The sequence below is a fragment of the Zeus faber genome (assembly GCF_960531495.2).
Source record: "Zeus faber genome assembly, chromosome: 20".
Classification (NCBI taxonomy): Eukaryota; Metazoa; Chordata; class Actinopteri; order Zeiformes; family Zeidae; genus Zeus; species Zeus faber.
Window position 1 is genome coordinate 19,947,279 of NC_137207.1, and position 60,948 is coordinate 20,008,226.

The 60,948-nt window shown below is 41.7% G+C and overlaps 4 protein-coding genes across 7 annotated transcripts in view; 2 read left to right on the top strand and 2 right to left on the bottom strand.

Moving 5' to 3' along the window:
• nrap (nebulin-related anchoring protein) overlaps nucleotides 1-23,074 on the bottom strand; it is a 38,037-nt gene extending 14,963 nt beyond the window's left edge. For 2 of the 4 annotated variants that reach the window (XM_080021179.1, XM_080021178.1), the window contains exons 1-22: nucleotides 22,850-23,062; nucleotides 21,142-21,236; nucleotides 20,684-20,771; nucleotides 17,076-17,180; nucleotides 15,687-15,797; nucleotides 14,158-14,265; nucleotides 13,781-13,885; nucleotides 12,489-12,596; nucleotides 12,289-12,396; nucleotides 11,567-11,674; nucleotides 9,759-9,875; nucleotides 8,390-8,494; nucleotides 7,637-7,744; nucleotides 5,459-5,569; nucleotides 5,247-5,345; nucleotides 3,500-3,604; nucleotides 2,894-3,001; nucleotides 2,657-2,764; nucleotides 1,804-2,001; nucleotides 1,288-1,392; nucleotides 344-442; nucleotides 167-271 (exon numbers count right to left, since the gene is read on the bottom strand). In XM_080021179.1, the coding sequence (XP_079877305.1) occupies nucleotides 167-271; nucleotides 344-442; nucleotides 1,288-1,392; nucleotides 1,804-2,001; nucleotides 2,657-2,764; nucleotides 2,894-3,001; nucleotides 3,500-3,604; nucleotides 5,247-5,345; nucleotides 5,459-5,569; nucleotides 7,637-7,744; nucleotides 8,390-8,494; nucleotides 9,759-9,875; nucleotides 11,567-11,674; nucleotides 12,289-12,396; nucleotides 12,489-12,596; nucleotides 13,781-13,885; nucleotides 14,158-14,265; nucleotides 15,687-15,797; nucleotides 17,076-17,180; nucleotides 20,684-20,771; nucleotides 21,142-21,236; nucleotides 22,850-22,915 (2,370 nt within the window). In that variant the 5' untranslated portion in view covers nucleotides 22,916-23,062. Of the gene's footprint in view, nucleotides 1-166; nucleotides 272-343; nucleotides 443-1,287; nucleotides 1,393-1,803; nucleotides 2,002-2,656; nucleotides 2,765-2,893; nucleotides 3,002-3,499; nucleotides 3,605-5,246; nucleotides 5,346-5,458; nucleotides 5,570-7,636; nucleotides 7,745-8,389; nucleotides 8,495-9,758; nucleotides 9,876-11,566; nucleotides 11,675-12,288; nucleotides 12,397-12,488; nucleotides 12,597-13,780; nucleotides 13,886-14,157; nucleotides 14,266-15,686; nucleotides 15,798-17,075; nucleotides 17,181-20,683; nucleotides 20,772-21,141; nucleotides 21,237-22,849 lie in introns of all 4 variants that reach the window. The other 2 variants (XM_080021181.1, XM_080021180.1) reach the window with 2 other exon arrangements.
• A 2,824-nt stretch (nucleotides 23,075-25,898) lies between these two features.
• casp7 (caspase 7, apoptosis-related cysteine peptidase) lies at nucleotides 25,899-37,327 on the top strand. The gene is made up of 7 exons (XM_080020975.1): nucleotides 25,899-25,989; nucleotides 26,740-26,861; nucleotides 29,486-29,637; nucleotides 30,686-30,814; nucleotides 31,696-31,871; nucleotides 32,713-32,851; nucleotides 33,827-37,327. The coding sequence occupies exons 2-7, from the start codon at nucleotides 26,740-26,742 to the stop codon at nucleotides 34,051-34,053; spliced, it is 945 nt and encodes a 314-aa protein (XP_079877101.1). The 5' UTR covers nucleotides 25,899-25,989; the 3' UTR covers nucleotides 34,054-37,327.
• A 1,189-nt stretch (nucleotides 37,328-38,516) lies between these two features.
• Nucleotides 38,517-44,162, bottom strand: LOC307245402 (pyrin). The gene is made up of 6 exons (XM_080020969.1): nucleotides 44,105-44,162; nucleotides 43,854-43,949; nucleotides 42,422-42,652; nucleotides 41,426-41,445; nucleotides 40,756-40,898; nucleotides 38,517-39,984 (listed from the first exon to the last, which is right to left on the bottom strand). Exons 1-6 carry the CDS (start codon nucleotides 44,135-44,137, stop codon nucleotides 39,404-39,406), a joined length of 1,104 nt encoding a protein of 367 aa, XP_079877095.1. The 5' UTR covers nucleotides 44,138-44,162; the 3' UTR covers nucleotides 38,517-39,403.
• Nucleotides 44,163-47,925: 3,763 nt separating this feature from the next.
• LOC307245745 (pleckstrin homology domain-containing family S member 1-like) lies at nucleotides 47,926-60,708 on the top strand. Its single transcript, XM_080021404.1, has 14 exons — nucleotides 47,926-48,026; nucleotides 48,164-48,198; nucleotides 49,488-49,570; nucleotides 51,170-51,288; nucleotides 52,445-52,579; nucleotides 53,875-53,950; nucleotides 54,667-54,735; nucleotides 56,100-56,183; nucleotides 56,277-56,344; nucleotides 56,511-56,627; nucleotides 58,926-59,048; nucleotides 59,295-59,399; nucleotides 60,001-60,130; nucleotides 60,497-60,708. Exons 2-14 carry the CDS (start codon nucleotides 48,174-48,176, stop codon nucleotides 60,527-60,529), a joined length of 1,167 nt encoding a protein of 388 aa, XP_079877530.1. The 5' UTR covers nucleotides 47,926-48,026; nucleotides 48,164-48,173; the 3' UTR covers nucleotides 60,530-60,708.
• Nucleotides 60,709-60,948: the final 240 nt, after the last annotated feature.

Consider the following 60,948-nt stretch of genomic DNA (forward strand, 5'->3'; position numbering starts at 1 on the left):
TACATAAATGTTTTCCTTCCTGTCTTCTGATTGGTTCATTAAATCACCAGAGTTGCAGTTTTAGAAATTTCATTTCGATTTACTTTCAAAGTGATTTTTCCTTTGAAAGCTGGGTCATTATTCATTATCCGGATCCTGAACATGAAGTTGTTTCTCCTGGTCTCACCCCGCTGAGCAGCTCTGCGTTGGCTTTGGCCTGCTTGAACAGCGGCTCGTCCTTGGTCATGGTGTACTGGTGCATGCTCTGCTCCGTGTCCGCCTTGTACGCCAACTGCAAAGCAGAAAGGGAGTTTTAGTTTCGAGGTAAACGGGGAGGGGAGGGGAGGGTGCGGGGAGGCCTTACGTTGCTCTGCAGCTCCTGGCTCCTCTTGGCGTGTTTGATGGAGAGGTCGTCCGCAGCCTGGGTGAACTTGATGCTGTCCACCTTCTGACGGTACTTGGTCTGGGAGAGTAGAGAGTCAACGTGCGTTTTTCGGGAGGGATTTCTGACCAAGGTCAAGCTACGATCATAAAATGAATGAAACCTAAAAGCTCCAGAGCCTAAAGTAGGACAGGAGAGTATTATCAAAAGTAGTTCTCAGAAAGCCTCTCTCGCTCGGGTTGATTCCACGCTGGGTCACTTGGTGTATACACACGGAGACTGAAATAACGATGATTCCAGAATGTGAACTTGTTGATACAGAAGTGTTCTGTATGTTAAGTGTAATTGTTTGGGTTTATAGACGTATTGCCAACATTTTGTTTACTGTTTTTTAAAAATGTTTTGTGTTTTTGTTAATTTTAGGTTATATTTGTGGTTTATTATTAGGCTTCATGTATACAGTAATGTCATATTTTATTGTGTTCAGTTAACCATTTGGTTTATTATATATTATTCAATTTTTCCATATATTGCCATTTTCCTTTTTTATATTTTATCTTTATTACTTTATTCCTACTGTTCCCAGCTGGTGAGACAATGCAATTTTCCTCCGGGGATAAATAAAGTATTTTCCTATCTATCTATATGCAATGTGGAATACCTGCACTTTGATCGATTTAGGAAACGCAGTGAGAACGATTATTATTTAGCCCCAATGTGTTGCTTCGTGGTCTAAATCTGAATTGTAACTGTATTATTATTATAAACAGCGATTCGAGAGTGTGACACATATGCAACATATGAATTTAATAGCACAGAGTGGGGACTGCAGGTTTCCAATTGTGCACAGTAAGGCAATATATCTACGATTATTTTTTAAGTCTGCTCTTTAACACACACACACACACACGCGTGCAAATACTGACGTCGCTGAGCAGCTCTCCAGCTTTCTTGGCCTGAGTGATGTTCATGCATCCCTCAACCTCCCAGCCGACGCCCTTCATCCAGTTCAGGTCCGAGCGGTACTGGTTCTGAATGAGGGAACGGAAAGAGAGAAAAGAGGTGAAGAAGGATAAATCCTGCCTTCTTACTTTTTCTCCATCTACTCACTTAAGTGACTTAGCCCAGTCTCACGCACAGGCAGGCACACGCACACGCACACGCACACGCACACGCACACGCACACACACACGCACACACACACACACCTTGGCAGCATCATGTGGGTTTACTCTTTATCGTAACAGGACAGTTATGAGACCCTATTTTTACCTACAAAGCTAGGAGGGCTTCCTTCTGTGATGATTTCATTTGGAGAATAACAAACATAACCGGCCCCCTTTCATGTCTCAATATCCGTTCATTTTTTGCATTGCAAACAAATATGCATGGTGTCCAAATGCTAAGGGGACCAGTGGGGAACCCTTCCCCCGCCCCCTCACCTCGCTCTGCAGGGCGTAGGCCTTCTTGGCCTGCTGCACCTTGATGTCGTCGGGCAGGACGGTGTAGTCGTGCAGCTTCTTGCGGTACTCCAGGTCGCTGGCCAGCGCCTGGGCTTTCTTGGCGTGGCTCAGGTTCACCATGTCGTGGGGCAGGCTGTACTGGGCGTGGCCCTCCTTGGAGCCCTTCTTGTATGAAATCTGAGATGGAAGGCGTTTTAAATTTGTGAAATTTATTTACTGACGCTTTTGTCCAAAGCGACTTCCATGAGATGCCAGAAACAATCAAAGCATCGACCATTAGAGAAAACCTTGAATTTAATTTCAAGATAGCTGTAAGGAAAGAATAAAAGTTATTTGCCTTTTTTTTTTGGTGTATGTTGCAATATGAGCAGGGTCTTCAGGTGTTTCTTGAAGGTGACGATAAAGACTTTAGTGAGAAGTATTTAGTGGCCCACTGGCCAATTAAGGGTAGACACAGCCTGTCCAAAGAAAACCCATTTTGAAAGTTGAAACCAGTTTAGGCTTGTGGGGTTGTACATTTTAGAGCCACAAAAATTGTATGCCAGAAGCTGCTTTCAGCAAATCTGATTCAGCTGAAAGCCAATCACAATCAATCACATCATTGCTAATAAATATTCAAATGTGTAAGGCAACCCACAGTTGAATTCAATTTGTGCTTTTTATTTGGCTATTTTGTTCTTTGTCATTGATCCTCTGTTTTCCCTCTTGTACTCACCAGTCTTCTACAGAATGATTTGTGTGCAGCCTTTAATACTTGTACAATTTTTTTTTCTTATTGTTCTATTATTTATTCTATGTATTGTTATGGTGGGAAGTGACAGCTCGTCCTTACGTCGCTGCTCATCTTGGCCACCTGAAGCGAGTGCAGAGTCTTGGAGTCGCTCACGTTGGCGCACACCGCTTTCTCCTTGTTCTTCATGAAGGTCTCTTTGTATTTAATCTGAAACACAAGCCTTCAGTCAATTTGTTGATCTAACCAAATTGTCCGTTCATCCTCGTCTTTTGAAGTGTCACCGTACGGTGCATCTCTGCAATCTCACAGTAACTGCTCCGCGGTTCGCTTGCTTACATCGCTGGCCAGGTCCCGTGACGCTTTAGCCGCTTTGATTGTCAGTGTGTCCACACCAATGTCACAGGCTTTGGACTTGGTCTTCTCCCAGTCCTCTCTGTACTTAATCTGGAACGGTGACAGAAAAAATAATGAAAAAATCTATATCACCCACGTAAATATAGCATATACTGTATACAGTACATGAGCACCTGACTGATCCCAGTTCCATGGAAAGGAAGCTCATTGGAGACACAGACAATGTTCAGTTGATTCAAACATGAATTAATATGTACTGCTCCAAGATCAGTCCAAGCGATTGATTTAAATTCTGCCACAAACAATCATTGAATATCCAATGTTATTTACTCAGAGCATGATATACATACTTGATGTGTACCATATCTAATACATCCAATAATCAATACAACTCACCCTTGTAACTGTAACTTTAACGATAAAGTTTGCGGATCACAATTAAGAATAGAAATATATTTTTGCGTTGGGGGGGCTGCAATTGTCTGGCAAACAGCCAATGTATTGGACAGGAAAGACAGTAAAAATAAATAAAGCTAATTTTATTCACTTTACTCTACTGTACACGCTCGCGGCTGCAGGAGGACTCACGTCACTGCACAGAGCAGCGTTGGCTTTAGCGTTCTGGATCTGCGGAAGGTCCTGAGAGAGCGTGTACTGGTGTTTCGTCTTCTCATAGTCAGCTTTGTAGTTCAGCTGAGGGTGGGCGGACACACACACACACACACACACACACACACACACACACACACACACACACACACACACACACACACACACACACACACACACACACACACAGACACACACACCTCTGTTTAAAAAGTATATTTGATCATATTTTGAATAAAATTCGAAAACAACGTACGTTTTTGTGCATTATGTGTGTTTTTTCATGTATGTCATTGCTGCTGCAACACTCGAATTTCCCTTTGGGGACTAATAAAGTATCTTAAATCAAACTTCCGTCAAAGTGCCGCGCCAGGCAAACACATCAAAAAAAAAAAAAAAAAAAAAAGAGCACTAGTAGCTACTCTAAAAGTTGCACTACGTAGCAGTAGGAAATGGAGTGAATTAAATATGTCTACAATAAAAACACAGTTTATTTTGCTTTGTTTGGGACGTTCTGCACATCAGAACAGTGCCACAGCAGAGATCACTTTTTCCCCCGGTCTCTATAAGACTACACTTCTTATTGATCAATTCTTCAAGTACAGTATGTACAATAATGGTGTTGTTATAGACAGGTGTTGAAGTCTGTGTTGTAAGCTGACTGGGATTCAAGTTAAATTTCGTTTCAAGAGTGTTACCACTGAAATGCTTATAGTCTGACAATTCTCACTAAATATATGTGCAAAATTATAAATAGCAACAAAACTAGTGAAAGCAACCCTAGGATGCTGAATGCATGTTGGTTGTTTTTAAGGTGATTTTTATGACCTGAACACTGATTTTCCTTCTGGAGATTAATAAAGTTTTATCTCCAGCTTTCACCAATTGAGAGTTCATTTGAACTTTTTCTCAATTTGATTGATGAGATACTAAGGAATTAAGTGCGATATACTAACTACTATGTAATAACTTTTGTAAAAAGACAAAAAAAAAAGAAACTAATTTCAAGCCAGATTTTCTTTTGATCGATCCCATATGTTATCTAGGAGGGTGAAGTTGTATATGCCTTATAGGGTTAATCAAGTAAAATAGTTAGAAACATATTAGAAATATTAGAAACACATGTGAACATGAGCTTTAACTTAGGTCTATTAGGGCGCCCGCTGTATCCAATTGGGTTCCATAAGTTATTGTGTAGGACCGTATATTGTATTTTGAACATGACCTCTTATGTTTTAGGTCTTTCAATTTTATCATACTTTATTTTTTTTACGTTATATTTGTCGTGAAGTAACTATTGTGCATAATTTCCGGGTGCATTGTAAAGGCATTTCACTGCATATATGTATGAAAGTATGTTTATATATATGTGACGAATAAACCTCTTGAATTATTATTATTAGCGTATTATGGTACAGTATTTTGCCTAATTTTTTATTGTCTACATACAACTTTTAAATATTTTAATGTATTGTTTTATTATTTTTTACCTACTGTTTCGAGGTCAGCTGATGTGAAACTGCAATTTCCTTCCGGTTATGAATAAAGTATCTATCTATCTATCCATCCATCCATCCATCCATCCATCTCAGATTAGTACCGACCCAGTGACACCACCCGGCTCCCATTTGAGCCTATTTGATGAAGCATACATGTATCCTGTGTTCCCTATGATTTGATTTTAAGGCTTTTGTCACTGTTTAAATTCTCCGTAAAGCCTACTTACGTTGCTGACGAGCCGAGCGTTCTTCCTGGCCTGGACGATGTCGGGCGTGTCGGTCACGGCGCTGTACTTCACCTGGTCGATGTGTTGACGATAGTTTTTCTGATTGGGAAAAAGGGTTAAAAAGGGTTAAAAAGTAATATTCGAGGTAATCCAGGGAAATCCCCAAATGTCACGTGGGGTAAGTGTGTTGTGTTAAATACAGGTGCGCTCACATCCTTCAGCGGGTCCAGCTTCCTCTGGCTCTGGTAGCCGGGGGTTTGGGTCGCTGGGTAGTTGTATTCTCCCTGATCCGTCTTCTCCTGCTCGCCTTGCTTGTAGCTAATCTGTCAGGAACCAGAACAGCCAGCGGTAGTATTGTAGTAGTTGTAATAGTGTTACTGAGTAGTATTAGCGACAGCACTGACGCGGAGGTCAGTTATTAAAGGGAAACCGCTTTTTCCTGTAGATTGATTTTCTTTTCTACATACTTTTGAAAGTTTTTCATTGACCTTTAACGGCTGCTGTGCGTCTATTTTCTTGTCAAAAGTTGAATGTTAAAACTGGACAGAAAGATTTTGAAAATATTACTCCCAACAGAGTGTCTGCGGGTATTTCTTTCAAAATTGAAGATTTTCAAGATCCTCGAAAAATTATCTCTCAAGGAGCAGATTCAGCGGTAAACTCCAGTTTTCACAAAATCAGAAATGGAAGGCCTAATATTTGTATAACTAAATTATAATATTTGTAAAATTGAAGACATTTCAAGACTTTTTAAGGACCTACAGAGACTGTCCCAGTAGCCCAGAAAGGCAAAGTGAAAGAAATGGCTGTCAACAAGTGGCCAAAGAGTAATGAACATACGTATAAGATAATATGTAATAACTAATATCTATCTTGTACAAAATAAAGTTATTTTATATTTTAAAAGAAGATTTATCAACCTATTATAATGTACCAGAGTTTCCCCTGTTACTGCACAGAGGGGAAACACTTTGCAAGGCCAAAATAAAAAAAATGTAACATCAAAAATAACAGTACTGCCCCCCCCTAGTCTTTTTTTCTTGACATTTACAGTCCATTAATGCTATTTGAACATGTACAACCTAGGGATGTTAAAATTGCTCGACTAAAAGACTGTCTCCGTGACAACAGTAAAATCGAAAACCTTTTTTGTAATGGCCTATTAAAAAAAAAATCTTGAAACTTTACCGTTTTTACGAGGTAGCCTATTTAAAATGTTCAAAATAAAATAAAAAAATAACAGTACTGTTTTGCAAATGGGAGAAGGAGCAGTGTGCACCTGTTTGGCTTTCACTTTGCGTGCTTGAAGATGGCAACTTGGCATAAGGGTCGGAGGATCTCACGAAACCCTGCGGCGCAATGAAAGTGATGAGAGATCCCATGAATCGGAATGAAAGTTCCCAGACGCACCTCCGCCACGTCCGTCGGGCATATATTTACTCATTTATATTTACATTTATTTATTTTCTCGTATAAGATTTATTCTTATATAAGATTTATTTCATAGCCATATCCATTTGCAGTGATGACACAATGGACGCAATACCACACAGTGGTACCATCTGAGTGGTATATTCAGCAAAAAACTTCAAAAACATGCTTTGGGGACCTCAGAGACCTATATTAATGTGTGTAAAAAGGAGCATAATAGGTCCACATTAAATTTAAGAATTTACTAAATAAAGACAAATCTTCACCTTTGGTAGACGAAAACAGACCTCTGGAATAGGCTGCAAGGTGAGCAATTAGGGGCCTGCATGAAGAGTTTAATAAATGGGCTTCCTGTGGCAAAATGTACATATCCTGATGCCATGGTGACATTTTTCTAAGACAAGTAAGATAAAGTGCAGCGATGAATCATGCACCCTCTGTTCATGATGTGCTAATGTTTTGCAAAGGTCAATTGTTTCACAGCTTATTTTTATGCAATAAATGCAGCTTATTCAGTCATCATTTCCTTGTGATCACTTTGTTGTGAGTCTTGAATATACCGAGCGAACAAAAACTTCAACGCAAATATAAACTGCAGGCCGCCTGCTTCGCCATCTGACCGAAGCCACCACGCCAATGTACCATCCCGCGCGCCTCATCTGTGTGGGGTCTTTCCCGGTGCGTACCACAGAGCCTGAAAACAATTCTAGGGGAAAACACTGTGTATAACATAAACTTGTATAAAGCACTTATTTCCCGTTTTGCCATTAAAAGGCATAAATATGTTATGATAAATAAAACATACGAAAAAATTAATCGAACAACAGAATTAAACAAAACCCAGGTGACAACATTTAAAAGAAGAAGGTATCTTTTCCACATCATTCCGAACCAGTTGGGAAACTTCTAGAAACCCGCATCACATGGTACATTAAGATTAGCAACTTTTTTAGGCTTACAGCGCTTGCAAGCTTCCTGACTTTCATGGCGTGGGCCATCTTCTTGTCCATGCCCGAGTCTTCATAGTGGCCCTTCATGTGGTTGGTGTAATTCTCCTTGTACTTGTTCTGTGGAAAGGAACCAACAATACAATAAAACAATGTGTTAAACAACCTACTATATCTTTCTAATCCATCTAATCAATGCATCTGCAGAGGGTGAACTTCCTGGTTCAGAGAGAAGAGCTCTCACTCGAATTTTGAGTCTGCCTTCTGGATTTGCGAATTCACAGACTCTGTTCATATATTGTATTTATACATGACCTACTTTAAAACGAAACTCCCGTATCTTTTTTTTTAGCTCAGTGCGCGGCAGCTGGCTGAAATTAATCTCTCAATTCTGGATCAATTTAAATGATCCTGATCAATCACTCAGATTGTGGAAAAAAAAAAAGGTTTAGGTTAAAAAAATACCAGAGTTTCCCATTGACGACATTAATGTGAAAATGATCCATGATGGTCGGTAAAATCCATAAAAGTATTTAATTTCCTTGGTTACATGAACTCACAACTAGAATCGCATAGATAACGGTGACGTGGTAGAATGTTGCATTAAATGGCAGATAAATAGTAAGAGAATGCCTTGTAATAATAAAGTAAACTGTTGTGTAAATAGAGCCTGTAGCAATGCTTTGAGTTAATGTAATCTAAAAATCGAGCAACACGAGGTCGTGTCGCTTGGCGGGAACAATGCTGCTTTTGTGTGGTTCTTACGTCGCTGGTGAACTTGGCAATTTTAGCTGCGTTCTTGAACTGCGGTGTCTCACAGAAGTTGATGCTGTGGCCTTTTGAGTTTTCCAAATCCTTCTTATATTCCACCTTGAAGGAAATAAATCAAATAAACACACACACACACACACACACACACACACACACACACACACACACACACACACACACACACACACACACACACACACACACGTTATATTTTTTTTAAAGTGGCAATCCATCAGATTGTCTGCGTTGGGTGGATTACACTACAAGTCCCAGAATTACATTCAAACCTTTTTTCAACATCTGGGTGTATCCGGATTTACCCTTGTCTGTCTTGTCATTTTTGCCAAAATTTGCCTTGTTCGGATAGATTGATTTGTTTTTCTTTGGTCACGGAACAACATGCACTGAATTGCTGTTTCTTGTAAAGTGCCAGCTAACCAAAAACAATTAATAATGAAACGCGGGATTTTATTGTTGTTTACAAAATAATATTGTGCACTATTTCCACTTTAAATATAACTGCGTAAATTAAAGTACCAATGGAACTTATTCAGTCTATTTCTAACTTGTGGTATTGAAATAACAACTGAACATTTGATGCAACCAAGTCCAGCCACTTGGTTTAAAAAAAAAAAAAAAAAAAGAAATTCCCATTCCTAAGAAAATTATTTTAACCAAAAACCTAAAAAGACTATAATAAAAATGTAGGAACAATAAACTTAATTAAGAACACAATGAAAGACTGTAAAGGTCACAGAGGTCAACAAAACATCTGCGGTAAAAATACGGTGCTGAAAACCAGGATGTATAAACATTCTGAGATAGATTCAAGATTCAAAGTAAATCTGGTCGTACAACTCGTCGTCGTGTGTTACAGAGCCGGCGCTAAGGACCAGGGCCCTGTGCGTTTCTTCCGCTGTTTTCATAGTACGCGGGTGTTTTTGAACCTAAGCTGGAGACCAGTGGAACAGCACGACAGAGACGCTGAGAATGCAGGTCGAGCGAGGCCACATTGTACTTGAGAAATAGCACTTGAAATAGATCCAGGCAACAAACCAGTTTGGGCTTTTTAGATTGATGATGACTCATAGGGTTTTGAAAAGACTACGACGAGACTTCAGAGATTATTTAAACCAAACAATACCAAGGCCACCCAAGAGGTTGTTTGCTTTCTCTCAGTCACTACTATAAGATGCCGTGAATTTGGTATGAATTTACCAGATTTGATATGGCTGAATTAACTGAAATAATTCCACAAAAAAAACTGAAGAGATTTTTTTTTAGGTCTGGCCCTAAAATTTGTCTTTAAATGCAAACCTCTTCATCCACACCGACGCATTTTGACCCGATCCTTAGCCCTCACCTCGCTGACAATCTTGTTGATTTTCCGTGCGTTCTTCAGGGCCAGATTGTCCTCCGATGTGAGGCTATGGAAGTGTGACGTGCCCTTCATCTTCTTCAAGTCTTTCTTGTATTTCAGCTGCAAATTACAAAAAGGGACAGGAGAAAAAAACATACAATGTTTGCGTGTTGTTTTGTTGTTTTACTGTAAGACGAGGCTTTCATCTGAGATGCGTGCGTGCGTGCGCATGGAGAGTAGAGTACGGCAGATATGATTTTGCCAGTGCCGATAGATAGATAGATAGAATAAAAACATACATAATAAAATAAGAACACTTTTAATAAACAATAAACCTGAGTCACAGAGCAGATTTGAGCTTTTTAGAGGGAAAAATCAGAAACGCCTGTTACCTTTATGTCTGTCACGCTAGGAGAGGACAATATCCACATTGATATATCAGGAAGCAGTACGCTGACATATAATGGATGCACACACACATAATGGATGCACACAAATGTACAAGGTCTAATTTGGTCTCAAAGGAGAGTTTGGTTAGTGACAGCAGAGGATCACGACTCAAGGTTGTCACTCGTCTCTGTGGGATCTGTTCTGTTGACGGGGTGAGGTGACGAATGAGGGAGGGAGGTTTACTTTACACATTCTATCATGTTAACAGTACACACGGTGCACAAGGTCATGCAGCGATTCCACCTCATTCATTTTGGTCGATCTGTCCTCAAAGGATAGATAGATAGATATGTAGAAAATATATATTTTAAAAATAATTATGCTAAGCAAGGATTCCCATTTGGCTGAATGCATAAAATGACCTCTCATATAACAGACTGTTTTTCACAACTTTTACTGCATCACATTGCATGCTCTGAGCTTCTCTCAGCAAATAGGATTGTTATGGTGGTTTGAGCCTGTCACATTCGATTTCCCTTTGAAGTAGATATCATGTAAACAGTTTCCAATTTGGCGATGTTAATACTGTGACATACCATACAAGCATGGTACTGTAAAAGGTATTAGGGGAAATTTGCTAAATATTCACCGGTACAAAATAGCTTGGAAAGATATGTGAATGCATTTCTATGATTTTTTTAAGCCATAACTATGGTAATTATTACTCAAATTCATGGGTGCTTTTTTGAAAATGTCTAGTATATATTTAAGATAATAAGGCACTCAAAACAAACCTTTACTTAAGATTACTAAAGACAAGTAAATCTCATTGGCTTCAACGAGACAGGGCGGTGTATCTTTAATTGCACTATTCTATTGAACTTGCCTGATGTAATTTCTCAAGGCTCTGATATAGTCTGCGCAGCCGAGCCGTGCAGCTCATGGCGTGCACACTACCAGGGAGTACGAGCATAAACTCCATCTGGCTATTTTTGTGCTCACAACCTGTGGACCTCTTCGCACAACTTTCCTTCCAACGCGTCCATCTTGAACAACCTGAAGCGCACGGCGCAGAGTTCCAAAACGTGGGAGGTGCACCTCGCAAAAAAAAAATTGCTGTGCGCCGCCGTAGCGACCGCCACAATGATGTCATTTATGCCGCACGCACTAAACGACACCTCGGCTGCGGCGACGATAAAGCAGGCTTCACAGTCCAAGTTATTCCCCAAACTCAAGTGTTGCCATGAGTGGAGAAGACCAAAAAAAACGTGCTCCTGCTCCAGCCAAAAGTAAATCCACGAGGCATCGTTTAAGAACCTAGAAATCCAGGTATTACAGGGTCATCTGGTATACTCTCAAAAGATGTACTGTACTCTCCAAGTTATGAGACGAGTTATGGATGAGCGGCCATGGTTACTCACGTCGCTGGCGTGGTCCTGAGCCTTCTTGGCCAGCTGGTATCCAGGGGTGATCATAGCAGGGAAGCTCCCCTTCCCTCGCTGCTGCTCGTAACGCTCCGTGTAGGCAATCTGCAAACAGAGAGATGCAGAAAAAGGCTGCCAGTTAGTCCAACAAATTGGACTAACTGGCCTATAAATAGGACAATTTTCCCTTCAGGGGAATCCTTATTGTTCTTATTGTCTACTGGGTGAACAAAATGAGGCAACCTGAGAATTTATAATTACTACTCAAGGAGATTTACGATTGCTTTTTGAAGAAACTGTTCCACCCTAAACAGTTGTATTTAAGGAAATCATCTGGTTGCAATATGTAGGGCAATTTAGTAATTCATCGCTCATTGTCGTCATGTATTTGTGGCTTTTTCACTCTACACGCTGTCACATTCCGTCAACTTTTGCATGAAATTTCGACCTGACAGTAACCATCGGGAATACCTGTAATTATCCTGTTGGCAAGAATTTAAATCCTGCAGTTATTTGAATACTACAATTAATTTTAATTGTTAATGGGTCAAAAATTGTTCTGAATGTAGCTGCATTTAACACAACTAAGATCTAATTTTTATTTTTACCCGCCAAAGAGAACTCAAGATGTACTGTGTAAATAACTCAGCACTCCGCCCCCCCCATATAAATGGAATATCCCTCTAAGTGTTGGGTTTGTAGGGTCTGGACTTCCTTACCTGGCTAAATTTCTCTGCGTTATCTCTGGCCTGAATGGCCTCCGCCATTCCAGCTTCGGCACTGACTTTACCCTTCACCTCCTGATCGTACATCTGACGGTACTTCACCTGGAGGAACAGGTGCACCGTCACAGATCCAGGCGCCGTCACTGTGGGTGTGCGCTGCTGCGGTGTGTATCGACATGTAAGTAGCTACTCACGTCGCTGGCCAGTTCGTTGGCTTTCTTCGACACCTTGTACCCGGGGGTGAGATGTGCTGGGAAGCTGCCTTTGCCCCGCTGCTGTTCATACTCCTCAGTGTAGGCAAACTGGGAGAAACACTGACAATAAATTGGTGTATTTCCTGTGATCTTAACAAGTTCAAGTTCAAGTTCAAGAGATTATTTGTCACATACATATACATACGGTCATACATATATGCAGTGAAATGTCATGACACCCAGTGATTACGCACAATAAGCTCTATAAGCCCTAAAAATACTAAAAAATACCAAAATGTGCCTGGGAATTAAATAAGAATCGCGATTGTGGCGCCTCCCCTTGCGGCTCCCTGCACGAGCACCTTGTGTCGATTACATAAAGTGTCTTTGAGCATGAGGGAATAAAATGAACTGTCGTTATTATTATTATTAGAATCAAAGACGCAGAGGACACAGAACAGTTCTTCACGGTCACATCTTTATCTTGCATCCATCTTGGCTGAGGACCTTATGAAGCTATAATCCAAAAGGCATAGGTGCGCTATTTTTACTTTCAGAAAATCAATTATGTAGAAACACTTACGTACTGTAGAAACAAGAAGTTCTTACCCTGGGGAACTTCCTCTCTTGTTGAACATTATGTTTAGTCTATGTTTAGTGAAATTGGAAAATGAACCCCCTCAAATCAATAAAGGGTTATCTTATCTTTATCAGGGGGTGCAGCTAACACAAAATACCTGATACTGCTTCAGAGAGAGGAGGTTTGAAAGAAGTCTGTTGAACAATTTGGTGTGTAGTATACGCATGTGCTTGAGGTTTGCTGTTACCGTCTTTCTAGGCTTGACTGGGAGTTTAATAATAATAATTACCAAAAAAAAAAAGTCTATGTGCGCTATCTACATCTCTTAAAATGTCAGCATTCCTGAGCAGTGGCTCTCAACGTGGGCTCCCCCAGGGGTCCTTTGAGGGGTTTCAGGGGGTCCCCAGCGAAACGATTAATAGTTTAACTTCACCATATAACTTCCAAGACGTTAGTGCTGTTATAGAACCTACAATAATGATTGTATTGATCCTAGTTTCACTATTATCTCCCTAACTACAGTTTTAATAGGTATGGAACTTTGGACAAAATCATATCCAACAATAGAAATCTTCTCAGATACTGGGTTCACAGAGACTAAATCTTATCAAAGGGGGCCCTTGCCCTAGTGCTAATCAAATTAACAGTCCTTGATATGAAAAAAAGGTTGAGAATCAGTGTTCCATGAACACAGTAATTCCGAAATCCTCACATTGCTGTTGATCTGCCCCTGACTCGTGGCCAGTAGCACCTCTGGAGGGTCGGCGAACGTGGTGTACTTTGACACTCGCTCCTCGTGTCCCTTTTTATACTCCAGCTGCAGGGGAAGGAAAATATATAAAACATGATCCGTCTGACCCGCTGGACAACGTGCAAAGGCCTCCAGAAATGACCGCTCGGAGGGACACACATTCAGCCACTGGAGAATGACCAGGATGATTAAACAAGATGATTCTGATTCATGGCAAATTAGGCTTTGCGGTCACACGTGTAAAACAAAAAAACACCACTGGATCAAAGCGTCGATAATATTTTTTAAACTGCATATATAGAGCAATAGATTGAAAGGTAGATGTCTACGTATCTTACATTACTGGCCAAAGTGTTGGCTTTCTTCGCAGCCTGGTATCCTGGTGTGATCATGGCAGGAAAGCTGCCTTTCCCTTGCGACTGCTCATACTCTTCCGAGTACTTCATCTGGCAAGGAAACACATTTACTACAAATTAAATTCATTCTAAATACTGTGCAATTACGTGCATTCCAACAAGTAGAAACAAATGAAGGAAGTTTGTAAAGAATACCAGATAAGTTGTAGGGCTCTCTACTAAGCAGCATCTCAAATTTCAATTCAATTCCAATACAAAAGGGTCACAATTCAACTGAATATCGATTTTATCTGATATTGATGAGATGGCTCACGATACGATTCTATATTGATACATTGACAAAAATTACTACATTACTACCAAAAAAACCCACATTACTTATAATGAATTAATGTGATTGGACTCATAAACATCTTCTAGAATAAATTACACAAGTATAATGAAAGCAAGGCATTTAATGAAAGAAAACCTCTCCTATTGTTTTAAATTAAATATTATTTGATATATTTTTCTTGCTCCAGTGTCTTCTAACGGAGTGAAGAGCATTTGAAGGGTTCAGTTAGAATTCTCATTTAGCTTTCTTCACTGGAGAGATCTATACCTCTTAATAGTTATTGTTTACTCACCAAGATTGTGTTTAGAGAGGTGGATTTCAGGGGGGGGTGCAGGTGATACATCCCCCTCAATATTTATAACACGTGTATTTGCCCCCCATAATAAAAACAGTTGTGTTTTACTTTACAGAAATAAAGAAAGTGCAGAAAAGGCACAAATAAGTGCATAAACATTCACCAGAATGCAGGAAATGAAATGTTAAAAATGTCCTGGGGGAGGACCGCAAGAAAAAACACTCAGTCCACCCCTGCACCCCAAACAGACACAGACTTTTAAAAGTCAGACGTTGTTCGAATAGAGGAGACATTGTTATTGAATCGATTTTATTAATGTTTAAATAAAATTTTCACACTCTTTTTTAAATGTTTATTGAGGTAATTGAAACAGTATTGCTTGCAGAAAGCTTAAAGGTTCAAATATTTTAAAGCTACGTCAGACACTGAGCCATGCTCAAGATTATTATTCAAAATCTTTAATGACAATTAAGTTTTAACGTCAATAAGAAGACAGCTTCGGGCAAGTGGCTCAAAAAGCCTAATGTCAAGCCCCGTAATGGCATTTCATACATGATGAGAATTGCTACCATCCTTTCAGTATACCATGCCACCATATTCCATCAACAATGCTTGTCCTTTTAACAAATTCCAAGACAGGAATTAAATATTTTAAATGAATTGATCATCATAACTTCCAAACAAAGTACAAATTTCAAATTGATTAAAAAATCAAAACAATTGAATCATATCAGAGTATAGTTGGGCTTTTTTTGTAACCCGGCCCTAATAACCAGGTTGTGAAAAAATTTTAGTGTTTCACCAAAGATATAATGGATTATTATACGTAACAAAAAAGTCCAATCTCATAGAAGATGTGGTTTGAGGGAAGGAGGTGCTTACATCGCTGATGCTCTTCTGGCTCTGGGACATCGTGACTACCTCCTGGTTGGTCACCATGCCAGAGTACCAGCTTTGCTGCTCCGAGTACTCAGACTGGGACTGGAACGCCTGCTTGCGCGTAAAGTAAGAGCAAAGTACACAGAGTACCCCGTCAGCAACCATTCCTGAGATAAAAAATAACATCCAACACCATTTGTTTCATTTAATTACGCTTCAATTACACCAGGAAAATCTTATTGACGGAGCCCCAAAGACGACATAAGTTTGCAAATTGCAATTTAAGGAATCAAAAGCAGAATTGATTATAAAAATTAAACACATAGTGGGTTAAATTAAAAAATATATAATATATAAAATATAAATAGGTGTCAATTTTTTTTTAAAGCCTTTGATTAGTACCTTTTTTATTTTACTCCGATTTGTCACGGCTATGATTCGTTTAAAGCTTCACTTATCCTATTTTTAGAATGTATTTAAGCGACATTTAAATTTTTTCTTGTCAGGTAATAAGAAGGGTGCATACTCGATAAATCACTTGCAAATGCTTTATGTAGGTATTTATAAATGTAAATAAATTATTATTAATGTTTTTATTTTATCAACTCAGTGTAGGTAAAGGAAATAAATAGGCATTTTTAAAATCCAATTTCCAATTATATTTTAGTCAGTGTATTTGTTTTTGTACATAGATACACTTTTGATAAGCTTTAGCAACATTTGGCGTCTTTGGGATACCTTGCCCAAGACAGAACTTTTAGCGAATACTGTACATAAGTTAAAATACAAGAAATATCATAACAAAGGGCATTAAGTAACATTAATGAGGCAAAAGCACAAAGTAAATGTGTTTGAACGCTCAATGTTCAAATTCTAATTTAGACAGCCAAACAGTCAAATTGTTGGTGGCGGACCCCACCACCAACAACGGAAACAGCACATAGAGGAGAACATGCATAACGCAAATGCATTTAATGGCCGATTCTTATAAAGTGCCAGCTACAAAAAAAAAAGGTTCCAATGCAATTCTTTTCACAAAATAATCTCATGGATTACCACTTAAACAACCCTAACTCCAAAGTAGTGCAATGATGGTAGACTCCACAACCAAAATCAGAAGCCAGCATTTTGACCATAGGAATATTATTCCAATGCAAAGGAAGAAGATAGAAAGCCTGAGGTTTGTTGCAAAGTTTAAATATTGATCATTAATGCTGATAAATCTTTCAAACCGTAAACCGTTGCCTGGATGTACAGTGAGGATTGTATTGGAAGTATTTTCAGCACAGTCAGCTTATACATGTTCAATTCCCCAACGTCATTGCATTATACTGCATGTCCACCTCTGTGATATAAAAAAAATAAAAAAATAATCTAAATTTAGAATCTCACCTGGCTGGCCATCTGATTGGCCAGGCGAGCCTTCTCCAGCTCCATGGACCTCATGTCATAGTGGAATGTTGACATAAAGCGCTCGCCATCCTCGCGATATTTCAGCTACAGGTGCACATAGACGACAAGCATTAAGCCAAGGCCAGCGTGCGGGGAGCATGCGCATGTCACACATGAACACACATGTGTGTATGTACATATGTTCATGTGCACTACACTGGAAGTGACTATAAGATGACCAGTGCAGTCAACCAGGCATCAGGGCCGAATCGCTTTCACATTCTCACGTTATCAATTTTGATCCAGATGACCCGAGCCTGCATCCCTTTGATGAAGGGATCATTTAAGCGTAGCTTGCTGTTATTAATAACTGTGTGTAGGTTGAGATTTCCCCCTGATGAAAAAGGGGGAAACCTGCCAAGGCGCAGCCAGAGAGTAGCGCAGAGTTCTAGATGGAGTCCGACAAAGTTCAGGAAGCATCCTAGACCAAAATGCTTTGAACTCTTAGTAATGCAGTTGTTTTGGAAATTACTTTTGGAAAGTGTGATTATAGAGACAGCTATACACTGTAAATCACTGAATTTAAAAATACATGTAAATCTGAATATGGAAATTATAAAAAGAAATTCAATATAGCACTGACATTTGAGAAATACAGCCTAATCCTGGTACTTATCTGTTTCAATCAACCACAGCCTAATTGGATAAATGAAAAGTACTTTGGTGGGTTATAAAACACACAAATAAAATTTACATCATAAAACATTCCCTCCCGATTCAATATCAAATGATAGAATTATGAGACATTTTTTACAGATTTACACACATGTATATGATCAAAATTGGATGAGTATGTATTAACTGTTTGGTTTTGTCCATTGGACGGACGGTTTGCAACACTGGCCACACCCAAATCCCATCCTGACGCCAACACGTGGTCTGAAAAGCCCTGATCTTAACAGTACATCGAAACTTATATCCAGGACTTATTATAGAAGGGACATCTTATCCCCCACCTTCCATCTCCCTCATCACTCTCCAATTCATACCTTCTATCCAAGCCGTAATACAATTAAATATAGATGGCATTCTCTGCAACATTGAGATTGCAGAGCAGCATTGGGCGCTTGGGCACTCCCTTGTTTGTCTGTAAAACCAATCCACTTTCTACATAGAGCTACAACACGGATAGCTTTCCTGTGAACACTCGAGGATACAACCGTAGCCAGGCAGCAGTAAACAAATGTGAATGGTGTCATGATAGAAAATGAATGGAGTTTTTCCAGCATGTAGAAATGTTACAACATTTCTACATGCAAAACATGCTGGAAAAACTTTTTTTAAGCAAATGTGTATGGTCTGTCATAACATTAATATAATAACAGTTCCAATACATATATTTGTCTGATATGACAAAATTGATGTTTCACATTTGGTATAGTAAACATATTCTGTCCATTGTCTTTGCGATTACAGCAGCTTAGTGCATCATGCTTCTCACCGCAATTTCTCTGCCATACTGTACTGCTTGCTGCGTTTCCCCCTACAGTATATGTTTGCAGATCATAGCCAAGAAACCCATCAATGCAAAATATTAGATGCATCGCAGGGCTCGACAACCAGATTTGGGCCACTGTTAGCCATCTTATGTGGCCTGGTTGCCCCTTGCCAACTTCCTCCAAAGAAAATTTGTTATCCTAGCGCGTTGATTTACTCTGTCAAAAATAGCGAAACAAGAGAGAATATTGAAATATGGATTATAATTAGGAATATAGGACCATTATCACTCAATTATAAAATGACTGAAATTCGGCAACCTTTTTCTCTATGTCTTAGCAACAGCTGATGCATGGTTTTCCAACTTGGTGACCACTTCTAAAAGTTAGTGCCGGGTCCTGCATTGTAGCACCTCTACCAACTACAAATGTATTGTTTGTTGGATATTATCTCATTAGACTGTCAGAGGCTTGTGGTTTACATTGCACAGTCACATCTGGTAAAATATCAACACGTGACTAACGTTAAAGCTCTGCTAGCTGCCCTTAATAATCTGCCAGCGGTAGCCTGCTAAACCACACTTCCACGTTTGATTGGTACACCACTGCCCATAGCATTGCAGTGAACTTGATATCCACAGAACGACAGACAGAAGGACAGACAGGAACAGGTGTGTGGGTGCAGAGAGGAAGGGAGGTAAGGCTATTTTTCTGCAGTTTAATTTTAGCGCCTCCAAGCATAAAGTGGGTGTCGCGTCTCTGCCACGAGCACAGAAATAACCCGCGGCACACTCTCCATTCCAGACCGCTGGAGTCACCATGAGCGCAGAGCCTCCTTCCACCCTCCCACCCACCCATCCATCCATCTCCCTGTCTCTCTATCGCTCCGTCTCCCTCGTAAAGAGGGGGGGTTGAGGCCCTTCCCTTTTTAAAAGCAGGCTGACAGTAAAGGGATACACCTCCTGGGGAATTGATCTGGATCATTCTAACTTGATGAGTGTGTGTATGCAGGTTAACAGACCTCCCTGTGAGGCAACCTGCTGTTGTGCACTTTGGAAAGATCGATTGAAAGGCCTGAATATAGACCGTGCATATTTGTATTAGAATGTTTTTGAGGTTCATCAAATATATGCTTATTTGTTTGTAATAGATATAAAAATAAATCGTCCTGTGTCAATACCTGTTGACACTGAACATTTTCACTTCAACTGTTTTCTGATTTGAAATCAGAAATGTCCCTATTGGGAGGCAACTACAACCTTTGCCATTAGATCTTTTAGTGTACATATTTTATAATGTATGAAAGTTAAAACATATTAGGAGGCTATAAGAGGCTAAGCTTACACTGCCAACCTAAGAACATTATGAACTTTTTCGTTGGGGAAAGTGGATACAAATTATTCTCACAATATAACACATTATTATACAATGCTTTATTAATTCATATACTCCTTAGTATATTATTCCTATAATATACTAAGTTATTAGCATATTATTCTTAACTCATTCATTCTTTACATATTAATTACAAAAACAATGATAACAATCATAATCGTAATTAGCATTATTATTATATTACTTTTAGAATTATTGTCAACACCTACTATATTATCATGAATATAATAGTCATAATATATAAACATATATTCTAAAGACATTATGCATATGACTAAATATATCATATATGTACTGTATATATACACACTTGCACAATTTCCCACTTTTGTGTTGGAATGTTAATGTGTGGATACAGAGGTTTATTGTTTATTTTTAGGTCTATTTTTTATTACTTTTATTATTATTGCTAATTGTTTTGATCTGTGCTGCTGTAACTTCCGCAATTTCCCGCAATCTATCTATCTATTTATCTATCTATCTATCTATCTATCTATCTTATTCATTTAATAATTAACACCAATTACCTCACAAATGACAGAATCACAACAGATGATGGAACCCCACACTGCTCGTCCTGTAGAATTGCTGTAATTCCAACAATGGCCCCTGGCGGAGGCTTCTGTCCGCCCGGCGACACAGAGCCCTGACCTTCACCCTGAGGCTGACTAACTGTGGTCTCATGTTGCCATGGTGACATCATCACCAGCGCCTTACCTCACTGCTGGCCTTGGACTGCTTCTTGGCGTTGATGTTGACGGGGGTCTCGTATACGCTGGTAAAGGTGTTGTTTCTGGGATTGTGTCTGGAGGGAGGAGTCAGTGGTTACAACCATATGGTCGCCATTTTAAATGGATATTAGATGGAAAAAAAATGTAGGCTTTCGCAACTTCAATTTGAAACCTTAATCTCTGAATTTCAGGTTAGGAAAACTTTAAAAATATGCATAGTTTAACAAATGAATGCATTTGTTTATGTTTAAGAACCTTTTATATAAAACCTTACAATTCTATATGGGTATTTTTAGGACTTTTCTATGACTTTATCAGTGGAAAACATCCTTAAACTGAAAAGTATCAATATGTATAAACAAACACGTATGTCTAATGTAGACGGAGAAGTCATTTTTCTAGACAGGGATCTAATAATAATAATCTGTCAACTCCGTTACTCACACTGAGCAGTACGGCCTCTTCTTGTGGCTGACAAAGTTGTTGGCGGTCAGCACCATCTTGCAGACGTCACAGTGAAAACACGCTTTGTGCCAATTCTGAAAGAGAAAGGGAAAACATATACTGCACACATCCTCCATCAATTTTAGAATTTTAGATCTAATTGAAGAAATGGAATTCCACAAGCGTGAAGAAAAACTAAATTAAGTGAACCGGTTACGGCGGAGAATGTCAAAAGTAAGATGACGATGACTGTTTGCTACTTTTTCGCAATTTCTTTTCAGTATAACAAATAAATAACAATAATACAATAAACAACAATGTGAGTTTACAGTTTTCGAAAACAAGAAAAAAAATCTCTTTAACCGTTTGCCCCATTGGTCTGCAATGAAGCCCAGTAAGAAGTTGCAGCAGAGTGGTAAGTTTCTCAATCATCCCGCCAGGTTGTTGCTATGAACAGTTAGAAATGATGGGAACCAAGTTTTAATAAGACCTGGGTTGAAACATGGCAAATCTTTCCATTAATTTTACTTTCACAGAGACATCCCCCTTAGTCTGGAATTTTATTTTATTTTATGGATTATTAACCTGCATGGAATCTGTTGAATATATTTATTTCATTTTCTTGTGTGGAATGTTTCTTCTTAAGTCTCAACAATTTGGGATTGTTTTTCTGTGTATTCTCTGAACATTTCTTCGCTAAATACAATTGGCTTGATTCCCCCTCCTTAAACTTCCAAGTTTGATTGGTACACCAATGTTAAGGCTCACACATGCAGTTTGGTTTGGAAATAAACCTTGGGACACACAGAGCATGAGACCTTGTTTCTTTTTTTACTATTAGTTTAAGTTGCATCAGATAGCACCTGTGACCAAACTATACTGGGTCCATGTTTACTCCTGCCTTTCTAGATTAAAGTGAACAGTGCCCAAAAAAATTCTCTCTTTGTAACATCTTTGTCAATCTAACATTTTTACAAATTTTTCAAAATAAATTAAACTAGACCGCATTCCATACTATCCTTATAAATAAATCCAGTTTGTTGGTTTAGGTATTTTATTGCATTTGAGCACAGTAACCGGTTTGCTACTCTCTGCTAAGGCAGAGAAATGCTTGAGTAACTTCAATGCTTCCATTTTTAGCTTTGGTTTAATGTCGTTCTCTGCGTATTCGTAGGAATTCGATTTACAAATTCGATTCACTCCAACGGTCCTGTGTTTTCCCTTGACCTGACATCATATCTAGCTTTTGGATGTACAGTATGTACTGTTGACCACTTTGTCACAGGCCTAAAGCCTGTGAGAGATATGACAGTTTATTTATATCTTGTGAAATAGTATACAATGAGACTCTCACTTACGCCATATTTAAAGATTTTTATAGTATTTTCGGACAACTTTATTTCTTTATCTAGTCTGTAAATTGTTTTGTATGTATTGTATATTGCCAAATGTGTCTATTTTTTATGTTAATTCTTAATAAATTAATTTAAAAAAATATCACATTTCTCATTGTCATTGCATTTTTAGTTAATAAGGTTTATTGCATGGAGACATTTTTGTTTTCTATTTTAATAACTTATTATTTTTTCGTATTGTTTTGATGTGAGCTGCTGCTACCCAACAATTTCCCTCTGGTGAGTAATAAAGCCTTTTTATCCATCTATCTATCCATCCATCTAGTTTCATCTTGGCAACATTTTTCTCCTACCTGGTCGATGCAGTTGATCTTTTCGGCTGGGTAGACGATGAACCCACACCTGGCACAGGACTGCATGTTGAAGGCCTGTCCCTTTCCCACTATATAATAATAATAATAATAAAAAAGTAGAAAGGGTTGTCCCAACACAGGAAAGAGTGAGAAAAAGATGAACAGAGTGGGTAAAGAAGTGTGGTGGGAGCGGCTCCCTGACAGTCCAGTCCTACTGGGTATAAACTTAGCTCTGGACTGGAGGACTGAACCTGTCTCCTACTCGACACAGTGTCTGGGCGTCCAGCCCTCCCGTCTGACCCGTCCCCGTGCCGGAGGATTGGCCGGCCTCAGCTGTCCATCGAAAAGGAAGAAGTAAAAAAAATAAAAAATCGAAATCAACATGGAGTTGTGGGGCGGGCGGTTAGGATGTCAGTGCATGTGTGTCATGATCCTGCGATGCAGAGAAGAGCTGCCGGGGTAAATCTGGGGAGCTTACTCAGTGTGGCCTTGGCCTCGTAAATATAGGAAGATGAGCCAAGGCCTTCACAGTGAAGTAACACACGGTAACTTTACACCTTTTGTGTTGTTTGTGACCCGAAAGACAATTGTGATTCATCATTTAGAGAGGCGCAGAGGGGTTTAGACATACAGTATACTCGCTACACAAATACAAATTATTTGTTCTTAACTGGTTCCTTAAATGGTTGGATGGTTATTTGTCTGCATCATGTCTATGTTTGGGAAGGTTCTTTAAAAGGTTTGTCACGCTTGTTTGAGTCGTTGGTCATTCGTTGATTATGGGTGACTGTATATATTTTGGAAATGACCACACGACTCCAAGGTGTGGCTGAGGGTGGCTACTTGCCTCTAGTATTGTGTAATCTAGTAAACTGATCTATACAGGAGTTCTACAATTATTAATAAAACAATAAAAATAAAATGAAAAAATAATAATAATAAAAAAAGGAAATTAAGCTATCTAAACATTTTTCGGTTCCATTGTACACCTTCATTTTTCTGCGTGTACGTCCATCCATCCTTTCGTACTTACGCACAAAAAGACGGTGAAAGACTTGCGACCATTGGCGCGACACGCAAAGTTGTAGATAATCATTGTACCTGAATGGAGAAGTGGACAGACGTGAGGCAGTGGCCTACATACAGTAGATGTTGTTTCATTCTAAAAACACTAGTTAGAACTTGCTTGTGACCTCGGCTTTGGGGTAATAACACACGTTTTTTTTTCACCGACCGCTGCATAATATGCAGTTTTTAGTGGCTTTTAGTGGAGACTTTGCTAGAATATCATTATGAATAGAAAAACACATTTGATCATTTACTGTGTTCTATGCTGAGCAATTTCAATGTCAATCAAAACGACTAATTAGACAGGTGGTTTTCTAACAAAATAATCTCACGGATTACCACTTTAAATCCTTGTGAAATCATATCGGATAGACGGGTCATTAGAGACGTCGGTGTTCCAAGCAGGCACGAGTATAAAATAGTGTTTCAAATGACAAGTTATTATGATAATGAAGAGAATGATGATGTTCTGCAGCTTTTCATAACGACGTGCTGGTATAGTAGCATGGAGCTCCTAGCTGGTTCATGAACCTACTTCGGGGTGGATGCTGGGTGGAGACGCGGTTTCATCATCCCTTGGATGTTCTGACGGACGAAATGAACAACTTAAATAATGTTTCTAGATAATAAACAGGTGTAGCGGTACTTTTGGTTGTAATTTAGGTTCAAAACAAATGCAGGAAAAAGAAGAAGCGCTGGTACCACCGTCACCTCCCGGCGCCGACTGATTGATTTTCCTTTTTAATTTTTTTATTTATTTTTATTTTTTATTTTATTTTTTATTTTTTAAACAATCCAAAAATCTAAAACAGTTTTCACCAACTAATGTTAATGACTGAGAAGCACGTTACATTTTAAAATGATGCAAGTTAAAAATTAAACAAAACAAACCTGATGGAAATGAAGTGAATTACCCGTTAATCCTTTATGTCCTCTCAAGGATTGTTTCTTTTTTTTGCATCCAAAAATTAAAGGGGAAAAAAAAGACAAACAAAAAAACCCAACAACCAAATAATAATAATAATAATAATAATAATAATAATAATAATAATCAAAAAATGTTGTCAAGGAGCCTGGGGGGTGGGTGTGCCAGTGTTGTGCCAAAAAGTGATGGTCGCCAAAAACGGATTGCCAAAAAGTGATTGCAGCGTCCACCTTGTCACCGAAACCTTATTTTTGCCTCAAAATGACTTGGTTTCATTCACGGGGGTTATGTTTGAAGATTTATAGCCCCCCCCCCCCCCCCCCCCAATCATTTTTACCTGTTGAAATGCATTTAAAGGGCCCGAACCAGTAACACGCGGTTTTCCACTTGCCAAAAAGTGATTGCAGCGTCTACCCTGTGACTGAAAGGTTGTTCATGCCTCAGAATGACCTGAATGTCTCCACTCTTGATGGTTATATTTGACAGATAATAGCCCAACCAGTCCCGTTGACCCGTTGAAATACCTTTAAAGGGCCACGACAACTCATACCATGCAGTTTTGCACTCGTCGAACCAGTACATGCAGTGTTGCACTTGTCAAGGGGTGATTGCGGCGCCTGCTTTGCGACTGAAAGGTTGTTTCCGCCTCAAAATGACTTGGTTTCATTCATGAGGTTGTGTTTCGCATCATAGCATGTTTGGCACGACACCGGGTCAATGCAGTTAATGCAAGTACTTCGTTACTTTCAGACGAAGTCGAAGTACTTCGTTACTGTAAAAGTAACAAACGAAAACGAAAGTACATTTTTACTAATTTGTACAACACCTGAAGATACGTACATATGTAAGAGTATATAAGACAGAAGTGCTTCCATGTTTTTTTCTTTACCTTAATAAAATATGTATTAATACAAAGAAAAAACATGCTTTCACTTTGACTGAAGTAAAAGTACTTGTGAGAGTACTTCCTCCAGCGTGAATCACGGCGGTTACGCGGTGTCACGTGGCCGCACCTGCGCAGTGGAGCGCAAAGAAGAAACGGACCTTTCCGTTTTTACTTTCGTTTTGTTTTTATTTGTTTCCTCTTTTCTTTCCTCAAGGAACAGAAGCTGCTTCGGGGATATTTGGTCACGTCCCCCTCCCCCCGGTGAGTGCATGTGCTGCGGCCTCGTAGAGACGCGCGGATCGACGCTTACACGGTTCCCATTGAAACTCCGCGATCTAAGAACTTTGTGTTAGCGTTAGCAACGTTCCCCCAACTCCAAAATATAAACAAACTTCTAAAAAGCAGACATAATAATGTGAGAAACTCTATGCAATGGTATTATTATTATTATTATTATTATTATTATTATTATTATTGCCACCATTCTTCTTAAACGTAGTTATATTATAATCAAGTTCAGTATTGTGTTGTTTTCAGAGAGGGAATAAATCATATTCTTGTATATGTATCTATGTATATATATTTATGTATGTGTGTGTGTATATGTATATATATATGTGTGTGCTTGTGTGTACATATATATGTGTGTATATGTATATATATGTGTGTATATGTGCTGTATATATATATATATATATATAAGTGTGTATATGTTCTGTATATATATATGTGTGTGTGTATATGTATATATATGTGTGTGTATATGTGCTCTGTATATATATATATATATATATATATATATATGTGTGTGTGTATATGTTCTGTATATATATATGTGTGTGTGTATATGTATATATATGTGTGTGTATATGTGCTCTGTATATATATATATATATATATATATGTGTGTGTATATGTTCTGTATATATATATGTGTGTGTATATGTATAAATGTGTGTTTATATACACTGTATATGTGTGTGTGTGTATATGTATTTATCTTTTCTCTAGATGGCGGAAAACAGCGCTGACCGTGAAGTGACACAGGACCTCGGGGAGGCAGGGGACGGGGCGGAGGGAGACACTACAGATGCCAAACCCGACCGCAGCGCAAGATTCCTAATTTTTGGACGGTAGGTTCTTACACCGCGGGAAGGAAACAAGATCATTCGACGTGTCCGCATGGGGAGATTTGCTTTTGGTTGCTTAGAGTATGAGTAGGATGAGTACCTGTACGAAACCCATTTTTATATACAGTAGATCTCTGTCGGTTAGTCCCTCTCCGCTCCACGAGGTGGCGCTGTAGACCCTCCCCACACACTAGTGCACAAAAACATCTGCTCTGGCATGAAGTTTTTGTTTATGTTCAGTTATGTTCTTTTTACTCTTAAAAGCCCGGTATGGACGAATAAAGACAACCCACATTTTACATTTCATTGGATTGTATGTTATTGATGTTTCGGATACCAATGGTACCATGTAAAATAGAGAAAACTATAGAAATATTATAATAATAATAATAATAATAATAATAATAATAATAATAATAATAATAAAATTATGATGAATAGTGACATAATAATAATAATAATACTAATAATACTATTGGATAATAATTAAATGTATAACTTAGCTGTTTTATCAAATAAATTGAAAGAATACATAGAAACACTGAAAATTAAAGGGTTTTAGACTATATTTGAGTGCACTTTGTGTAGTGTATTTAAAATGCCAAATACCACCCCATATAATTATACCGCTCCAAAAATTAAAATCACAATATGGTGTTTTGGCCACATCACGCAGCTCTGGTTTGGTTTGGTTATGAACGAAGTGTGTGTCTGAATTGCAGCTTTACCAACGATGCCTGGCCCCTAAAATCCAATGGTATCTGACTTTTTGGGGGGAAGTGTCAAAGAGATCTCAGTTAAGTGTGTTATTGTGTTTGAAACCCCAAAAAACACCACATAACAGAAAAAAAGGAGAATTATTTTTTTTTGGCCCCTGTGCCCAGTTCTGCCATGACTGTTTGAATGAACGGTTTATTTTTTTCAATCAAATAAATCCAGGAATTGCATCATTATTCTAAATTACACTGAATGGCACTGAAAATGGAAAGTGGGACTTTTCAATCTCAGTGCACTCAGTTTTTTATTTGAATCTCTACAGGCCACCACATACCAAAAAAAAAAAAAAAAAAAAAGAATCAAAATAAAAATCCCCAAATTGTGTTTTGGCCCTGCGGCCCAGGTAGGGCGGGTGCTGTAGGTAGATTGTGTGTCCGTCAGCAGAGGGCCGGCAGCGTGTCCTGTCTGACCTCGGGACGGGGTGTGAATAGCCCTTTAGAAAGCTCTGGTGCTGTGGCGAGGCTGCTGACTCAGGGGCCTGGCAGGGCGTCGCCCCCTCCCTCAACGCCCGCTGGCCCAGTCCAGCCTCCCTCCAGCACAGAGAGCATGTCACCGTCCTAGCACCGTGCCAAAAAAAGAAAAACGCCGGGGTCTGGATGAACGCAACACTTCGAGGGGGACGAGAACGGACACGAGACCAGAGCAAAGAGCTTTCAGATGCAGAGTGGCGTGGCGCTTAATGACGAACCCAGGTAAGACGCCCTCCTCCTCCTCCTCCTCTTCCTCCTCCATCACCACCCAACTCCCACCCACACTGCCCCGGACACGGCGGCAGGCGGTGGGGAGGGGAGGGGAGGGTTCAGTCAAAGTTCTGGATCACATGTTTGTGGGAACGCGGGCGCTGCGGGGGTGTTTGTGTGTGTGTGTGTGTGTGTGTGTGTGTGTGTGTGTGTGTGTGTGTGTGTGTGTGTGTGTGTGTGTGTGTGTGTGTGGCGGGGCGGATCATTGTTCCCGCGCCCCGCTGACCTGATGACTGGGCCCTTCTGGAACACGCCTGGACATTGTGAGCGCCCAATGGGCCGCCGCGGCTCCGCTATCTGGACGCGTCCTTTAAAGAATGGAAATATGACAGGTCTGTGAGAATCGGCGCTCCTGAAAGATTATGTCGCCACCGCCCGATATACTTTGAATGCTACTTTGATTGGCTTTGAACCATTCTTCTCCCGGGGGGGGTTTACCTATCTTTGCGCCAAGCGGACATGTTTTAGTTTACACCTTGGACCCGGCTTTGGATTACCATGATACTAATGCCTAATTTAAGAATGTATGTACGTTCTGATGTCTGAGTAAGTTGTTCATGTCACTGTGTATTTTTCGAAGGTTGTGGGGGGTTTATTTTGGGTTTTTTTCCGGAGATGTCGACACACTTGTCTTGCTCTTTGAAATTGGACAAAAATGTAATTTTAGACGCGGGCTTCATCAGAAGAGCTACGTTGTCGAGAAACGCCAGTGGTTGGGCTGATAGTGGATTTTCTGGTTTAATAGACCAGTTAACAGTTGTTTTAAACATCACATACTGTATATTAAATCCCAAATGTATTGTTTTTTTATTTATTATATTTCCTTCGAGATACTGATAGCATTTTTCAAGATGATAGGGTTAGAGACCACTTTGAATTAAATATTTGAATATTGAGCGGTTCATTTTGAAGTGTTTAACCGTCTTTTGAATATTTTGTTGCTCTCTCTACCTCCAGTCATAAATACATCAATAGCATGTCGCACAACTCTTAGTAACTTCACCTCCACAGGTTTTTTGTTTTTTTTAAAGTGGTGTGTGTGCGCGTGTGCGCGCGCGTGTTTTCCCATCTTTAAAACGGCAAAAACACCTCTGTGTCTCCTCCGCTCAGTAAGAAGAACAAGGATGGCCAGACGCGGGAGCAGGACAACTCTTCTGAAAGCCATTACAGAATCGTTTCACCAACATTCCAGTATAAGATGAGCCACCAGCGCGTGGGCAAGTGCATCATCATCAACAACAAGAACTTTGATGAAAAGACAGGTTGGTTTCGGGCTTGTCGACGTGTATGTGGGTGTATTCCCTGCGGAGCGCGTGGAATCCGACGTTTACCTTTACTGCAGGTTTACTATTGAAGGAGCAGAGCAGTAGATGTGGATGTTTACCTCATGGGATGCGCCGACGGAAGTAATCTTCCCGCTGCAAGGCAAATATTGGTCAATATTTGACCAAATCCAATGTTATTAAGTATCATTTTTGTTCCAAAAACCTCAATGTCAACAATATGACAATATTTGGTGCATGACTTTTGCGTCGGTGAGAACAGCTAGGACGGTAAGTTCAGCAAACTGCATTACCGCACCGTCACGCTCCTTAAAGACGACATTTATGTATATCGCGATATTACGATAACCAATATCCACTCTTATATAACGATGTCTATATTATAGCGGCTAAAACTCTGTCTTTCCTCCCAGTCTGCAGCCTGTTGTGCTTTCATGAACACTGCGGCCATTGTCGAAATGCCTGGCTTAAAATACAGGTTGAATAGAGGCGCGTGTGCGATTGCATCAGTGCCGACCGTAAACATTCACAGGGTGTCTGCAGGTCCTTGAAACGTATGGAAATGTCAGACGTTTTTATTCAAGAATTTGAACTTGAACAAATTTTTGGCCGATCTATCCACGTATGTTTCACTTTTCTCAAAATGCGACCTTCTTCTGGATCAGAGTGGAAATTTCCGACGTGACGAAACCCTGAACCTTCATTGGGAGAGAACAGCACTCACCGTCTGAAGTTCTTAGTTAGTTTCTTGGATTTATACCATTGGTTAAAATCTTACCTTCCCTGAAGAAAACTGCTCAAATTAAAGTTCATAGGATTATCTAGTTCTTAACCCGCCCCGTTTCCACCAAATATAAAGTACCTGCAAACTTTATTCCGATAAAGTATCGCTTCAGTTCTGGCTCCAACTTGTGCCCAACGTCTCTTAAAAAGCCTGACATTTTACCCGTGGCGCCTGCCGACGCCCTGAGCTCGTAAATGACCTCCCGTCGTCATGAGCCTAACGGTGTCGAATTTGTCTTGTGAGGGATGAATGTACGCAACGGCACGGACAGGGACGCGGGCGAGCTGTTCAAGTGCTTCAAGAGCCTCGGCTTCGACGTCTGCATCTACAACGACCAGACGTGTGAGAAGATGGAGCGTCTCCTCAGGGAAGGTGAGCGCCGGCCGAAGCCGCCGTCCCCCCGGGGTCTCAAGAGCGGCCGGGGAAAGGCCTGACAATGTTTGTTTTTTTTGTTTGTTTTTTTGTTGTTGTTGTTTTTTTGTTTTTTGTTTTTTCCCCTCCCCGCATCGCGCCGACTGAATTACACTCATCGGCCGTTAAACCGCTGACGGTTGGTTAGACTCCTCTGAAAGGTCCACTCTTTTTAAGCGCCGATAAAACGTTTCTTCTGAACGTAGGCGACGACCGGTCCAGGAGCTGACGCGTAGTCGCATGACGACACAGTGCACAAGGTGGCCAATTATTTTATTATTATGTTTTTTACTAATTTATTTTAAGACTTTTTTGGGGCCCTTTTTTCATGCTTTATTGACAGTGACAGTGTGGGAAGAAAGGGGAGAGAGAGAGAGAGAGAGAGCATGCAGCAAATGGCCACGTGCCGCTGCGGTAAGGACTGAGCCTTGTAGATAGTGCGCGCTACCTGGTGAGCTCCTGGGGCACCCCGCGGGTATTTTGAAAGCGCAGTTTTCCAGGACCTTGGGATAATGGCTGATGAGATAGACGACAAGCCTTTCCCTTAAATCTCATTAGAACCGTGAAAAAGGTCGGGTTCCAAATCGGTTTGGCTGCGTTGATAATGTTCGCGGCAGATTGTGTCTTCGTAAAACTAAATTTCAAATACATTTTCAGGCCATGAGATTCAAAGTCTTTCGGACAAGCAAAGTAGCGAGAATCCTGACTAAATACAAGAGATGAAAGGGAATACCGGAGAAACGCACATCGCTGGCAGAAGTTAAGATCCAGATTGTGAGCCGCTCTGTGAGGCGTTGTGAAGCCAGGCGTGGGCCGAGCTAAGTGCATTGTGTGTGTTCCAGTCTCGGAGGAGGACCACAGCGACAGCTCGTGCTTCGCCTGCATCCTGCTGAGCCACGGCGAGGAGGGCATGATCTACGGCACGGACGGCGCCATGCCCATCAAAACCATGACCTCGCTGTTCAGGGGCGACATGTGCAAGAGCTTAGTGGGGAAGCCCAAGCTCTTCTTCATCCAGGTACACGCGTGTGGAAAAAGCCTCTTTTAAAAAAAAAAACAAAAAAAAAAACCAGAACCGCAGGGAGAAGCTGCGCTGCCGTTTCCTTCTCACTCGACTCACGCGTTGGGCTCCGATGAGTCGCAGTCTTACAGGTCGTTTACTCTAGAGCAGCGGATCCCGGACCTTTCCCGGTTCGCGGCCCCACTCGGAAAGCTCCAAAATGTTAGCGCCGCGGGGAGGCAGCCGCTTCCTTAGAGGAGGTTTATTGTAACGACGCGAGGGACGGGAAGCGGCGAACGAGCACGGACAGTGGTGATCAATGTAGTGGTCCGTGTGGTCTCCCACAGCCGTGATGCATTGTCGGAGTTTTAAAGGAAAATGCAATTAAATGACTTAAACGTTTTAAGAAATCAGTAATGACTTCCATTTTTATTTATTAAAAAAAACAAAATACATTTTGTTACCATATTTATGTTTTGCCAATGATTTGGTGGTACTTGGAGTACCTTGCATTACCCCGGTGGACCACTCGGGGGCAGTGGCCCACAGCTTTTATCGCTGCTCTAGAGGAACGACACAAGTAGAGAAATATAGGATTCTTTGAAGAATAACTGCAGAATTTTAGGTAAAAAGACATTAATTATAAATGTCTACGTTGCGGCTTATGCAGCATATCCAGTGGCGTGTTTGATATTTCACTGTCAATGCAGAAGTATTATACACTCTCTATACTAATAAACTTGCCTTCAAGTTGGTATCCCTGGCGTTAAACATAGTTAACTGTCAATTGTTTCACCAGGTCAGCGCTGAGAAAGCAACTCAGGATCTCAATGAAATGTCATTTCATTTACTTCACCAGGCTTGTCGAGGTTCAGAGTTTGATGATGGCATACAGACAGACTCAGGGCCTCCAAACGATACCCTGGAGACCGATGCTAATCCCAGACATAAGATACCAGTTGAGGCTGACTTCCTCTTTGCCTATTCCACCGTGCCAGGTAAACCGCAGCGCATCTTAGTTCCATTTCCTTGTGTCTTCTGCGAGATAGCGTTGAAGACAGTCTCCGATAGGGCTGGGCGATTTTTGGACTAATACTGTGCGTCTATATTGCCAAGCAGGTTGAGCCATTGGTCAATTTAGCGGCTCACAACGTTGGGTCCGGGGACCAGGGGTCCAGCAAGAGGAGCCAGGGGGGCCCCCGTCACAATGATTATTATTTAAACTACGTTATCATTTAATTGACGTAAAAGACGTCAGCAGCGATAGAGAATGTACAGTAATGATAGTTTTGATCGTAGTTTCACTGTTACCTCCCCGACAAGTGTACCACCACTACAACTAAATCATACCCGACAATATAAACCTGCTCAGTTTAAGATCCCAGAGACTAAATCTGATGGAATGGGGTCTGTGGACTAATGTGTATCAGACCGAGGATCCTTGAGATGTGAAAAGATGGAGAATCACTGGATGAGAACAGCTAGAACCAAAATCGCCTTTTTTTTTTTTTTTTTTTCAACTATTCAGCTATATCACAATATTTCAATAACCCAAATGTAATAGACGGCATCTCGTCTCATATCATGATATCGATGCTGTATTGATACTGTACATACCGCCCCCGCCCTCTGAGTCTGTGGAAAGAATAAAAAAATGCCCGTTGATTCGGTTGTGTCACCTGGGATGTGATGTGAACGTATCATAATGTGTTCGGGAAATAATAGCGGTCATAATCTAGTCCTATTTTGGGCAGTCCCAAAGATGACACTTTTGTTGAGGATGGTCACACAAATAATTGTGATTAACAGTGAAATAAATAATAATAATTATAATTAATATGTCTACGTGTTTGCAGTCAGTCTCGCCCCAACTCCCGGAAACTCGCCGCTTGATTGCGATTCCGATGACTGTGTAGCGACTGTGACCGCGCCGTGCCGTCCTCCGTCTCACCTCCATCCCATGACCCCCGCAGGCTACTACTCGTGGAGGAACCCCGGGCGGGGCTCCTGGTTCGTCCAGGCGCTCTGCAACGTCCTCAACGAGTTCGGCAAGACGCTGGAGATCATGCAGATCCTGACGCGGGTCAACTACATGGTGGCCACCAGCTTCGAGTCCTGGTCCGAGGACCCGCGCTTCAGCGAGAAGAAGCAGATCCCCTGCGTGGTCTCCATGCTGACCAAGGAACTGTACTTCAACTGAGCGCCGCGCCCCCGTCGGGGACACCTCAGACTGACCGACCGGGTAACTGGGGCCGGGCGTCGTCTCTCTCAAAAAAAACCCGCTGGATATCTCGACAGATACCCGACGCCGATTCTAAAACGACACCGTTTTCCTCACAAAAAAAACCCCGTCTCTTTTATATGGGAAACCCCGAAGCGGAAAAGGTCGTATTCTACTTTGGAATTAAAATGCCGAGTTAAAAAAAAAACCAAAAAAAACCCAAAAGACAAATCTTTAGTTACATTCAGGCTCACAGACGCTCGAGACATTTATTACTGTGGCGTCAAAATTTGGTATTGAACGCAACAGATAGTTTTTCTTCTGAAAAGCATCAATGGAATTTGGTCGACACATAGAAGCACCTGGCCCGCTGGTAACACTTTGGAATAATATTTTTCCATAACTCTTAACTCCACGATGAGTCGATAAACATCTGTGAGGGAGTAGTACAGCCATCATTTCCAAGTTCATACAATATCACATTCTTTTTTTTTTTTTTTACATAAAATGATATATTCATGTCGGGATTGACTGTCTTTTTATTTTCAATTTTTCCATCAATAACTGTCAGTCGAGCTTTTCTATTCATTTCCATTTCCACTTTCCCCAAATGAAAGTAATCCGATTGAATTAAATGTGGAATTATCTCAATCGCTCATAATGTTCTACTCATAATTACTCGTATGACCAGTAGCAGATGGATATCGAATTCATTGTGAACTAGTAGTTTAAGAGTTAAGAACTTACTTTATTCTGAGGTGTTGCCTGACTTACCAGCCGACTAACTTGTGAAAAAATACTTTAGAATTACTATAGAAAGACTATATATTGAATATTATAGGAAATATACAAAATCCTATTCTATGATAGTTGGGTCATTTCCTCTAGGATGGTTGTTATAGGAAACCCTATACCATTTTCTAGTTAGCAGTCCTTCCCTATAGGATCTGAGAGTAATACTTCATGGCAGTGGTATTCAAACTGCGCTCCTCCTAGTCGGCAAGAATAATGAAAGATTTCAGTTTTTTGACTAAGTATTCTACATATATGAATCCAAGTATTTAAGTATATGCTCTTCATTTTTTTAGAACCAATTTGACGACTTGACTCACGACATTTGGATGAACTTCGTTCACTTCGAGTTCCTCAATCTAAAAGAAGAATTGGAAACCCTATAATTCACTTCACAGTATCTCATTTTCCATCCGCCTTCATTTCTTCTCAGCTTCATTCATTTCCTCTGCGTTCCTGCCACACATTTATTTCATTTTTATCGTATTTTTATTTTTATTTTTTTCCAAGAAGGGGAGTTTGAGTACCACTGCCGGAGGGAGCTCTGTAGAGACCATGAGACGTTATACGACCCTATGGGAATTCCAACGTATTTTTCCGTAAGGGGACCGACCGCCCGACTGGCTGACTCTGCCGACTGTTTCAGGTACTGACTAAGCGGTCCAAACATTCAGGGATGCTCTAGGCCCAGCAGGGCACTGCACATCTTGGTATGTAAGCCACTTGTTGCGCGTGTACAGCAGCTGGGTCGCACAACAAGCGCTCCTCCGGAACCAAAAAAAGAAAACAAAACCCCAAAAAAAAAAAAACGTACAGTGGCACTCCACGTTCATGTGTCGATGGTGATACTTGCCTCTTCTTCAGGGTTTCTGCCTCAAAATACCGATGTCACATTTGATCTGATCTTTGTCGACAGGCGATGTGAAATATCCATGTTATTCTGCCGAAATCGAATCATTGGCTGCCATTCTGCGTGAGCTGATGGAATCATATCTGGGCGTGTTCCCCTCCACTTTCCGGCGCTGTGAGCTGATCTTAACAGGGGTTGTACGGAGCAGGCGGGGTTGACGAGACCGGGCTTTGAAAAAAGGAGGGGGCGCCACGCCTCTCGTTTCGCCGCTTCGGCGGGAAGCGGAAAGCGCTTCCTCGTCTTCTCCGCGTTGACGCCGTTCCGAGTCCGGGCCTTTTGAGTGTCGGCCAACGTGGAGTGCCGATCCCATCCCTAACGGAACAGTACGGGTAGTGATTTTGGGGTCATTAGAGCATAGTGCTCGAAATATCATCCGTATTTGTCCATTTGCGACATCTGAAATGTGTAAAAAAACAACAACAATAAAAGCCGTTGTTTTTCCGGCTAAACCGGCTTTCTCTCATATCTCGGCCCTTGGTATCAGATATGTGTATACCACAAAGTCCAGAGTAGGTATCTGACACCGGTATTGGATATCATTCTATTATTAATTCTCTATTTTGATGAGCGTGCCCTGGTATTGCCAAACCGCCTGTAGTCACGGTGCTTCCAGAGCGCACTCGGTGGTTTTAGGCCGTTTTCCATCGAAAAAACCGAAGAGGAAAAGGTCAGCTGGAAAGTGGATTGGGCCACATTCAGCTATCTGTGTTGTTATGTCTTTTCAACTGTCATTGGTCCCACAAAAAAAAAAACGGAAAAAACGAAAGCAGACAACAGCTGTAGGTGTGGAAAGTGTAAAATGATCACTAGGAGAAGCACATCGTGACGCTCGTGCCGCGCGTTCCAGGACTCCACAGCACTCCTAGTGGCTCTAGTAGGTAGCAGCGCCGGTGATCTCAGGTTCCTTTTGTGTCCCATGGCCCGAGTGCATGTGATGTTTTGGGAACGTTATTAATAGCTGGGAAGTGGTGACCGCTGTCCAGACGGATAGTTACGTAATCCCCATCGGACTTGCTGTCGTTTGACATGGCGGCTCGGCGCTCGGTATGCTACGGCCTTGCGGTGGGAGGGATCGCATTGTCCAGTGCCTTTGAGGATAGCCATTCCTTTGAATTCTCTCTTCCACTTTTTCCCCCACACCGCCTTCAAAAGGGGCTTCGGCTAAGATTGTAAACTCGATATGCTGAAACGACGGATGTCGGAAATTTGAATTTGTGTTATCTGATGAATAAACTATATTGTTGCCAAAGCACAAATGACCATTGTACCGCTGTATATCGGTGTGGTGATTGGTCGTCAGAAGAAAACCAAACTTGGAGGCACCAGGTGTCTCATATATTGTTCCAATGGCAGAGTTTTGCATTGATTTAGAGTGAAGTAAAAACTATCAAACAATATATTATCAAAAAAGGAAAACAAAAAAAATTGAATTGTTCTTTTTTTTATTTGCCAATTTCTTTTTTTACTAATGTTTTTGCCCATTCCTCAACAGAGCTCTAACAAAATATATTCCAAATATTTAAAATTTGATAAATAAATATTTAAAATATTATTGCCCAGTTAGTTAAAAAAAATAAAATATAAATATTGAAATCTAGATTTTTTTTCCTATATATATATATATATATATATATATATATATATATATATATATATATATATATTTTTTTTTTAATCATAGACATTTTCTTGGGGTCTGAAAATGCACTTCGTGTTTGTCCCAAAGTCAGACATTTTCTGTCAATCACAGAGGCAGCTATTACTGATGACCACGCTCCACATGTCCAAACTGCTACACGTTGCAGCACTACCGCTGCAAACTTTCCTCATTCTTACGACTGTGTGTGTCAGTAACTTTGGATCAAACTTTATTCATAGCTTTATTTTTTATTTTTTTGCTTTATTTTATTTTTTCCCCACAGTCATTGTATTTTTGCATCAGTCAGTTTTTTTTTTTTTTTTTGTTTTTTTTACTACAATATATTTTCGGATGCCGCAACACTGACCAGCACTCCCGAAACATTATCCACCTCACACATACTGTAGCAGTCCAACGCAGACACAAGCTTCAAATCATCTGGACACGAAGATCTCTGATCAATGATGTGGTGCCCAACCCGTGCTGAAAGTGTGCACTCACCGTGTTTTGGAATGGAATTTAATGGGGGGGGAGATCTCATTTGAAGGGGTTCATTTTTTTTTAAAAAGCTTTCAAGTGTTAAATGCTATTGTCCTCAGGAATATTTTCAAAAGATTTGGATAAATGAATGGATGAAATGAATACCAAAGTATGATTTGGCCCCGTTTTAACGAGGGGCAATACGACGATGTTTAAATGACTTTAAATCAGAGGAATGCTTATGTAAACACTATTTTATTGTATTAAACATGAAGAATATATTGTGTAATGACTTGAGTGTTTTTTGTTGTCACCTCAAATCATTGATTTTTTTTTTTTTTATTATAAATCCTCGGAGATCACAGTGAAGCGGACATACAGCGGCATGTCTACATCCGGTGTACCATATCACCATTGCAACCGTTGATATAAAAAAATCGGTCAAAGCCGAAATCACGCCGGACAACAACGTCGTAAAATTAGCAGCAAATATCGCCCTCTCATGGAGGCCGTAGAAACGACACCTGAAAACACCGCAATACGCCGCAATGTTCTGGAATACAGTGTAAATAACCGCTAGTCTGATGGCAAAATTAAAGAACTAACTAAGAACTTCAAACAGGCTCTTAACAAATCACTCTGTTTAATGAAAAATAAAACGTCAACGTCCTGAAAAGAAACGCAGCTTGCGAATGGCTCTTTCCTAATGCAAAAGTAGAACTAGAAGTCAACGCATTTGCAATTTGGAAGCGACGGAGATGAAGGAGAGTCGCCTGAGTCGATCTCACCGCCCGCCCGGATGGTGACCCAGGCTATCATCCTCCGCCTCCGCCTCCACCTCCACCCGTGCTTTCCAGCTGTCGCCAGTGTTGCAGCCCTTGGCAGTCGCACGCGCCAAACAGGTCCCGGTCATTACGACGGGAAAGCAGATGTTCTTCAATTCCTCCACCCATCTCTCCCTCGCCACTTCCCCGGAGCCACCCCCCCGCCAAACACTCTCCCTTTATCTCCTCTGCTCCTCCTCCCTGCACCTGTTTAAAGGGACGGTACCGGGGGTTACCTGGAAAAAAAACCCAGTGCTGACGTGGCCGGTCACAGAGTGACACGAGCAAACACAAACACAATTCAGTCCGTTCAATCTGTCCATGCCCAGAAAGACATTGAACCATCAGAGACGTGCGCTCTCAGATGGTTAAGTCAAGCCAGCACAATGCTTTGGATTGGACGACTAACAAAATAAATGATGAAGAAAGAAATTTAAATATCTTCTCCAGTCGACTGAATACGTAAAGGCTGGTTCATGCAGATGCTGAAGGGCTTGCTGCCTATCGCCCACTCTGACCAAGGCAGCTGGAGGCGCTTGTACCCGGTCGGTCGCCGTGGGACCGGCGGACGAGCACTTTGCGGTCGGCGGTCTCTCCCCTGACGAGCCTCAAGCCGCGAGCCCGACGCCCCACGGCGGAGGCCGTTCTCCGCTGTGTTCCCAGCCCCCCCCCGCTGTCCCCACTTCAGGAGCCGCCAGGAGCCGATCTGGAGGCGTCGCAGATCCGAAGAGGCTTCCAGTTGCTCCCTTGGTTGTCGTGACCGGGGCACAGCGCCTGATGCAAGGCGTCAGAGAATGCGCCGGCACAGAAGCAATGGAGGGGCGTCATGGTGTCCGCGCCGAGGAAGGACACCAAGCCCCCAGGGAAGCTGCAGTACACCCCGATGCGCTTGAACTGCCTGCCCTCCACCAGGGGCAGCACATGGGGAACCCCGCTGTGCCAGGCCGTGTAGTCCCCGCTGAAGTACTCCACGCACCAGGACTCCTTGCCGCGACCCAGCCAGCAGTCCTCCTCGCGGCCCCGGCGCGGGATGCTGGGGTACGTGAGGCCGATCTCCCAGTAGGTTTTGCCGCTGACCTCCACCTCCCAGTAGCGCCGGCCTTCGGTGAAGCCGTCTCGGCTGACCACGTTCAGCGTGGTGTCGAACCGTGCGGGCGTTTCGGGGAAATCCTTCCAGGTCGTCGTGTAGGCGACCGCGTCGCCCTCGGGGGAGACGGTCAGTTTGGGGTGGGCGGTGTCAGGGTCCAAGATAACATCTGCAGCATCTGAAGTCGACAAAAAATAGACCCACTAAATCTATAGTGTTAAAACTATGGGCGCGTCGCCCTCAAATAATAACCAAACAGGAGAAGTTGCTTTGTTGCCGGGCAGATGTGGAACTCCCAGGTTCAGAAAAGTAGATGTCCTCCCCAGGAGGACCATTTTGGATTTGCCAATAATTGCCCAGAGGAAGAACTTAATAGGAGAGATCATTGCAGAGCTCAGAGGAAGAACCTAGAATATACCAGAACCTGGAGTTATTCACCATGGTGGCGTCTTGGGACCTAAGAGACATTTTCCGCTGGCTCAAGTGAAATTACCATGAAAGCGCCTCAACAACATCATCAGCATAATATGTTGATCTGTAAAAAACGTTCTACTCTATCCGTCGATTAAATTCAAGACTATCCTGTTCTTGAGACTATTTTGGAGACGGCTGTTTTTTCCCCTTTTGACTTTGAGGGCTTCAGGCCTAGTTCTAATATCGATGTATAAGTAAAAAGCGGATATCCGACCACAGCAGGAAAGGAGTACTGGAGAACGACACGACAGTAGTAACACTGGACCTGAAGCATAAAGGTATGTACTCATGAAAGGTCTATTATATAGTCTTAGTCTCTATTGTCTGTATAGTTTGTATAGTCTTTATAGTCTTTGCCCGATTGAGGACCTGTCGGTTTGTTGGTCCGTCAGTTCTTGGTCCATCCGTCCGTCAGTCCATCGGTCCATCAGTCCGTCCGTCCGTCCGTCTACCCACGGCCCGCGGCTGAACTCACAACTCTGGAGGAGCCTCTTGGAGACGGGAAGCTGCGACCTGATGAACAGCAGCAGGTTGCCGGTGAGACTGAGGAGCTGCTGGTTCCTGAAGTCGTCCGTCTGGATCGAGTCGGGGTCGGTCGACTTCAGCGCCTCTGAAATTCTAACGATTCACAGGAAAAAAGAAGGGGAAGGGGGAGAAGATGTTTTGGAGTACAGAGTCACGCGATGGTTGTTGCTCATTTGGAATTGGTTATTCTCGATTCAATATTGGTAATGAGTTGATAATGAGAATGAAATAAATGTTTCCGGAATGTCTGCGGTTAATTTGGATAATTTGGGTGGTAATGCAGTTACGTCAGATAAATACTGTCTATCTATCTTATATATTCTGGTATATCAATAGCTCATACATCTGATACACAAACAAAAGTTGTTTTTGTTGGTGTTTGTTTTCTTTGAGCAAGAAACTAATTATTCCTAAATTGCTGTGGTGTTGTTTTTGTTTGTTATGGGGTTTGATTGTTACTTTTCAAGCGCTGTGTGTGCTTTTCTATTGGGAGCATTTAAAGTTAGAGTTCAAGTGCAGTTCAAGTCGACTTCATATTTGTGTTTGTGTGAGACTATGTATTCTATGTAGTGTGGATAAATATATTTCTGTACAGGTTGCGTGGGCTAAATGTAACTTACCTCTCTTCAATTTCCGCACTCTGCATACAATAAAGAAAAATACCACAGGTTAAACAGCCTATGATGCAGAAATAATTATAAAACAACAGCTTTTTATTCATATATTTTTTGCACTATGCATACAGTATTTACTTTATGTACATATACAAATATTACTTTCATTTTTCTCTGTGTATATATATGTTTTGTGTGTGTGTGTGTGTGTGTGTGTGTATATCGGATCTTTTTGTGCCAAAAACCCCATGCAATGATAAGTTTAAAAAAACCTGAAGACAATAATACTATTAATAGATAATTCATATAATAATAATGATAAACAACAACAACAATAAAAATATACTTGCGGGCAGCAATACACGGGGTCCATTATTGACACCAATTGCAAATTTATGAGTTCCCATGGAACGTAGCATGTGAGCTACAAGCGAACTCCATGTGGGAGGTCACAAACACGGAATATGTTTTGGACTGTTTTTGACTCCTACAGTTTGTGTGTTACGACCGGCTCGAGTGCCACAAAATAAGGAGGGACACCACACCGGGTTAGATGGAAGTGAATGCGTTTCTATTTACAAAAAGGGCAAAAGAATAAAATATAAATCGAAAAGCCCCGCCAACATCAAGCAGGTAAAGCGTCACATGCTCAGACACACACACGCACACTACGGAGTCTACACCACGCAGCTCGCACGACGCCAATGTGCGTTCGTAGCCACAACCTGCACATATATAACAAATTGGATGCAGATGTCACAAAGCGTCTCACTCCGCAAACTTATCTCGCAATGCACTAACGTTCGGCTACTTCCGCTCAAATTCCGTCTTTTTTTCCACAAATGTAATGCTCCAAATGTGGATCAGTTTGGATCAAACTTGAACCACGAGATGTCTGAGACGTCCCGGTTCTAACGAGACCCCAACCATGGTCCAGCGCTTGTCCGGTTGCAGGCGGCAATAATGACAATAAACACAACAGAAGGGATATTGAAAAAGCACCTGGACAGCCATCTCTCCAGTCTCCTTCTCCGGGGCGTTGGTGTTCTCCAGCTCCTGGTCCAGCTCCTCTCTCAGGAGGCAGCAGGCCTCCATCCTCTCCTCCACCTCCCTCTCCGCGGCCTCCTGCTCCGCATCCAGCTGGCCCAGCGTGAGGCGCAGGTCCTCGTCCAGAACCCTCCTCATCTCCTGGTACTTCTGCCTCAGCTTCTCCTTCAGAGCATCCGAGCTTTTCTGCAGCGAGACGGCCATGAAGGAGGGCGGGAGGAAGGAAGGAAGAAAGAAAGAAAGAAAGAAAGAAATACGGAATGAATAAAAAAAGAATAGATAAATAATTGAACATATATATTTGGGAGGATAAGGAAAGTGACAAATCAGATGCATTTATTATATTTATCTACAATTTAGAAAAATGTGAAAAATATGAAATATGAGGAATGAGTGATGCATTTGTGTCTATACTGTTAAATATTAGTAAATCTAAATGATATATATAGTTAAAATATGTTTTATAAATATGGGTTAGGGTTAGGTCCCTAACCCTATGATATTATTATATATATTATTATATGATATTAATATATTATGTCCTATTAATATAATTATATCATATTAATATATTATATATAATTATATATAAATGTTTATTAATAAGATATCTCATTATATAATTAATTAATTAATTAATATAGAATTATATTAATATAATGAAAGAAAGAAAAATGAAAGAAAATAACATGAAAAAACGCAATACATAAAAAAGTGACAAACAACAATGAGCAGCACATCACTAAACTCACACAAGGCTTAGTTGTTATCACTGAGACAAGCATTCTACACGACAGAGCAACATGAGCAACACGACAGAGCAACCTGAGCAACACGACAGAGCAACGTTAGCAACTCAACACAGCAACGTGATCAACACAACAGAGCAATGTGAGCAACACGACACAGCAACGTGAACAACACGACAGAGCAAGTGAACAACACGACAGAGCTACGTGAACAACACAACAGAGCAACGTGAGCAACACGACAAAGCAACATGGTCAACACAACAGAGCAACGTGAGCAACACGACAGAGCAACGTGAGCAACACGACAGAGCAACATGAACAACACAACAGAGCAACGTGAGCAACACAACAGAGCAACGTGAGCAACACGACAGAGCAACGTGAGCAACACAAAAGAGCAACATGAACAACACAACAGAGCAATGTGAGCAACACGACACAGCAACGTGAACAACAAAACAGAGCAAGGTGAGCAACACGACAGAGCAACGCGAGCAACAGGTCAGAGCAACGTGAACACCACGACAGAGCAAGGTGAGCAACACGACAGAGCAACGTGAACAACACGACAGAGCTACGTGTTTGCCCTGGCATCGTTTCATTCCTCAGAACAGGAGGCGCCGCCACGCACTCACTTTGATCTCCAGCTGCCTGGACGCCAGCTTCTTCATCCTGTAGCTGACGACATTCCTGTGACGCTCCAGGTTCTGCTGGCGCCTCAGGAGCGCTTCCTTCACACACACACACACACACACACACACACACACACACACACACATACACACACACACACACACACACACACACACACACAGAAAACCCCCAAAAGCAGCTGGTCAGGTGTCGGGGGTGACGCCGGTGGGAACAGGCCTCACCTGACGCTCACCTGGCACTGGGCGGTTGGTCCCAGGTGGATCATTCTGCCTCCGGCGTCGTCTCCTCTCCGTGCGTGAAGCGCAGCCCCTTTAATACGGGGCCCGGCCGGAGGGGCGGCTCCCGACATCTGACCTTTGCCCCCGAAAAATCCGCCGCCTTGACTGCGGCGCTGCTGCCCTGCCAGGCACGCCGCCGTGTTCCATTTGTGGAGCAGAGAAAGTAAATCTTGGATGACAAGGGGAAGGAAGCGGATGAGGTCAAACGCACCCTGCGTCCTATTTAAGGATCATATTAGTCCATCCCGGTGGAAGGATATTGTGCGTTTATTAGCCCTGTATATTTCATACACGAGGGCAATTCAAAGAGCTTTAGATGAGACAGAAAAAGACATGGTATAAAAAGGATAAAAAGGAAGAATAAAAGCACGGGAATAAAAAGGTCAAAACAGATTAAAAAGACGGCGACTGGAGACCAACTTTGTTCTTTTTCAGGATTTTTTTTGATACAAATAAATCCACAATATTAGAGACTTTTTTGGCCCTTTTCCCCAATCCAACGCACCTAAATCTAGAGAAATCGTACATTTTATTGGTACAGTACCATATAGGGCTGACAATGAGGGCTATGAGATAATTTCGGGAAATTTAGGAAATTAAAGACCCTTTCTTAGAGTGTGATTGGTATTTTAATAAAAATCCCCCAAAACATCAGATCTGATTTAATTGTGTAAAAGAAAAAGTCCTGGATTCTATCATTTTTAGACCCTATTTCCCACTTCCATGCACCTAAAACGACATATTTTAGTGGTTCTGTAAAGTACTGAAAATGAATGGGCTATGAGAGATTATTTTGGGAATAGGCAATTAAAGACCTCTTTTAAGAGCGTGATTTGCATTTAAAAAAAAGGAAAAAAAAACCCCATCATATCCCCTTTAATTTTGAGAAGAAAAAAAATACAATCTCTTTTTCGGGCCCCATTATCCCACTAAATATTGAGAAATTGCAGATTTTAGCGGTCTTTTAAAGGTCTGGCAATGGCTATCCAAGGTGAGATCTTTTTGGGAATCGGAAATGAAAGACCTCTTTTTAGAGTGTGATCTGTGTTAAGTACAAAATCCAAGAAACACCAGATCCCACTGCATTGTGGGTGGAAAAAACATTTTTTTTTTCTCCTATTTCCCAGTCCTGTGCACCCTAATAACCAAAGGGAGTCTATTCATACTGAACTGACTCTAAAGCCATGACCCTGTCGGGGCTTCCGTGTACGACCCAGTGAAAGCTGCAGATTTAGAACTTTTTGACCCTTTAGCTCCAGTAAACCCGACGACTGAGAAGACAAAAGTCTGATTGAACCCCAGATTTAAACATCCGTTCGTCCTTCAGCAACGTGCCACCGTCTGAACTATGGACGACTTCTTCAGGCGTCTGGCGCCGGCCCATGGCAGCGAATAAACAAGGACATTTTTAAATCATATGACACGTAAGATGTAGGAGGTGCAGCTGTGGCGCGTGCCTCTTGCTGATATTGGTCTGATGCAACGGTTCTCAACGTGGGGTCCGGGGACCCCACAGGGGCTCCTTCAAGAGGTCCCTGCGGGGGTCCCCGGCACAATGACCCGCAGTCAAACGTCGCTGTTATTCGATTGCAATAAAAGACGTCAGCACCGTCAGAGAATGTGCAATAGTGACGGTTTTCGCCCTGGTTGGGTTGTTATCTCTGTGACACTTAATCATATCCAACCACGGAAACACGGAAGCAGGACTCTCCGAGCCTGGGGAGGTTGGAGCCCCGACGACACCCGGTGGCCAGGTGAGGAACAGCAGGTGAGGGAGGCGTCTCCGGGCCGGGGTTGTTTGTTTTTTCTTCTTCTTTTTAACCCCTTGTGCCGGGTCACGCCAGGGTGCCGTGAGAGCGGGCCAGCGGTGTGCAGGTTTTTCCCAAACTCCACTCGCGTGGAAATGAGCTTTTGTGTCGCAAGGTCAAAGTCGAGAAGAATGCGCCCGGTTCGGTCGGCGCGACGGGCGGCGAGCGAGCGAGCGAGCGAAGGAGGGAGGCTTCTTTGAACCGTCGGCGAGAGCCAGAGGAGTCGCTTGGGCTCTGCGCCGTGAGCGGAGTCGTTGAAAAAATAACCGACTGAGCCCTCGCCCGACGCCAAGACGAATTCTTGGTGCCGGGCGAGGGCTCAGTCAGTCACGTCCAGTATGAATCGTGACCGACGTGTTGGCCCTTTCTTCCTTTTTTTTTTTTTTTTTTTTTTTTTTACTTCAGTGCGAGTTGAAGATTCACGCTTTTGTGACGACCGACTCCAGGGTCGTTTTAGAAGGGGAGTTCGCTGTGCAATGAAATCGTTTCTGGCGTCTTTGGCGGCTGAGACCTGAAGGGGTGTGGGCCGTGGGGCTTATTCCCATGTAAAACAATGTGCTGCGCTCACTCGCCACAGTGCATAACATACCCATGACAGCCAGGTGTTGATGGTTCCTTCCAGTAAATATTAGAGGCTGCGAGTGTGTGTGTGCGTGTGTGCGTTAGCATTCCTCTCGTGCATGCTTCAGTTCCAACAGATCTGGAACTGATCTTCAGTATCGATCGACGGGAATCCGATCCACTCTGCCTCCTCTTCCTTCACAGCAACGACCTCGCTGCAAATCAAAAAACAATAAACGAAAACAAAAAAAAACAAAAAAAAAAACCCCGGCTGGTGTTTTCCAACTTTTACATTTCCCAGGCAGACGCACGGGGCGGGTGGAGGCGTCTTCACCTGTTTTTTTTTTCAATTTTTTTTACTTTTTTTGTTCCACACTTTTTCTGCTAGTGGCGCGACGGCGCTCCTCGAGGCCCCGATCTTTCTTTCTAAAAAGTAGAAAATTCCTTTCCAAATAGACCGACTAACTGACTCCTAAAACGTAATACAGTAAGTGGAATACTTATAGAATAAGATAAAAATATATAGAATAAAATACAATAAAAATAAATTGAAATAAAATGGAATAGATAGAAGGAATATGCCTATGTATGTACAGATATGTGCATTTAAAGTGGCATGTGAATTAAAGTGGCATGTGAATGTGAATAGTGTGAGGTAGTGTTTGGGATAATACAGCACAGTATACAACAGTACGGCGCAGCAATACGGCATCACGAACAACCCTGAACAGTGACACAGTATGCGGTACAGTATGCTACATACAGTACAGTAGGTAGTGGAGCCTAGTGCATGGCTCAGTTAGGACCCCTGGTGAGGTCAGCGTTGACAGTTCTGATGGCTTGAGGGAAGAAACTCCGTCTCAGTCTCTCTGTTCTCGCTGCGTGACTGCGGAGGCGCTTGCCTGACCGCAGCAGCTGAAACAGTCCGTTGTTGGGGTGATGAGGATCCTACATGATCCTACGGGCTCTGCTACTACACCTACCTAATTGTCACGCAACACACCACACTACAACACATGCATACACACACACGCACATGCACATGCTTTGGATGGTGGCCGGTGAAATGAGACCTCTGCATTTGACCCTAACCCGAAGCCATTGTCCTCAATAACCCTTCCTTGCATTCTTGACAAGCCACTGTCATTGAGCACTGATTATTAAAGAGAGTGTGGAGCTGACGCCTCCATAGCAAACGACAACAACATGAGCAATGGGGTTAGAGTTTCAGGTGTGGGTTTGGTTTCTCTCTCTCTCTCTCTCTCTCTCTCTCGCTCGCTCTCCCTCTCTCAAGTGAAAGTTGGCGGGAATTCCAGACGGTGGAGTCAGACGGTAAATAAGAAAAAGGCCCAAACCGGAAACTCCGCTCCGCCGCGGGTAGAACCTCCTCGTCGGCGTCGCCTTAAAAAAAAAAAAAAAAAAAAAAAAAGGCTTCAGCTTCCTCGAAGAGCGACACTCGTGTACCGTGACACACCGAGAGCAAGCGGAGACGGAGCAGGGGTCCCAGGTGAGTGCGCCCGCGCCCGGGCCGCCGGTCGGTGCATCGGCCGTTTATTTATTCATTTGTTTGTTTGATTTAGAAAGCCGTGTGACTACCAAAAAAAAAAAAAAAAAAAAGGTTGTTTTTGTTTGCTTGTTTTGCAGTTCCGTCACAATGCAGAAAAACCAGAAAGCCCCAGGTTGGTTTCGCCAGGCGTCCGGTGTCGGGTCTTGTCGGGTGTTTGGGGCGGTGACCCCTGAACCTGCTCTGTCGGGCGGCGTTCATGGGCTCCGAAGGGATGAGTTTGCTATTCTTTCAACCCGGTACCTTATTCAGATGTTTGGCTTGCCGCCGCTTCTCGCCGTCGGCGGCAGCATCCTCACCGAACGTCGTACGGTTGGGAAACGTACCGCTCCGCTGCAGCTTCTCACGGTGCTTCCATGCGGTCCCAGGGGGGCAGACCAGGACCCCAAACCTGTTGTTTGCTGTTGTTGTTTTTTTCGAAAACGGGAACTCACGTAACAGTCGCACCTGTCTTAGTACATTTTTGAACGTGTTTGGAACAACAGCCACATGACACTTTATTTAGAACTGCTTCACGCAATCGTGAATCCAAAGCATTTGCGTATTCTTGGAAGAGTGGTGAAGCGGGGCACCCTCATGTTTCTAGTCCCTTGCGTCAGTCTAAAAGGGATGAGGTCGAAAGGGTAAAAACGAGAATGCTGTTTTTATTATTATTATTTTTTTCCTAGTTTCACATGTCACCGTCAAAAAGGATATATATATATATATAAATATATGCCCCATTGAGCCGCATTCAAAGCCAGCGGGAAGCTGCAGCAGGGCGGAACACTTCTCAACAGCCCAGCGTGGTCACATTGTCACAAACAACATTTTAATTACACCTGGGTTGAGAGACCGTGAAACGCTCCTCGTGAAGCGCGGCGCTGACACAGGAGAGAGGCCTCAAGTCTATGAATGTGGCGCATGAATGGAATGACTTTTAAGTAAGCCATCGCTCGTCCGTGTTCGCGGTGCATTTCATGCGGTGACTTGGTCGTGTATTGTGTGGTGGATGCCAAAGGGTTTGAAGAGTAATTACTCATTCCATTCCATGCAATACAAAAAAAAACAGTAAAAAAAACAGTCAGTGCGTTAATGAACTGTTAAATTGTTCATGTTAAAGTAGATGACACGTTTGTCATCATAATTGTATGAATTTGTACCTGATTAATGACAATCATATCATATTTTTGATGTCATTGATATCATGACATCATATTGTTGATATCATATTTTTCGTCACATTCTTTTTCCATAGCAGTCAGTCGAGAAGTTCTGTTCATTGTAGTTATTATACAGTATATCATATACTGTATATATTGAATCCAATTCTGCAGAATCATGTCGATGAACGACAACATTCTCAGATCCAAACATTCACCATTAAACAGCTGTATGAATGCGGTGTTTGTGTGTTCGAACCAGCGTCCGTGTTCTACACTCCGCTGGAGGAGGTGAAGACAGGATACCTGTACAAGTCTCCTCCGTACAGGCGGCTGAATACAGAGGTGAGTTTGGCTGGAAAGAATCATCACGTAGTGGTAAAACACTGTGGATTTTCGGTGCCCCGGGTTCTGTGTATCTACAGGTGAAGGGACGGGGACGGTGTGAACTGTTAAAGCTCAATTAGCTCAGGGATGGATAACTCCCAAGTCGAGAAAGTAAAACTCCAGGTTCCGTGTTTTTTGGCGCAGTCAGCCGCTGATCAGCTGTGGTGATGCAAGACTCGCAAACGGGCGAACAAATACTTTGAAGGTGCAGCCTGTAGAATGTACTCGCGGAACACTCAAAAGAGCCAGTGTTTGGTTTGTCCGTCCTGGGCTACTGTAGAAACATGGCGGCGGAACGTGGCGGCCTCCGTGAAGCGTACCCGCTCCCTATGTAGATAATAAACAGCCCGTTCGGAGGTAACGAAAACACAACGCTTCTTATTTAATGGGATTATTCACTCATTAAAACATACTCATGAATATTATATTCCATCTCTGCCGAGTCTGTTCCGTAAATTCCAGGCACTGCACCTTCAAGTGACCGACGCACAAACGAACCGACCCTTCTGATTGGTTACTCCGACCGAATCAGACCACGAAGAGCCAGAAAATTCCCTTCTAAAGAGCCGAATCTCCAAACAAACCTTCCATCGCGATCGGCTAAATTCACTCTTCGGTTGGACCTCCGAGTCGACCAAATCCACATGGCTGACCCAAAATCCCGGAGCGGATCTTACTTTCTGAACCTGGGACCTTTTCTCTCGCTGACAAAAAAAACCAAAAACATTTTCGACTGGATTCCAGCTCTTCTCCCGCCCACCTGTCCCTCCACATAGTTGTGTGAATAATCAGGGTTTTTCTTCCGTAACATGAATCTTTGTTGCATCAGGTGGTTGGAACACTTTTGTTTTATTTTTTATTTTTTTCCCCTCCTATAGCCACGCCGCACTGGAAGGGAAATATTTGATTGACATGTGAAGAACTGCATTTTATTCTGCTGATTTTCAGACAAACCAGCTCTTCCTCATCCTCATACTTTATTACTCAACACGTTCATTGGAATTCTTACTCATATTGATATGCAGTCTTTATATTTCATACAGGGAAAAGAATAGTCACAAACGCTGCATTTTATCCGATTTTTCAGGGTGTTAGTGACTATTTCGCCCTTCCGGTAAAATTGTTTCCGCAACAAAAGAGACGAGAAACAGGAGGTAGCGTCGCTTCCAACTGGAAACCAACATTGCGCTCCGGGTGCACTGCGGCAATTACCATAAAAAACAACTCGTTTAGAATGAAATGTGACGTTTCCGTCTCTCAAAACATGCGCAAAGCATATGCCAGGGACCGAAATGCCGGCTTCTTGTTTTAGAAAAGGAGATTAAATATATATATATATATATTTTTAAGCGTAATCTTTTGCCCCATAGGAATGCATTGCAGCCCAGTGAGCGGCTGCAGCGGAGGGCTACGTTCCTCAGCAGTAAAGCGTTCAGGCCTGGGTCGAAAAAGCATCAAACCTATCGACAACATTACAAACGCACACGTTGTGCTGGGATTTCTCTGTGTTTAAAAAAAATATATATATATATTTTAAATAACATTTGAAAATTGCAGAAATCGTGGAAGAGACGTTTCTTCGCGTTGCTTGGGTCGACGGAGCAGGGTTACCAGCTGAAGTACTTCAAGAGCGCTGAGGACCTGGACAAGCCGCTGGGATCCATCGACCTGATGCAGTACGTTCCATTCATTTATCATTTACACCTTCCGTCGATGGATTAACCAAAGACACCTGTGGACCCCGAGCAGAACACCATACTTTGTTCATCGCGTGGTTACATAGTTGGATATTGATTTGATTCGGGTCCGTGCAGAGACCTTAAGAGGGGCAGGTGCTCAAAGTTAGAAAAAAAACGGGCACATGGAACAGGATTTTAAAATGCCATTCCCAGCGGGCCCGGCTCCAGACATTTTGCTGCTCAAGGCACTCTGTCGAGCGGGCGGGGGGGGGGGTTTCATTCAATAAGGAAACAGGGTAAAATAAATGACATCTAAAATAAAAACAACATAAAAAGTTTTTATTTGTTTTATTTGACGGAACGGGGCAGGGACACACACACACAGCGGAACGGAGATCACGCCCCGATCTCTTTGTCAATATATAATACAACGGTTTCCAACAAAATCTCGGTGCCCATTCATGCAAAACAAAACAAAGAAACGCGCCTGATAAAAACGGCACCATGGGCATCAGGGGGCAAAGGGGCAGGTGCTCGGGCACCTGGATTGATTTATAACAAGATAAATAAAAGTATAAAATGTATCACAACAAAAACTCAAGAATATTTTACTGTGTATATATATATATATATACATAGTATATCCCATAGATATAAAGTACTGCATATATCATGTATTAAAATGTGTATTATTGTATTAAAATGGCATTGTTTTACATGCTTTACACACACACACAATTATCGACATAATTTTATATGTTTATATAAGAATTTTTACTTCAGATTCTGATTAATTTTGCACATTTTGTATATTTTTTTGCGAAAAACATATTTAGAATTCAGTCTATTCTATATATTTTTCACAAAAGAATATGCAAAATGTAGCTGGCAATTCCTTCAAGGACCCCTAGGGGGCATCGGACTCCAGTTTGGGACCCCCTAGGTTAAACTATTATACACTCGGTATTAGGCCCGTCAAATGGAGCTCATTATTGAAAACGTCATTAAAAGATATGCTCCCTGATGAATAACTGCAGTTATAATAATACATTACAATAACAGCTCATAGGAATGAAAGGCAGACATAGGGGAATGAAAATGGACGTTCCTTCATGGTCGGTGTCCTTTAAATGAAAGTGTTTCCCGGCCTTAGGATCTCAGTGCTGTTCACGAGGCCCAAGAACCACCCCAAGTGGGCCTGGGTGGAGAAGAACATGCGGTGCTCTCCGTGCTGCGTGCTCCACATCAAGGCTCTGGAGAGGGACTACTTCCTGATGGGGGAGAGCAGGTCAGCAGGCGACTCCATGGCGACACCGCCCGTTTGGGGTCAAAGCAGCTCAAATGGGTTCAAGTCAAATCAAACCCATCAGATTATTTTGTCAGAACATCCCATGTTCTGTACGCTTTGTTTAGCTGCCATTTCATAAGCAACTGTGTTATGCACGCGCTCCTCTGTACAGGATGCCGCTTCCATTGCTGGTGGCGGGGTCCGCCGCGTGCAAGGACACACTGATTGGGAGCGTGCAAACAAGTGATGGGAAAGGCAGACACGGTGGAGCTTTCACAAAATAACACAGAAAGATAAAGATATCCCACCACCGCCCTTTGTCCGTTTTGAAGGGAATTCTGGGATTTTTGGTTTCGATTTGGGGTTTGTGACCTGATGGATTCCCACTTTGACGGGAGATATTTGAACAACACAGAAAACAGCTGCGGTGCGACTCAATTAACAGCAAAATGTAGAGCAGTTGGAAGAGACCGTCTGAGTAAAAACTAGCCTGAATGCATGAATGAATGGTTAAATGAATGCACAATTAATGAACAGATGAATGAATGAACGAACGGAGGAATGAACGCATGAACAAATGAATGAACAAACCAACAAACGGTGAATGAATGAATGAATAAAATACTGGATGAGTCAATGAATGAACGAACAAATTCATAGATTAATTAATGAACGCATGAACGGACAAATTAATAGATGAATGAATTAATTAATAAACGCATGAACGGACAAATAAATAGATGGATGAATGAATTCATGCTGTACATGAATGAACCAACAAATTAATAGATGAATGAACTAATGCATGAACGGACAAATGAATAGATGAATGAATTAATTCTGTACATGAATGAACAAATTAATAGATTCATTAATTGCTGAATGAATGAATGAACGAACAAATTAATAGGTGAATGGATGGATGGATGAATGAGCAAACAGACGACAGTAGAGGTTCATCCCTTCAGCCATTTAAAAGAGTGTTTAAGTCAGAACTTTAAATGCTGTATTTTAAAGTCAGGCTACAATGAGCCCAGACTGGGACGTGTCCACATTTCCTGTTATGGAAGACCAAATAAACCATTATGTTCCTTCCTTCTTCTTAAACACCAATCTGAGCTCCATCCGCCCAGAATTGTTTCTTCCAGTCACCGTTTCCCATTTATTTGCCGATGAGATTTTGAATTAAACCCAAATGTGGATTTGATAAGCGCCCTCATTAAATCGGGCCTGAAAATGATGTGTCCGACGTGACTCACATGTTCCCAAATTATTATTTTTTTGTTTCTTTCCAGCCAGGAAGTGGACCAATGGTTCGCTGGCATTCACAACCTGCTAAAACATCGGCCACATAGCTTCTATAATTCAGAGGTAATTGTTTTTTTGTATTTACTTGTATTGTACTTGTTCAAAAATCATGTTGTAATTGTTAAAATATTATAAAATACAATATTAAAACTTCTCAAGAAATACATCCAGGTCTTTCTTTTATCCTAACTCAGTTCACCCCAGAACAGAATAATAATAATAATAATAATAATAATAATAATAATATAAATAGTCCTTAGCAGTCATAGCAGTCTTAAAGCTTTTCAGAAGTCATCCCCAAACCTCCACCCAGAGAAATTAAATAAACCCTTTTCCAAGTCAGAAAAATCTATAAGAATTCAAGTTTTTTTCACCTGGAATAATATATATATTTTTAAGTACAACAAAACAGAATGGAAACAAATATTGCTGGCTATGGAATTAATGTACATAGAGCCAGCCACAATAAAAAACAAAAAAAAAAATAGTATCCAAAGAGTAAGAGAAACATGGTAAACCAAGAAGCATGGAAAGAACCAATGAGTTATGGATGTGAGTTTGATCCTCACCCCTACTACCATCCATCTATTTTAAGAAGTATTGTGTTTTTTTCGGAGTGTTCCTGTCATTTCAACAGGAACACCAAGCAGCACTTTGTAGAAAAGTGCAATACTTTACAAGCAACTACTGTAAAACCGATAAATCGACGGAGTCTTTGGGGCGTTCTTCAATAGAAGCTGAGAGCGCATCACCCATTACAGTTGTTTTTCTCCATCCAGGCGAAGGGAACACGCTCCGTATCCGACCCGCCTCCCATGCGAAGCAAGTCCTTCTCAGAGATCGATCAGGTGGGGGAAAAAAAAAATAATCCCTGAATTGATGTAAATTTTTGCTCATCATCCTGGACGTACAAACCGTTCGGAAGGGGTTGTGTGCAGCCAGACAGTTGTTATCCCAAAATAAAAAAAATAAAAAGGTGTGAAAGTGTGATCAGGAGGTTATTTTGCGGAACATTGGAATATACAACTGAAATGATTTTACAACTAGTGTTATATAATATACAATTATTTTATAACTAGTGATCTAGTAGTATTATACGGTTAAAATCTGCAGCTGAGAAAAATAATCCACAGAAACAAACTATTTTCAGTATATATCTTTTTTAAATACATATGACAAACCTATTTACTGTTATTCATGTGAAATTGGACATATCTGCATTCATCTCTTCAAGTCTTCCATTATAGTTTCTATGTGGTACCACAAGGTGGCACGCAGAACCTATTTGTATCGTAAAAAATAACATAAAAACATTGTTATGGGGCCGTCGCGGGGCCTCCTGCTGGTTTTGGGCCCATTTCATTTCAAACGAGTGAGACATAGGTCAGTCCGCCTCTGCATGTAGGCGGAGTGTTGAGGTGGTGATGGTTGCCCGTGGCAACGGTCATTATAAACAGATCGGGGGTTATTATTCAGAAAGGCTGCTAAAGACCAATCAGAATCAAGTATTCTACAGAGCCGTGTAATAAAGGAGTGGTAAATATTGTACGTATGCAAATATCATACATTTCATTTTGAACAGTTTATAAGAAATAAATATATGTATGGAACTTGGAATTGTAAACAATAGTTCATAACTAAAATTAAAAATATATATTGCCTCTGTTAATACAATATTTTGGGAGAACACTAAGGGCCCAAAAACAAAGCCCAGAGGGATACCAGAGTTTAGACTGCATGGTCTGATCTGGACAGAGATGTAAACACACAGTCATAGTCATAGTAGAAGTTGCAATAGTAGTAGTAATGTAGAAGTAATAGTAATACTGTAGAAGTAATAGTAGTAATGGTGGTAATAGTGTAGTAGTAGTAATATTTAGTAGTAATAGTGTAGTTGTAGTAATAATGTAGTAGTAGTAATAGGATTGTAGTAGTAATAGTGTAGTAGTAATAGTAGTTATAATACTGTAGTATTAGTAGAAGTAGTAGTAATAGTACTGTAGTAGTAGTGAAGTAGTAGTAATAGTACTGTAGTAGAAGTAACAGTGTAGTAGTAGTAGTGCACAGTTCTCATTAAGCTATATTTCAAAGTATTCAGAATACCACAGAATACTAGTTGAATATCAATATCATATTGCAATATCGACTCAGCCAAATTGTATTTGACTTACTCCACCCTGTTATTCAAAATCTTTTGCGCTCGGCCCCCCAGAGAGCGGCCCCGCCCCGGAGGCCCCGATCTGAGCCCCTGGACCCCATCTACGACTACCCCAAGTCCTACCTGCTCAAGCTGCAGGTAAACACTGAGGCGCCGCCACCGGCACCGACATCCAGTCTAAATTCAAGCACCGTGATGAATGAAGGCGCCCTTGTTCTCGGCGTCTTGCAGAATATGGAGGAGAGCAAGGACAAGGCTTTGGGCGCCGACAGCAGCTACTACATGAGCATGAACGACATGTGAGTGCGGACCCTTCTGGTGTTGACGACTCGCAAGCATGAGGGGATAAAAAAAACAAAAAAAAAAACTGGTTTCGGGAACGTCTTTTCAAAAGATTCCACCTGAGAGCCGAAGCTTCACAGACACTTTAAGCAGGCGAGATCAGATGGTGCGATGCTCTTCCAGGTGCGGTCGGACGGGGGTGATGAGGGAGAACAGCAGCCTGATGAGGTCGGTCACTCAGGTCTACGACAAGATGAGGACCCAGCCTCCCACCGTCCCAGAGGAGGCTCCCGAAAAAAGGTACGAGTCAAAAAGACGCGACGACTTTTATTTTTTAAATTTTCTTTTAATCACGTCACGGTCTTTCTAAATTGAGATTTGCAAATTACAAAAAAAAAAAAAAAAAGTAGTCCACATGCAGTTTATTTTCCTGTTTATTTATATTTTCATTTCATTTTTGGTGTAATTTCCATTTTAAGTTTCTCACTATATGGTTTGAATTTTCCAAAACCTGAAAATAGAGACAATCGTGCGACGCTAATCCAAAATGTGTGCACTGACTCATAAACAGACAAACCAAATTTGACACCGGCATTTAAATCCCCATTGAAGAGGACGCTGGAGCTTAGAATTATTTTTATGTTGTACTATATCAACAGAAAATAAAAATGAAATAAACAAAAGTAGTCCCCATTCAATTCAATTTATTTACCAACATTATCTGTGTCAACAGATGCATTTAATTTATTTTGGCCTGATGGGGGGGGGGGGGGGGGGGGAAGCCCTCGATAACAATTTTTTAAATGTATTCAATATTAAATTTATATTGAATAAATTTAAAAAATGCCCGTCCACTGCCAACTATTTGAATTGTTTCTAACTGCACCCTACTTGGTATACAGTACAAACTTGTTTTCTTGACCTATTTCTGAACACACTCTTCTGTTCCTCACAACAGGGCTCCTCCCCCCGGGATCGGAGTCCACGCTCACATTAGAATTAAACAAACCCTTTAAAAAGGTTAAAGATGGCATGGACGCTGGTGTGTTAAAATGACTTTTCGAAAGGCTTCAAATTCACTTCAAACCTCTTTACGGAGGTAGAAAAAGCACAGTCTTCCTTGGTTACACTGTATAATAACTATTGTTTATACCGTTTTTTTTTTTCTTTTTCCTTTAGATTTCTAATTAGTAAGTGAACAATAAATGAGAATTCAAATTTCATGGTAATTCATCATTGCTCTTGATTTTTAGAGTTAATAAAAGTTGGTAAGTTGTTTATGATGTACTTGCAGTAAACAAGCAAATATTCTCATTTATTATGGACAAAGAAAGGAAAAATCACATTGGCTAATTATATATATTTATATATTTTTTTACTAAATTAATAATTAGCTAATGAGTAAATGTTACCAATAGCTATTTTAAAGTGTTGCCATGTTAGAAAGGGCTTTCAGGCTGAACACTGTCCCATAAAAGTGAAAAAGTGTCTCTTGAAATTGTTTATTGAAAAATAACTTCTCCATCTTGCCCTTAGTACCAGTGTGCTCTGTCATTTTTTTTGTGTAACAGGTTTCGCCGTTGTCCCAGATACCAAAATAGCTCCCTCACTGCCTGGAGCAACACAGTGCCTGCCTTGTTCAGCCGCTGACTGACAATGATTCAGCTGCCATTTACTAAGATAAGATACTGAATATTTAGAGAACGGTAAGGGGCCCAAAAACACAGCCCTGAGGGACACCAGCGTTTAGACTGCATGTAGTGAGTTCCATGTAAGGAGAGTTCAGAGCATGAAATGCCAAGATGACAAAAAAAGAAGAGAAGGATTCGAGGAGGTCGACAGTGTCGAACAACCGAGGCACATATTTTTGTTCATTCTAAACAAATGAATACAAATGCAAAACACGGCAAGACATTACATGACTTTGACAAAGACAGGTATTATATTACCCTAGTTGTCAGCGGGACAACTAGGGTACCAACTAAGGAACCTGCATTAATTTTAATGCAGGTTCTGAACGAGTGTTTCAATTGTCCAACCCCTTCAAGAAAATGGTGACGGGAGAAACGTGTGCGCCGACTGATTTGACACCAGTATGGTCCTTTAAAGCCACAATTAAAGAGGATGCTGAGCGAGATGGAGAGAGAGTCTTAAAATATGTCTTCGTACTCGTATATCAGGTCATGTTGCTAAACAGGAACGTCGACTTTTCATGCTCGAGTGCTAAAATTAACCTCAAAGCCCGAATACCCCAATCAGCCCACTCCTCAGAGAAGGGGCAGGGCTCTGCTGGGCGGGCGTGGCCTGTCAACTGAACTGACGTTAACACTTGAAATGCTCAACAACCTCAAAGCGCGAGCTTACTCCTGTTTAAATAGTCGAGTGCTGCACATACTGTTAGAAAACCAATGAGGATTTTCACATTACAAATTTTAAGGATCAATGCTTACACACTTGTATACGTCATACTGCTTCCTTCTCAGACCAGTCCTAGGTGCTACTCGCTATAAGCACGGAAACCACAAACCTTGATATTTCTGATTGGAAATGTCATGATTGTCATTTTGTCATTGTTAGGCTTATTTGTTGTTTCCAAAGGGAGACCCTTCTGGAGCCGCCGCCCAAGGCGGGCACGGCTTCCCGAGAGAACGGAAAAGTTTCTCCGGCTGAGATGCTGACGCGGGGGATGCTCCGACTGCCACAGCGAAGCTTGATAAAAGAGTACGATTTAGCACCTGTCTGTCCGAAATAACACCGTCTGCTACCATTGCTTGGTCCTTACTTTTGATCCTTTATACAGTAGCCCCTATTTTCACTGTGACCCCAGGAACGTATATGGCACGTTTTTAAAACTTGAGTTTGTCAACAGCCTAAACAAAAAGAATAAAAAAAAAAAATAAAAAAAAAAGTGCATATGTATTTCATCTTTAAAGTAACATAATAGTTTTGTCTGTTTGCTCGTTTTAGAAATTTGGATTTGACCCCCGTACGATGGAGTCAGAAGGACATCGAGATCGACTTGGCGGACGTGGTAAAATATCTGATAGTCTCAGACGTGGACGGTGAACTGCGGTGAGTGGACGTATTAAAGTTCCTCGCAATTTAATTGGCGCGCAGGAAAGCGATATTGCAAAACTACGGATAGAAGGTGCATTATTTTTTGACATAGGGGCTTTGTTTTTAATTCTAAAACAAAACGTTAAGTAAGAAATAGAGAATACAAAGAAGATATTCGGACAAATGAATCCCATCTAGAAAACTTGATGGTTGTCATTAGACAATTGAAATCGTAAAAGTTTGCTGGCGCTGTGTGTGTGTATATACAGCGTATGTATACTGTGTGTATACAGCGTATGTGCAGAGCTACGTTACATATGCTTCCATGATGAATGGATTTCATCGATCTCGGAAAATTCAGGTTTACAAAAGTTTGGAATATTTCGTAAACCCACGGCTGAAACCTGAAAAAGTTAAGAGCACAACTGTCGGGATCAAGCCAGTCGTTTCGATTATTTCCTATGTACGTGGCTCAAACTGTGGCAGGGGCAGCGCGGCAAAATGAGGCTGCTATAATAATAATACTAGACGTGCGGTCAAGGTCATAGCGGGTGTGTCCGCTGCCGGCACCATCAACAACGAGACTGAGCGCCGATGTGTTTTGCCTCTGTCACAGCGTGTCTGACTGGACGGGGGAGCCGCTGGGTCTGTTCCAGAAGGGAGACCGGATCTTGGCCATTAATGACCTGCAGACGTCTTGCATGGAGGACTTCCAAATGTACTGGAGCAAACTCCTGAAGAAGCAAGTACGGCCACATGACGAACCACAACACGCATGCATGTGATGTATAGTAGTGATATACTGCTTTTTCTACTTTCAACACCCGCTGCCAAGTGAATGAAAATCAGCAGCAAGCTGTGTTTTGAAGACTGGGAGTTAAAAAAAAACAACCCAAAAAACACTGAGATATAGGTTAGGCGCCTTGCTCAAGGAGGCCTCAGCAGCTTTTTGCCAGGAGGGGCAATCCTTGAGCAACCCTAAAAGTTGCAAGATAACTTGCTCGACGTCTTTAGACAGAAAATGAGCTAGAACGTCTCGGTGCAGACTGTGCCACACAGCATGGATGCCAAGCGGCCAACGTCCACGTTGAACCCAGTGTTTCGTCTTGCAGGTGAAGGTGACGACGTCCTCTGTTCGATCCTAGCCGCCCGCCTCGGAGGCTGAGCGAACACGGGCTCCCCACGCACTGTGCGCCCGTCGCCTCACGGCCGGGAGAGATCCATCTTGCCCGAAACACAAAACAAAACAAAACAAAACAAAACAAAAAAAAAAAAAAAAAAAGTGAGTCTGGCCCTCGATCGCTCCGGAACACGACACTTATTTTACAAGACTGACCTGTGAAATGTCTCAGTGGGCAGCCCTGTCCCATGCAACGGGACCAGATTAGTTTGCCTGTTTTTTGCCTAAGGCAAATTAATCTGGCAATAAAACAATAGCTATGGCTGGCACGTGGCGTTTTAACATAATCCACTTCCTCGTCAGTCGCTCTGCAAGCAGTCACTTGAAGCCTCCACTTGGAGCAGCGCTGAGCGGCAGCAAAAACAGTCTCAAGGTGAAAACACA

Excerpts from the sequence above, each read along its gene's own strand:
- LOC307245402 (XM_080020969.1), bottom strand. The coding sequence starts at position 44,137 with ATGATCCACCTGGGACCAACCGCCCAGTGCCAG. Across the intron at positions 42,653-43,853 it reads CCAGGCAGCTGGAGATCAAA|AAAAGCTCGGATGCTCTGAA; the intron begins GTGAGTGCGTGG and ends GTCTCGCTGCAG. Across the intron at positions 40,899-41,425 it reads AGTGCGGAAATTGAAGAGAG|AATTTCAGAGGCGCTGAAGT; the intron begins GTAAGTTACATT and ends GTGAATCGTTAG.
- LOC307245745 (XM_080021404.1), top strand. The coding sequence starts at position 48,174 with ATGCAGAAAAACCAGAAAGCCCCAG. Across the intron at positions 52,580-53,874 it reads TTCCTGATGGGGGAGAGCAG|CCAGGAAGTGGACCAATGGT; the intron begins GTCAGCAGGCGA and ends GTTTCTTTCCAG. Across the intron at positions 59,400-60,000 it reads GACGTGGACGGTGAACTGCG|CGTGTCTGACTGGACGGGGG; the intron begins GTGAGTGGACGT and ends CCTCTGTCACAG.
- casp7 (XM_080020975.1), top strand. The coding sequence starts at position 26,740 with ATGGCGGAAAACAGCGCTGACCGTGAAGTGACACAGGACCTCGGGGAG. Across the intron at positions 26,862-29,485 it reads AGATTCCTAATTTTTGGACG|TAAGAAGAACAAGGATGGCC; the intron begins GTAGGTTCTTAC and ends TCCTCCGCTCAG. Across the intron at positions 32,852-33,826 it reads TGCCTATTCCACCGTGCCAG|GCTACTACTCGTGGAGGAAC; the intron begins GTAAACCGCAGC and ends TGACCCCCGCAG.